We start from the raw sequence: 72089 nt of genomic DNA, 5'->3' as shown, positions 1-72089 counted from the left end.
GGTAACCTCCCGGGGCTCCAAACTTCTCCGGAACCTTTCCGGTGTCCAAATATATCCGTCCAATATATCAATCTTTATGTCTCGACCATTTCGAGACTCCTCATCATGTCCGTAATCATATCCGGGACTCCGAACAACCTTCGGTACATCAAAATACATAAACTCATAATATAACTGTCATCGAAACCTTAAGCGTGCGGACCCTACGGTTCGAGAACGATGTAGACATGACTGAGACACATCTCTGGTCAATAACCAATAGCGGGACCTGGATGCCCATATTGGTTCCCACATATTCTACGAAGATCTTTATCGGTCAAACCGCATAACAACATACGTTGTTCCCTTTGTCATCGGTATGTTACTTGTCCAAGATTCGATCGTCGGTATCCAATACCTAGTTCAATCTCGTTATCGACAAGTCTCTTTACTCGTTCTGTAATACTTCATCTTATAACTAACTCATTAGTTACATGCTTGCAAGGCTTAGGTGATGAGTATTGCCGAGAGGGCCCAGAGATACCTCTCCGACAATCGGAGTGACAAAACCTAATCTCGAATTATGATAACTCAACATGTACCTTCGGAGACACCTGTAGTACTCCTTTATAATCACCCAGTTACGTTGTGACGTTTGGTAGTACCCAAAGTGTTCCTCCGGTAAACGGGAGTTACACAATTCTCATAGTTACAGGAACATGTATAAGTCATGAAGGAAGCAATAGCAGAATACTAAACGATCAAGTGCTAAGCTAACGGGATGGGTCATGTCAATCACCTCATTCTCCTAATGATGTGATCCCATTAATCAAATGACAACACATGTCAATGGTTAGGAAACATAACCATCTTTGATTAATGAGCTAGTCAAGTAGAGGCATACTAGTGACTATATGTTTGTCTATGTATTCACACATGTATCATGTTTCCGGTTAATACAATTCTAGCATGAATAATAAACATTTATCATGATATGAGGAAATACATAATAACTTTATTATTGCCTCTAGGGCATATTTCCTTCACAAGGTCCATGAGGGAGAACTTTATAAGAAAAGCACAACCGAAGTCCTTCAAAGGTGTATCTCCGAAGAGGAGGGGCGAAATCTCCTGGCTGAAATTCATGCCGGACTCGGCGGGCTCCATGCCGCAGCCCGGGCCCTTGTAGGCAAGGCCTTCCGTACAGGATTTTATTGGCCAACAGCCCGGGCAGATGCTCAGGACTTAGTCCAACGATGCGTCGGTTGCCAGCTCTTTGCTAATTAGAGCCACATGCCACCCACCGCCCTCAAAACTATACCCATCACCTGGCCATTCGCGGTCTGGGGGCTTGACATGGTTGGACCCCTTAAAGGGGGAACCCACAAGCACAAATACTTATTGGTCATGGTGGACAAATTCACCAAATGGATTGAAGCCAAGCCGGTTAAAACGGCAGAATCCGGACCTATGATAGACTTCATATCCGGGGTAGTACACCGCTTTGGCGTCCCCCACAGCATCATCACCGATAACGGCACGAATTTCACGGCTGACGAGGTTAAACTCTGGTGCAAAAACATGGGCATCAAGCTCGACTACGCTTCAATCTATCACCCTCAAACTAACGGTCAAGTCGAGCGAGCAAATGGTCTAATCATGAGCGGCATCAAACCCAAACTAGTGCGGTCCCTCAAGGAATCTAACACGCACTGGGTAGAGGAGCTCGACTCTGTACTCTGGGGGCTGCGGACCACGCCAAACCGAACTACCGGATTCACACCATTTTTTATGGTGTACGGCGCAGAGGCAGTTCTGCCCTGCGATATAATTCATGACTCACCTCGCGTGCGCATGTACGAAGAAAGAGAAGCCGAGCTGGATCGGCAGGACAGTTTGGACGCCTTAGAGGAGGAGCGGGACGTGGCAAAAGCTCGTTCCGCATTTTATCAACAGCAGGCTCGAAGATATCAAAGCAGAGAAGTACGGGCCAAAACTTACAATGTTGGCGAACTTGTTCTACGCCTGCCGGACAAGAAAAAGGACAAACTTAAGCCCAAGTGGGAAGGTCCCTTCATCATCGACCAAGTCCTGACCGGCGGAGCATACTGTCTACGCAACGCATCTGACAACCGACTCGAGCCGAACCCATGGAACGCAGCCCGTCTCCGAAGGTTCTACGCCTAACGCCGGACTCAGAGTTCGTCTCACTCCTTCGTCCATCTTTTTACATTTTCACTATCTCTTGTCCCCCTCCTTCTTCCCACTTTTTTTCCAATACCTTTGATAGGCTGATTTGTCCATTGTTCACACACACTCGATGTGCTCCTAGCACTCGTTATACCTGGGGGCTTCTTCAATAGAAGCTTATTTATACGGGCTTCATGCCCAACACATGTGTCATACTTCCGCATGTACCTTTTATTCACCATTATATGCATTGATATGACTTAAGTTTTGGCCAAGCTGGGTTGCCTGGCTCCTGTGCTTACCCCTGCGTTCCTGATTGTTCGGCTAGGAGGTAAAGGGAGCACCTCTGCGATTGTTACTGCCGGGTCAGCTGGATGTGTACCTCAAACTGGGTGAAGCCGAAAGCTAGCGTTCTTAAGAGAATTTTCGGTCGGTGACTTGAAAGATGATTTATTACTTACTTATTTATCTGCCCCCAGATGCTTTTTCTGCTATTTTCGCAGTCCGGACATGCACTTTAGGGCATGCCTCCCAGGGAAAGGAACCCTTAACGGAACTATTCTCCCTGGAAGATGTTTCTTACTAACCATGTAATATAACATAGCTAGTTGGGCACTTGTCTGATAAAGCAATTATGACCCCGACGCCTTGTCTCCACGCATGCTCCAGTTCTTCTATAACCGTAAGGATATTCGGACACACTCCGGACTGTTGGGTCCGGAGGTTGAAGCGAAAAGGTCTGCAAAGACAAACGATCTACAATCCGGCTAGAAGGCATTTTACATGTAATTTCAAATTACATCGTCAAACTGACTGATTGTACTCCTCTTCAATCCCATCTAACAGGCTGTCTAATTTACAGTCCTGTTGGGAATATTTCGCGGCCAGTTCTACTTGGTCGTACATCAAGCTCACAGGGATCTCCTTCCCATCAGGCCCCGCAGGTCCGACCTCGGCCATGTGGTTTGGGTCAGCCTTCGGGTACCGCATCTTCACCATGGCCCAGGCCTCCCTGGCGCCCTGACGGCAGGTCGATATTTTCCACAGACGGAGGCATCGTTGTGCTCCCTGAAGCTTCTCAGCAAGCTCTCCAAGGCCCTCAGGTAGGGAGACGGAAGGCCATAAAGCCTGAATAACGCCACTCATCGCCTGTCGGACACGTTCGAGCAGTTGAACCAGCTCGGGAAATTGGTCACCCGTTGAACCAAGCATTTCCTCCGCAGGGCGACCTGTGAGCACACCTAAAGACACATTTCTGTCAATCAACTTCCTCACCGAATTCTTCTTTTCAAAGAATTTGCTCAAGCACTTACTATAAATGCCGCGACGAAGCCGTTGATTCTCCTTCACGGGGCCAGACAGCTGGGCCCGAACACCTTTCAGCTCTTCTCCTAGCTGGGTGTGGGCATCTTGGAGCTTGTTTCTCTCCTGCTGCACCTTCATAAGCACCCTCTCGCCAGCCTTTAGCTGACGCAGTAGTTGTTGCTTGTCCGGATCTAGTCCGGCGCCCTCTGCAATATTATTGTCAGATTTATGCACACGCCGCACTTTGTTAACTACTTATCTTTTCGAAGAACGTATTACCAGCGGGCGTCTCTGTGGCTCCCCCTGAGGTGGCTAGTGCGGCCTCAAGTTGGGCCTTGCACTCTTGGAGCTCCTGGGACAGGTGGGTATTCTTCTCCATAAGATCCTGCATAATAAATGATCCTTAAATCAGTTGTTTTAACTATTTTAAGTCTCGGGGGCTACTAGCATATATAACTATTAAAATTACTTACCCGTATGTCCTTCACATACTGCTCCGTGGCTCTGGTTAAACCATCTTGAGCAGCATGGAGGTGCGTGTTTCCCGCATCAAAGGCATTCAACGCCTCCAGGGAGAAACACGCGTCACGAAGAACTGTCCGGCGACGCCTGTGATTCATGGCGCTCTCCACCTCAGACTGGGTGGCGGACAGCCTATCGGCATCCTCTGTCGGAGGAGCATCCGGCTCTTGCCTTGTGTTCGCCTCCACTTCCGGACCACGCGATGGAGCATGGCTAGCGGAGGCTTGATTGGCAACCTCTCCGGACACTGTTCGGCGAGCGCTCTTCCTCCTGGAAAGAGTTATGAGCGTTAATATACCTCATAGGGATCCTTCCCTTAAAAACAATGGTGTGCCGTACCGTTGCGGCGACGTTTTGATTTGCGTCGCACTCCTCTTCCGCCTGCTGGGCCGAACTGACCCTTGCTGGTCAGCCACCGCAGGTTCGGCTTCCCGCCTTAAAGGCACCTCCTGCGATGCACCATCAGTATAGGATGGTCAGAATTGAGCACGGATCAAATGATGGTGTCAAGACCTCGGTCGTAGTCACCTGGGAAGCCAGAATCAAGCCGGGGTAGTCAGCTGTAATGGCGACTAGTGCATTGTCCATGCTAAGTTGGTGGAACACCCCGTCAATCAGCTCCACCTTTATGTCCGGATCCTCTTCGGAGGTCAGATCAAGGGATCGTTCCAGATCCTCGGGCTGTGGAGTTAGGCTTCGTATGCCCTCCACATCCCGGCGCAGCTCCTGCGTCGAAATCACAAAGTAAAATACTTGACTTTGGAAGTATGAATCGGGTAGATAAAACGTCCGCTTACCTAGCTCCGAGGGTTATTCATGGAGAATCCGTTCAATGGATTCGTGCGGAGAAAGTCCTCCTCCTCCCCCTTGTACAAGCCGGACAAGATCTTTGCCAGATCGGCTGCCGAGCTCGGCCCTCTGTGGCCGTGACGAGTGGCGTCGTCTTCCCCGTTGAAATCCCACATAGGATGGCCCCTATATTGGAGTGGCTGCACCCCTCGCATAATGCACGTGGCCATGATTCCAATCATGGTCAATCCGGAGTGGGCCAGTAACCTAATCCGGCCCATCAGATAATGGATGCTCCCATCCTCCTCCCGTTGAGGGCTCCGCGGACGCCAACTCAGGCATTTCTTCAAGGGAGCATTGCTGAACTCCGGGAGGCCGATCCGAACTAGATCCGGCAGAGGATCGTCCTCCATGTAGAACCATTCCGAAGGCCAGTCTTCGGACGCCTTCTTCGGGGTGCCGGATAGATATCCGGTCCCGGCGATGCGCCATATTTCGGCTCCGCCCACTTGATATATCGACCCCTCATAAGAACGGGGTACAAGGCAAAACAATCTCTTCCACAGCGTGAAATGGGGCTCGATGCCCAGGAACAGCTCACAAAGAGCTACAAAACCCGCGATGTGCAAAATGGAGGCAGGTGTGAGGTGGTGAAGCTGGAGTCCGTAGAACTCCAGGAGCCCCCAGAGAAACGGATGTATGGGGAATCCGAGCCCCCTTATTAGATAAGGGATGAAGCATACCCGCTCTCCTTGTGAAGGGTTGGGGACGCTCTCCGCCTTCTTGCCACCCTTGAAGGTGGCTAGTCCGGCTCGAACCGGAACCATGAAAGCTGGGGAAAGATATCCCTCGGTTTGGAGCGCCACTAGCTCGCTATGTGGAACTGAGCATCTCACCCAATCTCCTGGCTAGGCTGGGAGCGCGAGAGGAGGAGCCGCGTCGACTATCCATGATGGAATGGATTTTTGTCAGAAGCGCTTCGATGAGAACTTGCGAATGAAGGATGGTGTGAGCTGGATCTAGATCCTCGCCTCTCTTATAGGCGACTCATTTGCGTGGCTAGGGGGTAAAATGTAAAAATGCCCTAGCTTTTCGCATTCATACGACATGTGGAAGAAGGCCATTATTGGGCGTAGAAGCCAAGGAGCGCAACATTTATAAGGAAGCCGGACACTATTCGACAGGAACATGAAGTTTGAAGGAGAACCCGCCTTGCAACACCGAAGACAATATACGCGCCGGACTCGTCGTCGCTGAAGCCCGGTTCGGGGGCTACTAAGGGAGTCCCGGACTAGGGGGTGTCCGGATAGCCGAACTATCATCATTAGCTGGACTCCAAGACTATGAAGATACAAGATTGAAGACTTCGTCCCGTGTCCGGATGGGACTTTCCTTGGCGTGGAAGGCAAGCTTGGCGATACGGATATGTAGATCTCCTACCATTGTAACCGACTTTGTGTAACCCTAGCCCTCTCCGGTGTCTATATAAACCGGATGGCTTTAGTCCATAGGACAAACAACAATCATACCATAGGCTAGCTTCTAGGGTTTAGCCTCCTTGATCTCGTGGTAGATCCACTCTTGTAACACACATCATCAATATTAATCAAGCAGGACGTAGGGTTTTACCTCCATCAAGAGGGCCCGAACCTGGGTAAAACATCGTGTCCCCTGTCTCCTGTTACCATCCGCCTAGACGCACAGTTCGGGACCCCCTACCCGAGATCCGCCGGTTTTGACACCGACAAAGATCATATTCAGTTTCATCAAGATTCATATTGCAAAACAAAGATTTAATGGGGGACACATCAATCACTTTTAGATCTTCATCTTGATTTTCATAGGAATTGGAAGAACACGCTTTAATAAAGGCATCTTTGGAAGCACGCATCCTAGCGGTTCTTTCTTTGCACTCATCAATGGAAATTCTCATGGCTTTGAGAGACTCATTGATATCATGCTTAGGAGGAATATATCTAAGCTTTAAAGAATCAATTTCAAGAGAAATTCTATCAAGTTTCCTAGCCAAATCATCAACTTTAAGCAATTTCTCTTCAAGCAAAACATTAAAATTCTTTTGTGAATTCATAAACTCTTTAACACTACTCTCAAATTTAGAGGGAATCTTATTAAAATTTCCATAAGAGTTGTTGTAGGAATTTCCATAATTATTAGAAGGATTACTAGGATAAGGCCTAGGGTTAAAATTCCCTCTATACGCGTTGTTTCCAAAACTATTCCTACCAACAAAATTCACATCCATAGATTCATTATTATTCTCAATCAAAGTAGACAAAGGCATATCATTGGGATCAAGAGGAGTATTTTTAGTAGCAAACATCTTCATAAGTTCATCCATCTTTTCGCTCAAAACATTGATTTCTTCTATAGCATGCACTTTTTTACTAGAAGATCTTTCGGTGTGCCATTGAGAATAATTAGCCATAATATTATCAAGCAATTTTGTAGCATCTCCTAACGTAATTTCCATAAACGTGCCTCCCGCGGCCGAATCTAAAAGATTTCTAGAAGCAAAATTCAACCCGGCATAAAAAATTTGTATGATCATCCATAAATTCAAACCATGAGTAGGGCAATTGCGAAGCATCAATTTCATTCTTTCCCAAGATTGGGCAACATGCTCATGATCAAGTTGTTTAAAATTCATAATATCGTTCCTAAGAGTGATGATCTTAGCGGGAGGAAAATACTTAGAGATAAAAGCATCTTTGCACTTGTTCCAAGAATCAATACTATTTTTAGGCAAAGACGAAAACCAAACTTTAGCACAGTCTCTAAGTGAAAACGGAAATAACTTCAATTTGACAATATTGTTATCCGTATCTTTCTTCTTTTGCATATCACACAAATCAACAAAATTGTTTAGATGAGTAGCGACATCTTCACTAGGAAGGCCGGCGAATTGATCTTTCATAACAAGATTCAGCAAAGCGGTATTGATTTCACAAGACTCATCATTATTAAGAGGAGCAATCGGAGTACTAAGGAAATCATTATTATTGGTATTCGAGAAGTCACACAATTTGGTATTATCTTGCGCCATGGCAACAAGTAATCCAACACACAAGCAAACAGAAAGGCAATGGGAAAAAGAAAACGGGAAAAAGAGGAGGAGATTGGGAAAGAGAGGGCGAATAAAACTGCAAGGGTGAAGTGGGGGAGAGGAAAACGAGAGGCAAATGGCAAATAATGTAATGCGAGAGATGGGGATTGTGATGGGTACTTGGTATGGTCGACTTGCTCTTGCGTGAGCCTCCCTGACAACGGCACCAAAAAATCTTCTTGCTACCTCTTGAGCACTGCGTTGGATTTCCCCGAAGAGGAGAGGATGATGCAGCAAAGTAGCGTAAGTATTTCCCTCAGTTTTTGAGAACCAAGGTATCAATCCAGTACGAGACCACGCACAAGTCCCTCGTACCTACACAAAATGATAGCTCCTCGCAACCAACGCGATTAGGGGTTGTCAATCCCTTCACGGTCACTTACGAGAGTGAGATCTAATAGAGATGATAAATAATATTTTTGGTATTTTTGGTATATAGATGCAAAGTGAAAAGTAAAAGGCAAAGTAAAAACAAAGCAAGTAATAAAGTAATGGAGATTGATATGATGAGAATAGACCCGGGGGCCATAGGTTTCACTAGTGGCTTCTCTCAAGAGCATAGATATTCTATGGTGGGTGAACAAATTACTGTTGAGCAATTGACAGAATTGAGCATAGTTATGAGTATATCTAGGTAATGATCATGTATATCGGCATCACGTCCAAGACAAGTAGATTGAAATGATTCTGCATCTACTACTATTACTCCACTCATCGACCGCTATCCAGCATGCATCTAGAGTATTAAGTTAAAAACAGAGTAACACCTTAAGCAAGATGACATGATGTAGAGGGATAAATTCATGCAATATGATAAAAAAACATCTTGTTATCCTCGATGGCAACAATACAATACGTGCCTTGCTGCCCCTTCTGTCACTGGGAAAGGACACCGCAAGATTGAACCCAAAGCTAAGCACTTCTCCCATTGCAAGAACTACCAATGTAGTTGGCCAAACCAAACGGATAATTCGAAGAGACTTGCAAAGATAACTCAATCATACATAAAAGAATTCAGAGAAGATTCAAATATTATTCATAGATAAGCTGGATCATAAACCCACAATTCATCGGTCTCAACAAACACACCGCAAAAATAATATTACTTTGAATAGATCTCCACGAGAGAGGGGGAGAACATTGTATTGAGATCCAAAAGAGAGAAGAAGCCATCTAGCTACTAGCTATGGACCCGAAGGTCTGAAGTAAACTACTCACACTTCATCGGAGGGGCTATGGTGTTGATGTAGAAGCCCTCTGTGGTGGATGCCCCCTCCGATGGAGCTCCGGAACAGGCCCCAAGATGGGATCTCGTGGATACAGAAGGTTGCGGCGGTGGAATTAGGTTTTTGGCTCTCCCTACGATCGTTTGGGAATACGTAGGTATATATAGGAGGAAGGAGTACGTCGGTGGAGCAACAGGGGGGCCATGAGGCAGGGGGGCGCGCCCTAGGGGGGCACCCCCACCCTCGTGACCGCCTCTTTTGTTCCTTGGAGCAGGGTCCAAGTCTCCTGGATCACGTTCGGTGAGAAAATCACGTTCCCGAAGGTTTCATTCTGTTTGGACTCCGTTTGATATTCCGTTTCTTCAAAACACTAAAATAGGCAAAAAAACAGCAATTCTGGGCTAGGCCTCCGGTTAATAGGTTAGTCCCAAAAATAATATAGAAGTGGAAAATAAAGCCCTATATAGTCCAAAACAGTAGATAAAGTAGCATGGAGCAATCAAAAATTATAGATATGTTGGAGACGTATCAAGGATACCATGCTGGAGATAGAACTTCACACAAGGTATTACAATCTGGTTTTTATTGGCCTACTCTCTTCAAAGATGCTCGTAAATTTGTCTTGTCTTGTGATGAATGCCAGAGAATTGGCAATAAGACGTCAGGAAATGCCTATGAATTACTCACTTGTTATTGAACCATTTGATGTTTGGGGCTTTGATTATATGGGACCTTTTCCTTCCTCTAATGGATATACACATATTTTAGTTGTTGTTGATTACATTACTAAGCGGGTAGAAGCTATTCCAACTAGTAGTGTTGATCATAACACTTATATTAAGATGCTTAAAGAAATTATTTTTCCAAGGTTTAGAGTCCCTAGATATTTAATGAATTATGGTGGTTCACATTTTATTCGTGGTGCTTTCCGTAAAATGCTTTATAATTATGATGTCAATCATAAAATTGCATCTCCATATCATCCTCAGTCTAGTGGTCAAGTAGAATTGAGAAATAGAGAGATTAAACTGATTTTTCAAAAGAATGTTAATAGATCTAGAAAGAATTGGTCTAAGAAACTTGATGATGCATTGTGAGCTTATAGAACTTCTTATAAAAACCCTATGGGTATGTCTCCATATAAAATGGTTTATGGAAAAGCATGTCACTTACCTCTAGAACTATAACATAAAGCTTATTGGGCAATCAAAGAGCTCAATTATGATTTCAAACTTGCCGGTGAGAAGAGGTTATTTGACATTAGCTCACTTGATGAATGGAGAACCCAAGCCTATGAGAATGCCAAGTTGTTTAAATAAAAAGGTTAAAGATGGCATGACAAAAGGATACAAAAGCATGAGTTTAACGTACGTGATCATGTTTTGCTATACAACTCTCATTTACATTTTTTGAAGGAAAGCTTCTCGCTAAATGGGAAGGTCCTTACATTATTGAGGAGGTTTATCGTTCCGATGCCATCAAGATCAACAACGCCGAGCGCACTAACCCGAAGGTGGTAAACGGTCAAGGAATCAAACATTATATTTCAGGTACTCCCATAAATGTTGAGACAAATGTTATTAATACCATAACACTGGCGGAGTACATAAGGGATACTTTCTAGAATGTTTCAGACTCTGAAAAGGTATAGGTATGTGGTACGGTAAGTAAACCAACTCCAAAATTGTTCTAATGGCATTTTTTCTCCGTTTTGGAATATTTAAAAAATTAGGAAAATTAAAAGCAGTCCGAAGAGTGCACGAGGAAGCGACAAGACAGGGGGGCGCCCTACCCCCTGGGTGCGCCCATGTACCTTGCCGCCACCTCGTGTGCCCTCCGGACTTTGTTTTTTTTTTGCACAATACTTCTTTTGGTCGGTAAAAATTCATTATATAATCTCCTGAATGTTTTGACCACCGTGCCATGACAAAATCCTCTCTTCTTGTTTTGAGTTGTTTTTCTGACAGATCTAGATCGCCATGACGTCTCCAAGCACCCCCAAGGACAAGTTTTTTGAGAAGGTCATCAACCCTTACCTCGCGGAGGTGCTGCAACACCCTCAAACCATTGAGATGCATGAGGGGGTGCTGCACATCCGCGATGTTGAAGGGCCGAAGAAGACTGAAAGCATGGAGACAAGGCCCGAAGCAATGGAGCAACAAGTCTTCAAGTGCCAAGGGATGGTGGAACATGGACTCAACGCCAATCACATGATGATCACTGAATTTACCAATGGTCACAAGCTGGATGCCAAGAACATTGGGAAGGTCATCGTCAAGCTTCATGAGAAAATCGAGCATCTTCAAGCCCAAATCTATGACCTGCAAAACCAAAATTGTGAGTATGAATACAGATTTAAGAGGATGAGTTTGGCTACAGATTTGAGGAGCCCGGAGACTCATCCATATTTTTACGATGGTGAACCTATGCCTTGGAAGACGGAGGATAAGATTCTTTCATCATCAACAACTCCATCATCACCACATTCGAAGAAAGAGATCTAAATACATGGGTATGGACACTCCCCTTGGCAACTGCCAAGCTTGGGGGAGATGCCCTGGTATCATATCACCATCACACCTTTACCTTTATCGTTATTCTTAGTTCGACCCTTTTGGTCATATCTTGATCTAGTAGAATAAAATTTTAGTATGATCTAGCTTTGAGTTTTGTTTTAATATCTATCTATGTAATTGAGTCCGCGAGTTATATATAATAAAGAGTAGTTTTGAGTTGAGGGCTTTGCTTTCTTGCTATGATCTTGAGAGAATAAAATAAGAAAGAATAAAAAGAAATAAAAAGATTAGATAATGATCTTATGGAGAGTGACGACTTCACATATAAAGAGTGTGATTAATGAAATTTGTTGAGAGTTGACAAACATAGTTTTGGTCATTGTTGCAATTAATAGGAAGTAATAAAGAAAGAGAGATTCCACATATAAATATACTATCTTGGACACTTTTGTAATTGTGAGCACTCATTAAAATATGACATGCCAAAAAGTTGATGTTGGACAAGGAAGACAACATAATGGGTTATATTTTCTCATATCCAAATAGAAGTTATATTGTCATGGATCCTCCAACATGATGAGCTTGCTTTCCCCTCTTATGCTAGTGAAAGTGCGTTATATCGACTAGAGGGGGGTGAATAGGCAATTTTCATAAATTCTTCACTGATGAATTTGCCGGTGAGGAAATTCCTAAATGAAGAACTACTAGCAGCGGAATAAGTAGTCAGAAGTAAACATAACAGAACACAAACATAGTCATCATGGCGAGATGAAGACAAACACAGAGTACAGAAAGCGTAAACACAGGATAACACAAGAAAGAAGACAGACAGACTGAAGAAATTGATCTGAGGAAATTGAGAAAGTCTTCAGTCAAAGTCTTCAAACAGATATGAACAGGCACACAACATCAGACATGGGGAAATGAAAGAGTTGAGGAAATAGAACCAGGAGGCTTGGTGAAGACAATGATTTGGTAGACCAGTTCCAACTGCTGTCTCAGTTGTACATCTGGTTGGAGCGGCTGAGTATTTAAACTCGAGGACACCCGGTCCCGGATACATAGTCCTCACCGTATTCTCCTTGAGCTAAGGTCACACAGACCTCGCCCAATCACTCGTGGTAAGTCTTCAGGTGACTTCTGAACCTTCACAAACTCGGTCACTCGGCGATCCACAATTCCTCTTGGATGCTCTAGACCTTGACGCCTAACCGTCAGGAAGAAGCACAATCTTCAAAGGTAACAAGCATCGGATCCACGCAGGATCAATCTCTTCAGTGATGCTCAATCACTTTGGGTTTGTAGGTGTTGGGTTTTGGGTTTTCTCACTTGATGATTTTCGCTCAAAGTCCTCGGAGGATGGGATGCTCACAATTGACAAGTGTCAGTTTCTCTCGGAGCAGACAACTAGCTAGTGGTTGAAGGGGGTGGCTATTTATAGCCTAGGGAGCAGCCCGACATGATAAGACATAAATGCCCTTGTCTGATATGATCGTTAGGTGGATAGATATTTTGGAACCGCTGGCGCATAGCACAGCAACGGTCGAAATTTTGACTATCAAAATCCTTAGGGCTATCATGTTCCTCACTGTGTAGGTAATTCACACTGGTGAATTCCTAACTCCTCAGTCGGAACAAATTCCTTAGAGACCAGAAGAACTTCGTCTTTGTCACTGAAGAATATGACTGAACTGTATGAGATTTCCAATGGCTTCACTCGAAGGGATTGGTAGGTGTAGGATTTTGAGTTGAGCATCACATGGAAAATTTTCCTTAGAATTTCCTCGACCCCCGTTAACAGTACGGTGTTTCCTATGACTCAAGAAAGAGAAAATGAAACTACGAAAACAGTAGTCTTCACGCTTCATGTTCCTCGAATGAATACCAAGTCTTCAAGGTCACACCAATTTCTTCACTTTCAAAGTCTTCAAAAAGTCTTCAGATATACAAAGTCTTCAGACGAAGAACTTCATTTTTAGGGGTCGACTTTCTCTGTAAATATCAAACTCCTCATAGACTTATATACATGTGTACACTCACAAACGCATCACTCCCTTAACCTATAAGTCCTCAATACACCAAAATCACTAAGGGCACTAGATGCACTTACAATCTCCCCCTTTTTGGTGATTGATGACAATATAGGTTAAGTTTTCAACGGGGATAAATATATGAATTGTAAATACTGATGTTGAGGAATTTTATTGCAAGATATAGAAGAACTCCCCCTGAAGATGTGCATAGTGAGGAATTTGCTTTTGAAGCAATGCACACTTGAAGAGTATAATCATGGAGATCTCCCCCTATATCTTGTAATTCATACACGCATTTGATATATAATATGAAGAATTTGAAATGCATGATGAAATATGGTGACTGATGTAATTCAGCATGCGTGCATTAACATTAATGAGGAATAAGCATGCAGAAGAACACGGCAAAAGTATCAGGTCACCATAGAGTTTAAGATTACAACTCGATCCAACAAAGTCATCAGAAGAATGAGAGTTGTAACTTAGCAAAAAAACACCCATATAGGATAGACCCGCTTGAAGACTAACTCAAATTTCTCCCCCTTTGTCATCGAATGACCAAAAGGGTTGAAACTAAGGACTAACGCCCCTGAAGAATATCATGAAGACGGAGGAGCGCCATCGTTGTCAGGGTCTTGAGTCGATGTAGGGCCTGCTGCAGTGTCGACCAAGTCTTCATGCTCGTCCGTGGCGCGTGATGAAGAATATGAGCTGGCCACCACGAAGGGAACCTTGACCCTCTTGAATTTCTTCGGTGGAGGTGCAGACTAGTCAAAGTCTTCCTTGAAGCCCATTTGCTTCAGATCTTCTTCACCATATAGATGAGACAGAATGGCCCAAGTGCGATCAAACACTTCATGGAGGTAGTAGTGGTTTTTCTTCACTGCATTATGTGTGGAAGTCATGTTGTGAAGAATAGAACCAAACTGACGCTTAACCCACTTGTGGTTGCGATCCACCTTCTGGTGAAGTCTTATCAGCAATTCGCGATCAGTCAGCACGCGAGGAGCGGTAGCTTGAGGGCTTGTCTTGGTAGCATTGGCAGCAGTATCATGAGTGGCAGAGTCATCATTGGTGGAGTAAGATGCAGCTTTGCGGAACTGACCATCCAATGGACGAATGCCTTCATCGATCACGACTGGTGACTTGCCCTTCTCATCAGATGAGGAAATTGTCTGCTTGAGGACTTCGATAGGAGGCAAGTAGCTGAGTTGATTCTGAAAATCAGCCTTGTAGTTGAGTGAAGACCTTGTTCTGAGGAATCTCATGATCCACGGCGCATAAGGCTTCAGCTCAAATGGAGAAAGTGCAACATTCGCCAGAGTCCTCATGAAGAAATCATGATAATTGATGGGGATGCCATGCATGATGTTGAAAAGCATATTCTTCATCATTCTGATAATTTCTTCATCAGATGAGTCATGGCCTTTGATGGGACTCATGGTCTTCGTCAGAATGCGGTAGATTGTCCTTGGCACATAGAGCAATTCCTTCACGAGGAATTTGGTCCTTGGAGCTTGTCCTGGCTTCAGCGGCTTCATGAGCACTTGCATATAATGATCGGTGAGTTCAGGCTCATCATATAGACAACGAGCACCGTCAAGTGGAGGACTGATTGGTAGGGCACGAAGCAATTCAGTGGCTGGTGCCTTGTAATGAGTGTTTTCCGTCATCCAGTCCAACACCCATGAGTTGACATCAGCAGCATCGTCTGTGATATGCAAAGTTGCGTAGAACTGAAGAATGAGTTCTTCATTCCAATCAACAATGTCAGAGCAGAAATTTAGCAAGCCAGCGTCATGAATCATGCTGAGGACTTGAGAGAAGCACGGCATGGATTCCATGTCTACATGAGGAATATGCTCATGATCGAAGACTTTATCCTTGTTGTAAGGCACTGAGGAATAGAAGTTTGCCTGGCTGGCAGTCCAGAAATGCTTCCTTCTAAGACGAGCATTGTCATAGGGGTTGAAGTCAGTGAAGAACATGTGCTCGCTGAAGAAATCATCAGCCTTGAGTTTTTGCTTCTTAGAGAAAGGATCCTTTGGCTTGGGTTGAGGAGTGTCAGTCAGTTTCAGCACCACTTCAGGAATCGCAATCTCAGGTTCCTCGGGCTGAGGAATTTCAGGCTCCTCTTCAGCTCCAGCCTGGGTCGTCAATTCTTCATTGACAATTTCTTCAGCACTAGTGGCTGGAATTTCTTCATGAACACTTGGGGTTGCATGAGGTTCTTCAGATCCCATTTGCACTTCAGTGGTGGCAGGGGACTGAGGAATAGCTTGAAGGGGAGTGAACATTGGAGAGTTGGGATGTTGACTGTCCCAAAATTCATCATTGAGCACAGGAGTGGTACAGCCAATGTCCACATCCTCCTCTTCAATTTCTTCAACACTTGTCTCTTCAGCAGTAAACTGAGGCAAAGGTGAGGAAATGATTGGGGTTGAAGGGATCTCATCCACTTCAATTTCTTTGTCCAACTGCTCTGAAGAAGCAGCAGAAGGAGTTTCTTCATCAGATTCATCAGGAATCACATAGTCTTCACCAAAAGGAATAAGGTCCTTTGATGGCATTGATGAAACTGGAACGGCATCAATTGGATTGTCAATTGAACTGATCAGAGTCTTCATCTTCTTCGGAGCTGAAGAATCTGATGAAGCTGATGCCTTCCTTTTCTTCACAGCTGCCTGTGCTGCAGCCTTGGTCTTCTTCGCATCTGATGCAGATGGAAGAATTGGAGTTGGTGTGGGCACATGAGGTGCAGAGGACATTGGTTCATTTTCCTCAGGCGCAACTGATGCAGTTGCCCTGATTTGTTCACTTTCTTCAGGCGCACCACTAGTGGATGCCCTGGCAATTTCTTCAGCGAGTGGAATGGAGTCATCAGCCCTGGCACTCTCATTTTCTTCAGCAGCCTGATTGTCATCAGTGGTGCTGGCACTTTCTTCAATAGGCTGAGCAGATGCCTCAGCCTGAGTAACTTTAACGTGCACAGGTGGAGCAGCACTTGAAGTGAATTTCTTCGTCAGATTGACGAAACACACCTTGGCGCCCTTCCAGTCAGCATAATAGTGATCAAATTCATCATTCAATTGCTTGATTTCAGCTTGCAGAGCAATGAGATGATCAGGAGTGAGAGTGAGGACATTGTCCTTGAGGTAGCGCTATTTCTTGTACCGCGCTTTCTTCAGACTTCTGCCTTGTTTAAATTTCCATTTCTCTTCTTCAATGAAGGCAGTGAGGACATGGCTTTGACCAGGAGTGAGGTTCAACTCCGGCAAAGGCGTGTTGGGGTCCTTGTGCCATAATTCAATGAAATCAAGGATCAGCTTGGGATCCAACATCAGTGGCACATTGCTGCCTTTGGCTCTAGTGGCCCTGGCCTGCCTGTTTCTGATGATTTCGGCAAGTTCTTCATCATCAGCCTCATCATCATCAGAAGGTACATGAAGGGCGACCTGCTTCTTGTGAGGACTTGGGCGAGTGCCTCGTCCAGCAGTGGCCTTTTTCTTCAGCGGAGAGGGACCAGCTGAGGAATTTCGAGCAGCAGAGGAGCTTGCAGATGCTCCTGAGGCAATAGAGAAGTCTTTAGTCCTTTGGCACGTGGCGAGATGCACAGGTGCCGAGAATTTGGTCGGAGCAGCTGAAGACTTTAACAGAGGAGCTGAGGACTTTGACGGAGCAGTCTGAGGAATTTGCCGTGAGGGCCTTGAAGAATCTGGCCTTGATGGCACAGCAGAGGAGCTTGGCCGTGAGGGCATTGAATGTGAAGCACTGGACTTGTGTGCAGGCTTCTTGGGCATAGCCTTCTTGGGCTGTCTGGCAGAGGCCTCAGCTGAGGCAGCAGCAGCAGCAGCAGAGTCAGCGTTGAATTTCCTCACTGCTTCCTTTGCTTACTTAGCCAGTTTGGCTTGGCGCTTTGCCCATTCATCAGGATAATCCTGATCGCGCTTGAGGCTAGTGGGATCCGCCAACTGGCCTGGTGCCAATGGAGGTCTTGGGCATGGAGGGTTGAGTGCGAATTTCTTCATGTACTTGGGAGTTACATACCTGTACTCCCTCCATTCCCGTGCCCATCTCCTTTCAATCCTCTGTATGCGCACCTTGCGCTGATTTTTGTTCTCCTTACCAAACTTGGCCTCATCAGGTGTGCAATAGCCTGCATAAATGTCCTCAAGGATCTCAAAAGGAGTCATGACCTCAGGCTTCTTTCCTCCCTTCTGTGGCTTCTTTCCATCTGCCATTTTCTTTAGTTGAGGAATTTGAACAATCGAATTCTCTGAAGAAGTATGCAACTTTTCTTCGAGGAACGCTGCAAATGTTAAGTTGATGAGAACCTAGTGATTCAGTAGCGGACATTTGTACCTATGAACAGAGTGTAGTTGCGAGGAATTTGGAGAGGTCATATGCGTTCTCAGAGGGTTTTTCAAAAGGAACAGGTTTCAGGAATTTGACCAGATGAGTCTTGAGGAATTTCACTAAGCGTTCTTTGTCTTAGGTTCCATAGTTGTATAGATTGAAAATCCACACAATTGAGGAATCTTGAAGAACAATAGCTTAGAGAAACGAATCAAGAACAGATGACATGTGAGGTGTTTGTGTGTGTGAAGAATTGAAGAATAAACACCTTTGAAGATTTTCAGAAAAACTTGAGAATCAAAGCGAGCAGTTAAAAGTAACTTTTAATTACCCGAAGTGAAGAACATGACAAACTGGGAAGAACAGATGTGAAGTTCGTCAGTTCAGATCTTCCACGCCCTAACTTGGCGGAGGAAGACGGCTACAGCGGCGGCAGAGTGAAGATTTCCGCGGCCGGTGCGAGTACGACGGCGACGAGGTCGAGGCAGTGAAGCTCTTCCTCACTGGCGATGATGGAGTAGCGGCGGCGCTAGGGTTTGAGAAGCTCGAGCGGGAGAGAGAGGTCGAGCGGAGTAAAGGAAGTGAGGAAGGGGTGAGGGGGTATTTATAGTCATAGTGAAAACTGTTCCCCCGAAGATTTAGGACGAACGTGCCCCTGATCATTCTCATTTGCATGACATGTGTCACCCATGTACTGTGAGGTGGCGATCGTGTAGGATCGTGGGTGAATAGATAAGTATATCGTGGGATGCAGAACGGTTTGAGGGGCAAAGCCGAAAATTCAGATAAGATAAGTTTTAAAGTTCCGTTCGCAATTTCTTCAGCTGTCAAGGACACATTGAAGAATTTGAACGAGTTTCAAGTAGAACGCATATGAGGAATTTGTGAATAGACTGGGTTGAGTTTAGCATAGAGGGGGAAGGGTCCGATCACATTCACTTAGCAAAAGAAATCAACTTGAAGAAATAACAATAAGTGAATGTTGTAGAGGACTTAAAACTCATATATATACATATATATACATATATATATACGTGAATGAAGAACAACACCGGAAAGATTGAAGACAATGCAAAGTTAAAGAATTTGAAAAACTAAGGAATTTCAAAAGCGAAGAAAAACTCAAATTGAAGATTTTCAACTTTTGGTTGGTGGCGTAACCCACCGTATAAGAAAGCTGATTTCAGACACCGCGTACAATTGTCGTAGGGCTTTGAGAATCAATTTATTCACACTTAGAGGGTTAGTCTTCATTGATTGAAGAAAAACGTTACTTCGTGTGTTGCGCATCTAAGTCATCAAGTTAGCATAAGTGTTAGGATGTGTGTCCATTTCAGAGAACATTTGAAGATTCTAGGATATTTAGCTCACACCGCAACTTGCTAAATCTTTTCTCATCCAAGGGCTTTGTGAAGATATCGGCCAATTGATCTTCAGTGATGATGTGGTCGATGGAGTTGTCGCCCTTCAACACATGATCACGAAGAAAATGATGACGAATTTCAATGTGCTTGGTCTTCGAGTGTTGAATTGGGTTATGAGCAATCTTGATGTCACTCTCATTGTCACAGTAGAGAGGCACATTCTTCACGTTGACGCCATAGTCCTTGAGTGTTTGCTTCATCCATAGTAGTTGAGCACAACACGATCCAGTAGCAATGTACTCAGCTTCTGCAGTGGAGAGAGATACGCAGTTCTGTTTCTTCAAGGACCAACAGACCAAAGATCGTCCGAGGAAATGACATGTACCAGATGTTGACTTGCGGTCCACGCGATCGCCAACATAGTCAGAGTCTGAATATCCAATGAGATCAAAAGTGGAGCCCTTGGGATACCATAATCCAAGTGTTGGTGTGTGAGCTAAGTATCGAAGAATATGCTTCACAGCCTTATGGTATGATTCCTTCGGTGTAGCTTGAAATCGGGCACACATGCAAACACTAAGCATAATATCCGGCCTAGATGCACATAGGTACAATAAAGAGCCAATCATGGAGCGGTATACCTTTTGATCAAAGTCTTTACCATTTTCATCAGTGCATAGATGGCCATTTGTGGGCATTGGAATTTTGACCCTTCTGCAATCTTGCATGCCGAATTTCCTCAATACGTCCTTGAGGTATTTCTCCTGAGATATGAATATTCCATTGCACTGTTGACGAATTTGAAGACCTAAGAAGAATTTCAACTCTCCCATCATAGACATTTGATATTCTTCACTCATCACATAGGCAAATTCATCACTATATCGTTGGTCAGTACAGGCGAAAATGATATCATCAACATATATTTGGCACACAAACAATTCACCATCATAAGACTTAGTAAAAAGAGTTGGATCAAGTGAACCGGGTTTGAAGCCATTCTTCATGAAGAATTCCTTCAAAGTATCATACCACGCCCGAGGGGCTTGCTTGAGGCCATACAGGGCCTTGTTGAGCTTGAAGACTTTATCAGGATTCTTTGGATCTTCAAAACCTGGGGGTTGAGCAACATATACTTCTTCCTCAATCTTACCATTGAGGAATGCACTTTTCACATCCATTTGTTGTAAGATAATATCATGATGGTTAGCATAAGCAAGTAATATGCGAATAGCCTCAAGTCTAGCAACAGGTGCAAAAGTTTCATCGAAGTCAATTCCTTCAACCTGTGTGTAGCCTTGAGCTACAAGCCGTGCCTTATTCCTCACCACAAGGCTATTTTCATCTTGCTTGTTGCGGTAGATCCACTTTGTGCCAATAATGTTGTGCTTGCGAGGATCTGGACGTTTGACCAGTTCCCAGACGTTGTTGAGCTCGAACTGGTGTAATTCTTCTTGCATAGCTTGAATCCACTCAGGCTCCAGAAATGCTTCATCTACCTTAGTGGGCTCTGTGATAGAGACAAACACAAAGTGCCCACAAAAGTTAGATAAATGTGAAGCTTTTGAGCGTGTGAGAGGACCTGGTGCTTCAATGTCATCGATGATCTTCTCGGTTTGCACTTCATTTGCAATACGAGGATGAGCGGGTTGTCTTCGAGGAATTTGATTCGCATTTTCTTTAGGAGCATTTTCCTCAGCACCATTTTCTTCAGGTGCGCCAGCTCGACGTTCATCATGTACGGGAATGAATTCTTCAGCAGATTCTTCAGTAGGAATGACATCCTCAGTGGCTTTGAACTTGATAGAAACCTCAGGTGTTGGTTCATCTATCACAGAAGGTAGGTGCTCTCTTTGCAAGCCATTGGTTTCATCGAACCGCACATCTATAGTTTCAACAACCTTGTGAAGAGCGATGTTGAAGACTCTGTAGGTGTGTGAGTCCTTTCCGTAACCAAGCATGAAACCCTCATGTGCTTTCGGTGCAAACTTAGAATTGTGATGAGGATCTCTAATCCAACATTTAGCACCGAAGACTTTGAAGTAACTTACATTGGGTTTCTTATCAGTGAGGAGTTCATAGGTAGTCTTCTTGAAGAATTTGTGAAGATATACTCTGTTGATGATGTGGCAAGCGGTATCAATTGCATCAATCCAGAACCGACGAGGTGTCTTGTATTCATCAAGCATAGTGCGAGCCATTTCAGTGAGGGCTCTGTTCTTGTGCTCCACGACGCCATTCTGTTGAGGAGTATAAGGAGCAGATAACTCATGAGTAATACCAAGTTCATCAAGATAGTCATCAAGACCGGAATTCTTGAACTCAGTTCCATTGTCACTCCTGATGTGCTTGATCTTCACACCAAAGTTGGTTGAAGCCCTCGAGGAAAATCATTTGAAGACTTCCTGCACTTCATGTTTGTAAGTAACAATGTGTACCCATGTGTAACGAGAATAATCATCAACAATAACAAAACCATATAGAGATGCATCATTTGTCACAGCAGAATAATGATTAGGACCGAAAAGATCCATATGAAGCAATTCAAATGGTCGAGTGGTAGTCATGATAGTCTTCGTTGGATGCTTGGCCTTTGTCATCTTCCCAGCTTCACAGGCTCCGCATAAATGATCCTTGAGGAATTTGACATTTTCAACGCCAATAACATGCTTCTTCTTCGCGAGCGTGTGCAGATTCCTCATGCCAGCATGACCAAGCCGTCGATGCCATAGCCAGCCTTCTGAAGCTTTTGCAAGTAAGCACATGGCAGGTTGTGGTCCTGTAGAGAAATCAACAATGTACAAGTCTCCTCTCCTAAAGCCTTCGAAGACTTTGGAATTGTCAGCTTCCATGATCACAACACAACGATACTTGCCAAAGACAACAACCATATCAAGATCATAAAGCATTGAGACAGACATGAGGTTGTATCCTAAGGACTCAACAAGCATGACTTTGTCCATGTGTATGTCCTTAGAGATCGCAACCTTACCTAGACCCAATACCTGACTTTTGCCTTTGTCAGCGAAGATGATATGCTTCAGATGTGATGGCGATAAGGGAGCATCCATCAAGAGATTCTTGTCACCAGTCATGTGATTTGTACATCCACTATCGAGGACCCACTCATTGGCTTTGGGTTGATCATCATGCAGATGAATTAGTGCAGCTTACAAACCCATATACTTCATCAGTGAATAATATGACATCAGTATCATCAGGTCAATTTCATCAACCAATTAGAACAGACAATTAGTATGAGGACATGAGAAATGAAGATTCATTTCATCATGATTAGCATGCGTCCTATCAGGCACTGTTCAGGTCTCCAGCAAATTCTTCAGTCGTTTTGAGCACGACTGGAGACCTGACCCTGCATAAGAGATTAGTTCTTTTTCTTCACCACCCACATCTGGAGGGGTGGCAAAGAATTCATCACTCTGCGAGCACCATATGAGAAAGGTGGCATGGACACCAGTCCACTTTGTTTCACATAAGAGGTGTTAGGATAAGCATATGAATAAGCAGAGAAATTCTTCGAGGACTTATGAACATAATGATTTGAAGAATAATGCACATATTCATATCCCTTAGCTCTACCCTGCGAAACAGAAGGGTTAGCACGATGATGATCATATGACTTTGATCCTTTTGAGGAATTTGATCCATGTGAGGAATTTGGTCCACCTGAGCACTTGGATCTATATGAAGAATTTGGTTCATATGAAGAATTTGATCTGGAGTTCCTTTTCTTCACAGGTGGTGTCATGAGGACATTCACCTGAAGACTTTCAAGGCAACTTTTGGGAACCCAGATTTTCTTCATAGGGGAACCGTTCATGCAGTTAGTCCCAACATATCTAGCAAATACTTCTCCATTCTGATTTTTGAACAGTTTATAGTTAGAGTCAAATGACTCATCAGAAGAATGAGGAGATTCACATGTAAAGCCAGATAGGTTGGATGGATCAACTGGAGGTCCCTTTGCAGCAACCCATGAGGTTTTGGGGTACTGCTCAGGCTTCCAATATGTTCCATCAGCATTGAGTTTCCTCTCAAAGGCAATACCCTCTTTCCTAGGGTTTCTGTTAAGGATTTGCTTTTTGAGCACATCACAAAGAGTCTGATGCCCTTTGAGGCTTTTGTACATGCCTGTCATGTACAATTCCTTCAACCTTGCATCATCAGTGATACTTGCATTTTCCTCAGATGAGGAATTAGTGACAGTAGAGACATATGAAGAATTTGTAGCATTAGAAGCATTTGAACATTCAGGTGAGGAAATAGTAGTTTCACGTTCAATGCACTTCAGACATGGAGGAACAAATTCTTCCTGGGTAGCGCTGATTTGTTGAGCAAGTAATGAATCGCGCTCCTTCTCAAGATCTTCATAATCCACTCTTAGCTTCCCAAGATCTTGCTTTCTTTAAAGAAATTCATAGAAAAGCTTCTCGTGATCAGATAAGAGAGTATTATGATGACCTTGAATATTGTCAAACCTGGACTGAAGTCTCTGAAGATTTTCAGTCAAGGTTTTAGTGCGATCCATTTCTTCACCCAACATATCATCACTTTTGTCTAGCATGTTTTGAACCTTTTCAAAAGCCTTTTGTTGTTTCACAGCAATTTTAGCAAGTTTAGAGTAGCTGGGTTTGAGATTTTCATCAGATTCATCCTCACTTGAGTCAGAGGAGGCATATTTAGTTACCTTGGCACCCTTTGCCATGAAGCAATAGGTGGGAGCGTAGTCATCATTGCCTTCATCAGCCTTGTTGGTGGAGTCGTTTTCTTCAAAGTTGAAGATAGACTTGCTGACGAATGCAGTAGCAAGAGCTAGGCTCGCCACACCAGACTCTGACTCCTCAGATGCCTCCTCGTCCTAATGTTCCTCAGATTCAGCCTCAGAGTCCATTTCCTTGCCAATGAATGCCCGAGCCTTCTTGGAGCTACTCTTCTTGTGAGATGAAGACCTCGAGGATTTTGATGATGAAGACTTTGAAGATTTCTTCTTCTTCTTTGCGTCATCAGAACTATAATCCTTGTATTTCTTCTTCTTTGATTCCTTATCCCACTGAGGACAATCTTGGATGTAGTGACCAGGTTTCTTGCATTTGTGGCATAGCCTCTTCTTGTAGTCACTAGATGAGGAATCATTGCTCCTTGAGGGTTTTCCAAAGCGACCACGTCTTGAGAACTTCTGAAATTTCTTCACGAGCAGTGCAAGTTCCTGGCTCAGTTCTTCAGGGTCACCAAGGCTACTGGCAGAGTCTTCATCTTCAGACTCAGAGACTACCTTGGCCTTCAAAGCACGTGATCTGCCATAGCTCGAACCGTAGAGATCTCTCTTCTCAGCAAGCTGGAACTCATGAGTGTTCAGCCTCTCAAGGATATCAGCGGGATCAAGTGACTTGTAGTCAGCACGCTCTTGAATCATTAGTGCCAGAGTGTCAAATGAGGAATCTAGTGATCTCAGCAATTTCTTCACCACCTCATGGTCGGTGATGTCAGTGGCGCCAAGCGCTTGAAGCTCATTTGAGATGTCAGTGAGGTGATCGGAGGTTTGCTGAACATTTTCATTGTTGAGTCTTTTGAAGCGGTTGAAGAGATTGCGAAGAACGTCAACACGAGAGTCACGTTGAGTTGAGACTCCTTCATTTATTTTGGACAGCCTATCCCAGATAAGCTTAGCAATTTCCAAAGCACTCACTCTTCCATATTGTGTGCTCAGATGACCACATATGATATTCTTCGCTTGAGAATCGAGTTGCTTGAATCTCTTCACATCAGTAGCGTTCAGAGAGGGTGAGACTGTGGGAACACCATTTTCCACCACATACCAGAGATCGTTGTCAATTGCCTCTGCATCCGCATCTTGTTCTTCCAGTAGGGGTAGTCTGTTCCATCAAAGGTAGGACACCTAGCAGAGACCTTGATCATACCTGCGGTTGACATAACTAAAACTCCAGGCGGTTAAACCAAAATCACACAGAACAAGGGAGTACCTCGCTCTGATACCAATTGAAAGTGCGTTATATCGACTAGAGGGGGGGTGAATAGGCGATTTTTATAAATTATTCACTGAGGAATTTGCCGGTGAGGAAATTCCTAAATGAAGAACTACTAGCAGCGGAATAAGTACTCAGAAGTAAACATAACAGAACACAAGCATAGTCATCATGGCGAGATGAAGACAAACACAGAGTACATAAAGCGTAAACACAGGATAACACAAGAAAGAAGACGGACAAACTCAAGAAATTGATCTGAGGAAATTGAGAAAGTCTTCAGTCAAAGTCTTCAAATAGATATGAACAGGCACACAACATCAGACATGAGGAAATGAAAGAGTTGAGGAAATAGAACCAGGAGGCTTGGTGAAGACAATGATTTGGTAGACCAGTTCCAACTGTTGTCTCAGTTGTACATCTGGTTGGAGCGGCTGAGTATTTAAACTCGAGGACACCCACTCCCGGACACACAGTCCTCACCGTATTCTCCTTGAGCTAAGGTCACACAAATCTCGCCCAATCACTCGTGGTAAGTCTTCATGTGACTTTCGAACCTTCACAAACTCGGTCACTCGGCGATCCACAATTCCTCTTGGATGCTCTAGACCTTGACGCCTAACCGTCTGGAAGAACCACAGTCTTCAAAGGTAACAAGCGTCGGATCCACGCGGGATCAATCTCTTCAGTGATGCTCAATCACTTTGGGTTTGTAGGTGTTGGGTTTTGGGTTTTCCTCACTTGATGATTTTCGCTCAAAGTCCTTGGAGGATGGGATGCTCACAATTGACAAGTGTCAATTTCTCTCGGAGCAGCCAACCAGCTAGTGGTTGAAGGGGGCGGCTATTTATAGCCTAGGGAGCAGCCCGACATGATAAGACATAAATGCCCTTGTCTGATATGACCGTTAGGTGGATAGATATTTTGGAACCGCTGGCGCATAGCACAGCAATGGTCGGAATTTTGACTATCAAAATCCTCATGCCTATCATGTTCCTCACTGTGTAGGTAATTCACACTGGTGAATTCCTAACTCCTCAGTCAGAACAAATTCCTCAGAGACTAGAAGAACTTCATCTCTGTCACTGAAGAATATGAGTGAACTGTATGAGATTTCCAATGGCTTCACTCGAAGGGATTGGTAGGTGTAGGATTTTGAGTTGAGCATCACATGGAAAATTTTCCTTAGAATTTCCTCGACCCCCTTTAACAGTACGGCGTTTCCTATGACTCAAGAAAGAGAAAATGAAACTACGAAAATAGTAGTCTTCACGCTTCATGTTCCTCGAATGAATACTAAGTCTTCCAGGTCACACCAATTTCTTCACTTTTAAAGTCTTCAGAAAGTCTTCAGATATACAAAGTCTTCAGACGAAGAACTTCATTTTTAGGGGTCGACTTTCTCTGTAAATATCAAACTCCTCATAGACTTATAGACATGTGTACACTCACAAACGCATCAGTCCCTTAACCTATAAGTCTTCAATACACCAAAATCACTAACGGGCACTAGATGCACTTACAGCTAGCCAAATCCTTTGCATCCTTAATGCACCGCTCAGTGTGCTGAACCCCAAACGTCGTTTGTGGATGTTACGAACATCGGACATACACGTTTTGATAACTACGTGATAGTTCAGTTAAATGGTTTAGAGTTGAGGCACTAAAGACGTTTTCGAAACATCGCGGAACATATGAGATGTTTCAAGGGCTGAAATTGGGATTTCAGGCTCGTGCCCATGTCAAGAGGTATAAGACCTCCGACGATTTTCTTAGCCTGCAAACTAAGGGAGAAAAGCTCAATCGTTGAGCTTGTGCTCAGATTGTCTGAGTACAACAATCACTTGAATCAAGTGGGAGTTGATCTTCCAGATGAAATAGTGATAGTTTCTCCGAAGTCATTACCACCAAGCTGCTAGAGCTTCGTGATGAACTATAATATATCAGGGATATATATGATGATCCTTGAGATATTCGCAATGTTTGACACCACGAAAGTAGAAATCAAGAAGGAGCATCAATCGTTGATGGTCAGTGAGACCACTAGTTTCAAGAAGGGCAAGGGCAAGAAGGGATACTTCATGAAACGGCAAATCGGCTGCTGCACTAGTGAAGAAACCCAAGGTTGAACCCAAACCCGAGACTAAGTGCTTCTGTAATAAGGGGAACAGCTACTGGAGCAGCATTACCCTAGATACTTGGTAGATGAGAAGGCTGGCAAGGTCGATAGAAGTATATTGGATATACATTATGTTAATGTGTACTTTACTAGTACTCCTAGTAGCACCAGGGTATTAGATACCGGTTCGGTTGCTAAGTGTTAGTAACTCGAAATAAAAAGCTACGGCATAAACGGAGACTAGCTAAAGGTGAGCTGACGATATGTGTTGGAAGTGTTTCCAATGTTGATATGATCAAGCATCGCACGCTCCCTCTACCATCGAGATTTGGTGTTTGCGTTGAGCATAGACATGATTGGATTATGTCTATCGCAATACGGTTATTCATTTAAAGAGAATAATGGTTACTCTATTTATTTGAATAATACCTTCAATGGTCTTGCACCTAAAATGAATGGTTCATTGAAATCTCGATCGTAGTGATACACATGTTCATGCCAAAAGATAGTAATGATAGTACAACTTACTTGTGGCACTGCCATATAAGTCATAATGGTATAAAACGCATGAAGAAGCTCCATGTTGATGGATCTTTGGACTCACTCGTTTTTGAAAAGTTTGAGACATGCGAACCATGTCTATTGGTGTATACGCATGAAGAAACTCCATGCAGATGGATCGTTTGAACTCACTTGATTTTGAATCACTTGAGATATGCAAATCATACCACATGGGCAAGATGAGTGAAAAGCCTCGGTTTCAGTAAGATGGAACAAGATAGCAACTTGTTGGAAGTAACACATTTTGATGTGTGCAGTCCAATGAGTGCTGAGGCATGCAGTGAATATCGTTATGTTCTTACTTCACAGATGATTCGAGTAGATGTTGAGAATATTTACTTGATGAAACACAAGTCTGAATTATTGAATGGTTCAAGTAATTTCAGAGTGAAGTAGAAGATCATTGTGACAAGAGGATAGAATGTCTATGATATGATCATAGAGATGAATATCTGAGTTACGAGTTTTGGCACACAATTAAGACATTGTGGAAATTGTTTTACAATTAATACCGCCTGGAACACCATAGAGTGATGGTGTGTCCGAACATCATAGTTGCACCCTATTGGATATGGTGCGTACCATGATGTCTCTTATCGAATTACCACTATCGTTCATGGGTTAGGCATTAGAGACAACCACATTCACTTTAAATAGGGCACCACGTAAATCCATTGAGATGACACCGTATGAATTATGGTTTAGAGAAACCTAAGTTGTCATTTCTTAAAGGTTTGGGGCTGCGACGCTTATGTGAAAAAGTTTCAGGATTAAGCTCGAACCCAAAGCGGATAAAATGCATCTTCATAGGACACCCAAAACAGTTGGGTATACCTCCTAATTCAGATCCGAAAGCAATATGGATTGTTTCTTGAATCGGGTCCTTTCTCGAGGAAAGGTTTCTCTCGAAAGAGTTGAGTGGGAGGATGGTGGAGACTTGATGAGGTTATTGAACCATCTCTTCAACTAGTGTGTGGCAGGGCACAGGAAGTTGTTCCTGTGGCACCTACACCAATTGAAGTGGAAGCTTATGATATTGATCATGAAACTTCGGATCAAGTCACTACCGAACCTCGTAGGAGGACAAGGACACGTACTACTTCGGAGTGGTAAGGTGATCCTGTCTTGAAGGTCATGTTGCTAGACAACAATGAACCTACGAGCTATGGAGAAGCGATGGTGGGCCCGAATTCCGACAAATGGTTAGAAGCCATGAAATCCGAGATAGTATCCATATATCAGAACAAAGCATGGACTTTGATGGACTTGCCCGATGATCGGCAATCCATTGAGATAAATGGATCTTTTAAGAAGAAGACGGACGTGGATGGTAATGTCACCATCTATGAAGCTCGACTTGTGGCGAAGTGTTTTCCGACAAGTTCAAGGAGTTGACTATGATGAGATTTTCTCACTCGTAGCGATGCTAAGAGTCTGTTGGAATTATATTAGCGTTTACTGCATTATTTATGAAATCTTGCAGATAGGATGTCAAAACATTGTTTCCTTACCAATTTTCGTGAGGAAAGGTTGTATGTAATACAATCAGAAAGTTTTTGTCGATCCTAAGGATGCTAAAAGGTATGCTAGCTCCAGCGATCCTTCTAAGGACTGGAGTGAGCATCTCGGAGTTGGAATGTATGCTTTGATGATGATCAAAGATTTTGGGTTTGTACAAAGTTTATGAGAAACTTGTATTTCCAAAGAAGTGAGTGGGAGCACTATAGAATTTCTGATGAGTATATGTTGTTGACATATTGATGATCAGAAATGACGTAGAATTTCTGGAAAGCATATAGGGTTATTTTGAAAGTGTTTTTCAATGGAAAGCCTGGATTAAGCTACTTGAACATTGAGCATCAAGATCTATAAGGATAGATCAAAATGCTTAATGATACTTTCAAATGAGCACATACCTTGACATGATCTTGAAGGTGTTCAAGATGGACCAGTCAAAGAAGGAGTTCTTGCCTGAGTTGTAAGGTACGAAGTTAAGACTTAAAGCTCGACCACGGCAGAATGGAGAGAAAGGACGAAGGTCGTCCCCTATGCTTAAGACGTAGGCTCTTCAGTATGCTATGTTGTGTACCGCACCTGAAGTGTGCCTTGCCATGAGTCAGTCAAGGGGTACAAGAGTGATCCAAGAATGGCTCACAGGACAGCGGTCAAAGTTATCCTTAGTAACTAGTGGACTAAGGAATTTTCTCGATTATGGAGGTGGTAAAAGAGTTCGTCGTAAAGGTTACGACGATGCAAGCTTGACACCTATCCGGATAGCTCTGAGTAGAGAGACCGGATACATATAATGGAGCAATAATTTAGAATATCTCCAAGTAGAACAGTTGTTTGGAATAGCTCCAAATAGAGCGTGGTAGCTGCATCTAGGAGATGACATAGAGATTTGTAAAGCACACACGGATCTGAAAGGTTCAGACCCGTTGACTAAAACCTCTCTCACAAGCAACATGATCAAACATAAAACTCATTGAGTGTTAATCACATAGTGATGTGAACTAGACTACTGACTCTAGTAAACTCTTGGGTATTAGTCACATGGCGATGTGACCTGTGAGTGTTAATCACATGGCGATGTGAACTAGATTATTGACTCTAGTGCAAGTGGGAGACTGTTGGAAATATGCCCTAGAGACAATAATAAAAGTATTATTATTATATTTCCTTGTTCATGATAATTGTCTTTTATTCATGCTATAACTGTATTATCCGGAAATCGTAATACACGTGTGAATACATAGACCACAATATGTCCCTAGTGAGCCTCTAGTTGACTAGCTCGTTGTGATCAACAGATAGTCATGGTTTCCTGGCTATGGACATTGGATGTCGTTGATAACGGGATCACATCATTAGGAGAATGATGTGATGGACAAGACCCAATCCTAAGACTAGCACAAAAGATCGTGTAGTTCATTTGCTAGAGCTTTGCCAATGTCAAGTATCTCTTCCTTTGACCATGAGATCGTGTAACTCCTGGATACCGTAGGAGTGCTTTGGGTGTATCAAACGTCACAACGTAACTGGGTGACTATAAAGGTGCACTACAGGTATCTCCGAAAGTATCTATTGTTTTATGCGGACCGAGACTGGGATTTGTCACTCCGTGTAAACGGAGAGGTATCTCTGGGCCCACTCGGTAGGACATCATCATATGCGCAATGTGACCAAGGATTTGATCACGGGATGATGTGTTACGGAACGAGTAAAGTGACTTGCCGATAACGAGATTGAACAAGGTATTGGATACCAACGATCGAATCTCGGGCAAGTAAAATACCGCTAGACAAAGGGAATTGAATACGGGATTGATTAAGTCCTTGACATCGTGTTTCATCCGATGAGATCATCGTGGAACATGTGGGAGCCATCATGGGTATCCAGATCCCGCTGTTGGTTATTGACCGGAGAGTCATCTCGGTCATGTCTGCATGTCTCCCGAACCCGTAGGGTCTACACACTTAAGGTTCGATGACGCTAGGGTTATAAAGGAAGCTTGTATGTGGTTACCGAATGTTGTTCGGAGTCCCGGATGAGATCCCGGACGTCACGAGGAGTTCCGGAATGGTCCGGAGGTAAAGATTTATATATAGGAAGTCCTGTTTCGGCCATCGGGACAAGTTTCGGGGTCATCGGTATTGTACCGGGACCACCGGAAGGGTCCCGGGGGCCCACCGGGTGGGGCCACCTGCCCCGGGGGGCCACATGGGCTGTAGGGGGTGCGCCTTGGCCTACATGGGCCAAGGGCACCAGCCCCAAGAGGCCCATGCGCAAGGAAACTTGGAGAGGGAAGAGTCCTAAAGGGGGAAGGCACCTCCGAGGTGCCTTGGGGAGGATGGACTCCTCCCCATCCTTAGCCGCACCCCTTCCTTGGAGGAGGGGGCAAGGCTGCGTCCTCCCCCTCTCCCTTGGCCCTATATATAGTGGGGAAAAGGAGGAGCAATCAGACCTAAGGCCTTTGGTTGCCTCCCTCTCCCTCCCGTGACACATCTCCTCTCCCGTAGGTGCTCGGCGAAGCCCTGCGGGATTGCCACGCTCCTCCACCACCACCACGCCGTTGTGCTTCTGTTGGATGGAGTCTTCCTCAACCTCTCCCTCTCTCCTTGCTGGATCAAGGCGTAGGAGACGTCACCGGGCTGTACGTGTGTTGAACGCGGAGGTGCCGTCCGTTCGGCACTAGGATCATCGGTGATCTGAATCACGACGAGTACGACTCCATCAACCCCGTTCACTTGAACGCTTCCGCTTAGCGATCTACAAGGGTATGTAGATGCAAACTCTCCTCTCCTTTCTACTCGTTGCTGGTCTCTCCATAGATAGATCTTGGTGTTACGTAGGAAATTTTTTGAATTTCTGCTACGTTCCCCAACAGTGGCATCATGAGCTAGGTCTATTGCGTAGATTCTTTGCACGAGTAGAACACAAAGTAGTTGTGGGCGTTGATGTTGTTCAATATGCTTACCGTTACTAGTCCAATCTTGTTTCGACGGTATTGTGGGATGAAGCGGCCCGGACCGACCTTACACGTACTCTTACGTGAGACAGGTTCCACCGATTGACATGCACTTGGTGCATAAGGTGGCTAGCGGGTGACAGTCTCTCCCACTTTAGTCGGAACGGATTCGATGAAAAGGGTCCTTATGAAGGGTAAATAGCAATTGGCATATCACGTTGTGGTCTTGCGTAGGTAAGAAACGTTCTTGCTAGAAACCCATAGCAGCCACGTAAAACATGCAACAACAATTAGAGGACGTCTAACTTGTTTTTGCAGGGTATGCTATGTGATGTGATATGGCCAAGAAGAATGTGATGAATGATATATGTGATGTATGAGATTGATCATGTTCTTGTAATAGGATTCACGACTTGCATGTCGATGAGTATGACAACCGGCAGGAGCCATAGGAGTTGTCTTTATTTTTTGTATGACCTGCGTGTCATTGAAGAACGCCATGTAAACTACTTTACTTTATTGCTAAACGCGTTAGTCATAGAAGTAGAAGTAGTCGTTGGCGTGACAACTTCATGAAGACACGATGATGGAGATCATGATGATGGAGATCATGGTGTCATGCCGGTGACAAGATGATCATGGAGCCCCGAAGATGAAGATCAAAGGAGCTATATGATATTGGCCATATCATGTCACTACTCTATTTGATTGCATGTGATGTTTATCATGTTTATGCATCTTGTTTACTTAGGACGACGGTAGTAAATAAGATGATCCCTTACAAATTTCAAGAAGTGTTCTCCCCTAACTGTGCACCGTTGCTACAGTTCGTCGCTTCTAAGCACCACGTGATGATCGGGTGTGATGGATTCTTACGTTCACATACAACGGGTGTAAGACAGTTTTACACAGCGAAAACACTTAGGGTTAACTTGACGAGCCTAGCATGTGCAGACATGGCCTCGGAACACGGAGACCGAAAGGTCGAGCATGAGTCGTATAGTAGATACGATCAACATGAAGATGTTCACCGACGTTAACTAGTCTGTCTCACGTGATGATCGGACACGGGCTAGTTGACTCGGATCATGTAATCACTTAGATGACCAGAGGGATGTCTATCTGAGTGGGAGTTCATAAGATGAACTTAATTATCCTGAACATAGTCAAAAGACCTTTTGCAAATTATGTCGTAGCTCGCGCTTTAGTTCTACTGTTTAGATATGTTCCTAGAGAAATTATAGTTGAAAGTTGATAGTAGCAATTATGCGATCAGTAGAAAGCTTATGTCCTTAATGCACCGCTCAGTGTGCTGAACCCCAAACGTCGTTTGTGGATGTTACGAACATCGGACATACACGTTTTGATAACTACGTGATAGTTCAGTTAAATGGTTTAGAGTTGAGGCACTAAAGACGTTTTCGAAACATCGCGGAACATATGAGATGTTTCAAGGGCTGAAATTGGGATTTCAGGCTCGTGCCCATGTCAAGAGGTATAAGACCTCCGACGATTTTCTTAGCCTGCAAACTAAGGGAGAAAAGCTCAATCGTTGAGCTTGTGCTCAGATTGTCTGAGTACAACAATCACTTGAATCAAGTGGGAGTTGATCTTCCAGATGAAATAGTGATAGTTTCTCCGAAGTCATTACCACCAAGCTGCTAGAGCTTCGTGATGAACTATAATATATCAGGGACATATATGATGATCCTTGAGATATTCGCAATGTTTGACACCGCGAAAGTAGAAATCAAGAAGGAGCATCAATCGTTGATGGTCAGTGAGACCACTAGTTTCAAGAAGGGCAAGGGCAAGAAGGGATACTTCATGAAACGGCAAATCGGCTGCTGCACTAGTGAAGAAACCCAAGGTTGAACCCAAACCCGAGACTAAGTGCTTCTGTAATAAGGGGAACAGCTACTGGAGCAGCATTACCCTAGATACTTGGTAGATGAGAAGGCTGGCAAGGTCGATAGAAGTATATTGGATATACATTATGTTAATGTGTACTTTACTAGTACTCCTAGTAGCACCAGGGTATTAGATACCGGTTCGGTTGCTAAGTGTTAGTAACTCGAAATAAAAAGCTACGGCATAAACGGAGACTAGCTAAAGGTGAGCTGACGATATGTGTTGGAAGTGTTTCCAATGTTGATATGATCAAGCATCGCACGCTCCCTCTACCATCGAGATTTGGTGTTTGCGTTGAGCATAGACATGATTGGATTATGTCTATCGCAATACGGTTATTCATTTAAAGAGAATAATGGTTACTCTATTTATTTGAATAATACCTTCAATGGTCTTGCACCTAAAATGAATGGTTCATTGAAATCTCGATCGTAGTGATACACATGTTCATGCCAAAAGATAGTAATGATAGTACAACTTACTTGTGGCACTGCCATATAAGTCATAATGGTATAAAACGCATGAAGAAGCTCCATGTTGATGGATCTTTGGACTCACTCGTTTTTGAAAAGTTTGAGACATGCGAACCATGTCTATTGGTGTATACGCATGAAGAAACTCCATGCAGATGGATCGTTTGAACTCACTTGATTTTGAATCACTTGAGATATGCAAATCATACCACATGGGCAAGATGAGTGAAAAGCCTCGGTTTCAGTAAGATGGAACAAGATAGCAACTTGTTGGAAGTAACACATTTTGATGTGTGCAGTCCAATGAGTGCTGAGGCATGCAGTGAATATCGTTATGTTCTTACTTCACAGATGATTCGAGTAGATGTTGAGAATATTTACTTGATGAAACACAAGTCTGAATTATTGAATGGTTCAAGTAATTTCAGAGTGAAGTAGAAGATCATTGTGACAAGAGGATAGAATGTCTATGATATGATCATAGAGATGAATATCTGAGTTACGAGTTTTGGCACACAATTAAGACATTGTGGAAATTGTTTTACAATTAATACCGCCTGGAACACCATAGAGTGATGGTGTGTCCGAACATCATAGTTGCACCCTATTGGATATGGTGCGTACCATGATGTCTCTTATCGAATTACCACTATCGTTCATGGGTTAGGCATTAGAGACAACCACATTCACTTTAAATAGGGCACCACGTAAATCCATTGAGATGACACCGTATGAATTATGGTTTAGAGAAACCTAAGTTGTCATTTCTTAAAGGTTTGGGGCTGCGACGCTTATGTGAAAAAGTTTCAGGATTAAGCTCGAACCCAAAGCGGATAAAATGCATCTTCATAGGACACCCAAAACAGTTGGGTATACCTCCTAATTCAGATCCGAAAGCAATATGGATTGTTTCTTGAATCGGGTCCTTTCTCGAGGAAAGGTTTCTCTCGAAAGAGTTGAGTGGGAGGATGGTGGAGACTTGATGAGGTTATTGAACCATCTCTTCAACTAGTGTGTGGCAGGGCACAGGAAGTTGTTCCTGTGGCACCTACACCAATTGAAGTGGAAGCTTATGATATTGATCATGAAACTTCGGATCAAGTCACTACCGAACCTCGTAGGAGGACAAGGACACGTACTACTTCGGAGTGGTAAGGTGATCCTGTCTTGAAGGTCATGTTGCTAGACAACAATGAACCTACGAGCTATGGAGAAGCGATGGTGGGCCCGAATTCCGACAAATGGTTAGAAGCCATGAAATCCGAGATAGTATCCATATATCAGAACAAAGTATGGACTTTGATGGACTTGCCCGATGATCGGCAATCCATTGAGATAAATGGATCTTTTAAGAAGAAGACGGACGTGGATGGTAATGTCACCATCTATGAAGCTCGACTTGTGGCGAAGTGTTTTCCGACAAGTTCAAGGAGTTGACTATGATGAGATTTTCTCACTCGTAGCGATGCTAAGAGTCTGTTGGAATTATATTAGCGATTACTGCATTATTTATGAAATCTTGCAGATAGGATGTCAAAACATTGTTTCCTTACCAATTTTCGTGAGGAAAGGTTGTATGTAATACAATCAGAAAGTTTTTGTCGATCCTAAGGATGCTAAAAGGTATGCTAGCTCCAGCGATCCTTCTAAGGACTGGAGTGAGCATCTCGGAGTTGGAATGTATGCTTTGATGATGATCAAAGATTTTGGGTTTGTACAAAGTTTATGAGAAACTTGTATTTCCAAAGAAGTGAGTGGGAGCACTATAGAATTTCTGATGAGTATATGTTGTTGACATATTGATGATCAGAAATGACGTAGAATTTCTGGAAAGCATATAGGGTTATTTTGAAAGTGTTTTTCAATGGAAAGCCTGGATTAAGCTACTTGAACATTGAGCATCAAGATCTATAAGGATAGATCAAAATGCTTAATGATACTTTCAAATGAGCACATACCTTGACATGATCTTGAAGGTGTTCAAGATGGACCAGTCAAAGAAGGAGTTCTTGCCTGAGTTGTAAGGTACGAAGTTAAGACTTAAAGCTCGACCACGGCAGAATGGAGAGAAAGGACGAAGGTCGTCCCCTATGCTTAAGACGTAGGCTCTTCAGTATGCTATGTTGTGTACCGCACCTGAAGTGTGCCTTGCCATGAGTCAGTCAAGGGGTACAAGAGTGATCCAAGAATGGCTCACAGGACAGCGGTCAAAGTTATCCTTAGTAACTAGTGGACTAAGGAATTTTCTCGATTATGGAGGTGGTAAAAGAGTTCGTCGTAAAGGTTACGACGATGCAAGCTTGACACCTATCCGGATAGCTCTGAGTAGAGAGACCGGATACATATAATGGAGCAATAATTTAGAATATCTCCAAGTAGAACAGTTGTTTGGAATAGCTCCAAATAGAGCGTGGTAGCTGCATCTAGGAGATGACATAGAGATTTGTAAAGCACACACGGATCTGAAAGGTTCAGACCCGTTGACTAAAACCTCTCTCACAAGCAACATGATCAAACATAAAACTCATTGAGTGTTAATCACATAGTGATGTGAACTAGACTACTGACTCTAGTAAACTCTTGGGTATTAGTCACATGGCGATGTGACCTGTGAGTGTTAATCACATGGCGATGTGAACTAGATTATTGACTCTAGTGCAAGTGGGAGACTGTTGGAAATATGCCCTAGAGACAATAATAAAAGTATTATTATTATATTTCCTTGTTCATGATAATTGTCTTTTATTCATGCTATAACTGTATTATCCGGAAATCGTAATACACGTGTGAATACATAGACCACAATATGTCCCTAGTGAGCCTCTAGTTGACTAGCTCGTTGTGATCAACAGATAGTCATGGTTTCCTGGCTATGGACATTGGATGTCGTTGATAACGGGATCACATCATTAGGAGAATGATGTGATGGACAAGACCCAATCCTAAGACTAGCACAAAAGATCGTGTAGTTCATTTGCTAGAGCTTTGCCAATGTCAAGTATCTCTTCCTTTGACCATGAGATCGTGTAACTCCTGGATACCGTAGGAGTGCTTTGGGTGTATCAAACGTCACAACGTAACTGGGTGACTATAAAGGTGCACTACAGGTATCTCCGAAAGTATCTATTGTTTTATGCGGACCGAGACTGGGATTTGTCACTCCGTGTAAACGGAGAGGTATCTCTGGGCCCACTCGGTAGGACATCATCATATGCGCAATGTGACCAAGGATTTGATCACGGGATGATGTGTTACGGAACGAGTAAAGTGACTTGCCGATAACGAGATTGAACAAGGTATTGGATACCAACGATCGAATCTCGGGCAAGTAAAATACCGCTAGACAAAGGGAATTGAATACGGGATTGATTAAGTCCTTGACATCGTGTTTCATCCGATGAGATCATCGTGGAACATGTGGGAGCCATCATGGGTATCCAGATCCCGCTGTTGGTTATTGACCGGAGAGTCATCTCGGTCATGTCTGCATGTCTCCCGAACCCGTAGGGTCTACACACTTAAGGTTCGATGACGCTAGGGTTATAAAGGAAGCTTGTATGTGGTTACCGAATGTTGTTCGGAGTCCCGGATGAGATCCCGGACGTCACGAGGAGTTCCGGAATGGTCCGGAGGTAAAGATTTATATATAGGAAGTCCTGTTTCGGCCATCGGGACAAGTTTCGGGGTCATCGGTATTGTACCGGGACCACCGGAAGGGTCCCGGGGGCCCACCGGGTGGGGCCACCTGCCCCGGGGGGCCACATGGGCTGTAGGGGGTGCGCCTTGGCCTACATGGGCCAAGGGCACCAGCCCCAAGAGGCCCATGCGCAAGGAAACTTGGAGAGGGAAGAGTCCTAAAGGGGGAAGGCACCTCCGAGGTGCCTTGGGGAGGATGGACTCCTCCCCATCCTTAGCCGCACCCCTTCCTTGGAGGAGGGGGCAAGGCTGCGTCCTCCCCCTCTCCCTTGGCCCTATATATAGTGGGGAAAAGGAGGAGCAATCAGACCTAAGGCCTTTGGTTGCCTCCCTCTCCCTCCCGTGACACATCTCCTCTCCCGTAGGTGCTCGGCGAAGCCCTGCGGGATTGCCACGCTCCTCCACCACCACCACGCCGTTGTGCTGCTGCTGGATGGAGTCTTCCTCAACCTCTCCCTCTCTCCTTGCTGGATCAAGGCGTAGGAGACGTCACCGGGCTGTACGTGTGTTGAACGCGGAGGTGCCGTCCGTTCGGCACTAGGATCATCGGTGATCTGAATCACGACGAGTACGACTCCATCAACCCCGTTCACTTGAACGCTTCCGCTTAGCGATCTACAAGGGTATGTAGATGCAAACTCTCCTCTCCTTTCTACTCGTTGCTGGTCTCTCCATAGATAGATCTTGGTGTTACGTAGGAAATTTTTTGAATTTCTGCTACGTTCCCCAACACCTACCCCCCTGGGCGTGCCCCCTTGCCTTGTGGGCCCCTGGCAGGCCTCTGATGACTATCTTCTGCTATATGATGTGTTTTGACCTTGAAAAAATCAGTACGAAGCTTTCGGGATGAAGCGACGTTGTCTCGAGGCGGAACTTGGGCAGAACCAATCTAGGGCTCCGGCGGAGTTGTTCTGCAGGGGAAACTTCCCTCCTGGAGAGGGAAATCAAAGCCATCGTCATCACCAATGATCCTCTCATCGAGAGGGGGTCAATCTCCATCAACATCTTCACCAGCACCATCTCCTCTCAAACCCTAGTTCATCTCTTTTATCCGATCTTTGTCTCAAAACCTCATATTGGTACATGTGGGTTGCTAGTAGTGTTGATTACTCCTTGTAGTTGATGCTAGTTGGTTTATTCGGTGGAAGATCATATGTTCAGATCCTTAATGATAATTAATACGCCTCTGATTATGATCATGAATATGCTTTTGTGAGTATTTACGTTTGTTCCTAAGGACATGGGAGAAGTCTTGTTATAAGTTATCATGTGAATTTGATATTCGTTCGATATTTTGATGAGATGTATGTTGTCTCTCCTCTAGTGGTGTTATGTGAACGTCGACTACATGACACTTCACCATAATTTGGGCCTAGGGGAAGGCATTGGGAAGTAATAAGTAGATGATGGGTTGCTGGAGTGATAGAAGCTTAAACCCTAGTTTATGCGTTGCTTCGTAAGGGGCTGATTTGGATCCATATGTTTCATGTTATGGTTAGATTTATCTTAATTCTTCTTTCGTAGTTGTGGATGCTTGCAAGAGGGGTTAATCATAAGTGGGAGGCTTGTCCAAGTAAGGACAACACCCAAGCACCGGTCCACCCACATATCAAATTATCGAAGTAACGGACGCGAATCATATGAGCATGATGAAAACTAGCTTGACAGTAATTCCCATGTGTCCTCGGGAGCGCTTTGCATTATATAAGAGTTCATGCAGGTTTTTCCTTTGCTAGAAAAAGGATTGTGCCACCTTGCTGCACCTTAGTTACTTTTGTTACTTGTTACCCATTACGAATTATCTTATCACAAAACTATCTGTTACTGATAATTTCAATGCTTGCAGAGAATACCTTGCTGAATCGCTTGTCATTTCCTTCTGCTCCTCGTTGGGTTCGACACTCTTACTTATCAAAAGAACTATGATAGATCCCCTATACTTATGGGTCATCACTCCCTCATGCATCTTCTGGTCTCTCCTCGAAGTTTCCAGGGTCTCTCCAGGTCTAGAAAAAATCATTGTAAAGTTTCATCATGTTTGGACTTTGTTTGGTATGGTTTTTCTGCGAACAAAGAAATAGGAAAAAAAACATGAACTGACACTGGGCAATAAGTTAATAGGTTAGTCCACAAAAAATATAATGGCATATAAAGCATACAAGATTGATAATATAATAGCATGAAACAATAAAAAATTATAGATATATTGACGACGTATCACAAGGTGGATGAAGATTGCCTATCCAATGGTTTTCCCCTCCGGCAGAGTACCAGAAAAGGCCTCCAGATGGGATCACAGAAGAACAGAGGCTCGCAGCAGTGCTAAAATCATTCGGGTCTCGCTTTGGGGGGTTTTGGAATATATGGGAATTTATAGGCTAGAGATTAGGCCAGGGAGGTGCTCAGGGGGGCCACGAGTGTTGTTGGCGCCCCCCTGGGGTGCGCCCCTTGAGATTGTGGTGCCCTCTTGTATCTTTTGGTCTCTCCTTGAAGCTTCTAGGTTCTCTTCTGGTCCAGAAAAAATCACCGTAAAGTTTCATCGTGTTTGCACTTCGTTTGGTATGTTTTTTCTATGAAACAAAGAAACATGCAGAAAAACAGGAACTGGCATGGGCACTAAGTTAATATGCTAGTCCACAAAAATAACATAAATTTACATATAAAGCATATAAGAATGATAATATAATAACATGAAACAATAAAAAAATCATAGATACATTGTAGATGTATCAGTGAAGCCCACACAGTCTAGGGGCGCGCCGTACCCCGAAGGCGTGCGGGGTGGCCGTGTGGATCCCTATAGGTCCTCTAGACCTCTCCCAAAGTTTCCAGGGTTTCTTGTTGCTCAAAAAATTGCATTGAATCGACAAGTGGTTTTGATCTCCGTAAATATTGATTTATCGGAAAACCAAAAACAAAGAGAATGGACACTAAATTAATAGGTTAGTCCAGAAAAATAATACAAATCACTACAAAAAGTATATAAAAGTGGTAATATAATAGCATTAAACAATAGAAAATTATAGATACGTTTGAGACATATCAGTACCCTAGCCTACATATGCAAGGGATACATACAAGGTGAAAGTCAAGACATGTCTTGATTGGTTATATGAAGTGGAGACTTTCTTTGAGGTCATCGTGGTTCCGGAAGATTGTAGTTTCCTTTGGTTACATACAAGCTGAAAGGAGGAGCTAGTGCATGGTGGCATCGTTTTCAAGAAGAAGGCGGGGTGAGACTTGAGAGGAGGTCCCCATGTGAGGACTTGGCGGCGAATGAAAAGTCTGTTGAAAGGGTGATTTTTCCCACTGATTATGATCAGATCCTATTTATCCAATTTCAAAATTGTGCTCAAGGAAATATTACTGTCTCAGATTACATTAAGGAGTTTCTAAGGCTACAAGTGAGGTGCAACCCTGCTGAAACTGAAGGTTGATGAGTTATATTTTTGCGCCCATCACACCGTTCTTTGAACTTGATAATCCCGATATTTATGAGAAAATCACTTTGATATTGCCACTAATGACTAATGAATGCGAGAGATCGTGAAATCCTTTGTTTAATGTGTTTTCCCAGGGGAATGGCCTAAACATGAAAAGGAATCATAGTGTATGTAGAAACGAAAAGTGTGATGGAGGACAAGAAGGAACTAGAGGCTCACAAGATAAAACCAGAGCGTAAGACGATGTTTGGTACGAGCCCGATTGCTCGTACCTGCTGCCATTGGCGCCAGGAGGTCCACCTGATCACAAGTCATAAAAAGGGCAAATGCCAAAATCCCAACATAGTGAGCACCATTCACGAAACAGATTACCACAACCATCTTCCAACCCTAGCCATTGTCATTTCCCATCTCATCTCCACAGCTGCCGCCACCATCATCACCGCAACATACTATGTCCAAGCTAGTCATACTTGTAATCGTGTATCGCATCCGACAACTATTGTAAGACATATTATAAATCAATCATTCATTTGCAAGTCTTCTTCAACGAGTTCATCTTGTGATCCGATCGCCATATGCGATTAATTCTATAAGGCAATGGGTTGAGGCAAGGCCTTACAACCCGATGTATTTTGTGGAAGGGATTATTAGAATGACTTTGAATGTTTAACGTGTCCGATTGCAACAAGGTTGTCTCTTGTCTTCTTCTCAATCTAAGTCACTTCAGGTACCAAAGACCCCGTAAGTCGATCCAGGGGGAGGTAAGGATCAAGAAGTACACGAAACGCTATCCCGAACAGTAGTGGGAGAAGGGGTTAGTACGGTAGCGGAAAGCAATTCTTGCGGATGAATGAGGTGTGGTCGTTAAATGCCCAATATTTTTGTCCAAATATTTATCCTTAATAATCGAGGTAACCCTGTGAGGTGGTAAGGGTCTGCGATTGGACAATTGACTCCTGATGCAGGTCGCGCAACAGTCAAGATGTACTTCACACACATCCCACACATTCTCGTGTCGCAAGCACATCATAGTTGTTGTCTTCCAGAGCATAAATTAATATGATTAAGATCCTCAACACAAATATAAGTTTGTCAGAGTAAGATCTCATACTCATGCATGTTTTTAATACCAGTGTTTACACCCCTAAGGTTATTAAATATTCGGTTGAAAAATATGAATTTAATTCGTCAACAAAGATTTGTCAGAGACTTTGTCGTAGTGCACATCCTCGCGTGAGTTAGATAACTTAGGGTCACTCCTTGAGGAAGGCAGGGAACCTTCATTATCCAAATCAGATCTCAAAGGGCATCATGTTCGTATCTAGTTGCTTATGTTTCTCATTGACATAAAAGGTGGATGCCTTGATCTCTAGAGCAATGAATAAGAAAATGCTATCATCTATTTGTTCGTGGACACAATTCAGGTAGTAATCTGCTCCTTAATCCATGAGAAATATCTTTTTAATTCACGAGAAAACATCCACTTGGATGTCTTCATTTTTTAAGAAAAACTTTACAGACATATGTTTCATCTTTCTGGTTCATGTACGGTTCGAGCACACCTTATCTAAGGTATTGTGGCCGTGTCGGCACCACCGAGCCAACCGACAGTGCGACAAACATAGGGCAGGATGAGCACTCTAGTGCCGACGATGGACACGCCGATGTTCCCTAGTGTCTACGCACGCATCGCTCCCTTGTAATTTCTCCCCTCTGACAGTGGCACCTTCACTTTCGACACCATTAATTGTTGGATGATGATCCTAGGGATTGATAAACTAACCGGTCTCTGAACATCAGTTTAAGAGATAAATCAAAGTGCTTAGCAACAAAAGATATTCCCCTCCAGCGAACATCACATGCATGTAGTAGCATAGTGAACGACGGGTTACTCAAATGGATTCACCCTTAGATGTCGCTCATCCTCCTGCGTTGGCGCGGTTCAATGATAGGTGTGTCACGCGATGGCCGACCTCAACATCTTGGGATTGACCATGTTTCGATGCGTTGTGATCAGGTGAACATACGACCCGTCGATGACCGTAGAGACAACGATAAGCGACAACATGACTGTAGGCTTATTAGGTTAAGACATGTGATCATCTTGTTCTCTCGGTACAACACACGACATATATGCTAGCCTTTTTTAAAACAAGTATCATGACTCTATTATTCAGTAAGCATGGAAGAGTCCATGCGTACAATGGTATGCTTGGTTTTTTAAAGAAAAAATAGGTATGTTTGTGAGTAAGCATGATGAGTTCGAGCGTATGATGGTATGTTTGGTTTGCTTGGTGCTTTTACAACAAAAACCCTTTTCTTTAACACGTTTTTACATGAAAATCTTAGTTTACAATTTTTTTAGGGTAAACTAGGGGCTTTATTCATGGTTCAGAAGATGAGGGATACAAGCAATGTCGGGCAGGGCCCCTAGCCACACATGGCGACCCACCGCAAGAGACGCAGCTCCTTTAGCTAGCGAGTGGGCCTCAAAATTATTCTCCCTAAATTCGAAATTGAAAGAAACAGAGTGAAAAAGGTTTCTACTAAACTGAATTTCCTTAAGGACAGGTGCGTAGACCGGTGCACCTCCATTCCTGATATACGAAATTACCTCCTGGCAATCTGAGGCTACCTCCAAGTTCTGCAGATTTAAGTCTCGAGCAAGGGCTAGGCTCTCGCTGCAAGCTAGTGCCTCCAGGCTTGCTGGGTCGATCAAGCCCTCATACACAACTGCTGAAGCTCCAAGATAGACTCCGGCCTTGTCCCTACATACCACTGCAGCAGCTCCTCTATCTCCTAAAGTGGAAAGAGCTCCGTCGCAATTTAGTTTTGCCGCCTCCCCCGTAGGTGGTAGCCACACTCGTGCCCGAGGCTGACCAGCCCGTCCTACTGGTTGTTTTGAATTCTTGGCAGCAACAATCTCAAGATCATCCAAAAATCTCTTGATGAAGCACATCGTTGATAACGGGCTCTGAAACTCATGGTCATGAATCGCCTTCCTCCGAGCCCACCAAATCGCCCACATGGTTACTAGAACACGAGCAAGGTCCTGTTGATTTGTGGTCTCGAAAAGCCATAAGAGCCATAGTCTAGCATCCTCATTTTGGTTCGATATCACATGCTCGAGTAGCTCGTCATCACCAAGCGCCCACACACATCTGGACATGGTACACCTTAATAGTGAATGCCTCCATGAATCCTCTGCGGCATTGCATATGGAGCATACCGGACTATCTGCCATCTTCCTCTGGTGCCGGACCAGGCCCGTGGGTAGCAAAGTGTGGGCAAGTCGCCACACGAAAACACGGACTTTGGATGGTACTTGCGCTTGCCATAACTGTGTCCATGAGCTTTTATCTGTTGCAGCATCTGAGTGTCCCGGTCGGTGCTCAATCCAATCTTCCCTTTGAGCTTTGATAGCCGTGATCATTCGGTATGCAGAACGAACTGAAAAGACACCACGCCGATCGTAATGCCAGGCCCAGAAATCATCTTGTACTCGATTGCTGATGGGTATGTTAATGATCATGTCAATGTTCGGTGCTATAAAGTGATCCAATAGTGTTTGCCTGTCCCAAGACCGAGTCACTGGATTGATCAGCTCGGCCACCAAAGATGGTGGGTTTGCTGTTTTTGCACAGATCGGGCGGAGTTTATAGTCTCTCGGAATCCAGTTGTCTGACCAAATCCGGGTGGAAGAACCATCACCAACTCTCTTGATCAGCCCTAGAGACAACACATCCCTCCCCTCCAAGATTGACCACCAAACCTGAGATGGGGCCGAACCCAGGTTAGCATCAAGGATATTTGAATTAGGGTAGTAACGGGCGCACAGAATTCTTGCACTCAACGTCTCCGGCTCTTGTAGCAGTCTCCAGGCCTGTCGTGCAAGCAAAGCCAGATTGAACAACTCAATGTCTCGAAACCCCAAGCCGCCCATGAACTTCGGTTTTGTCATTGTATTCCAGGAAACCCATGCTGTTTTCCTTTCTCCATTCTTACTTCCCCACCAAAACTTCCGAATTAGGCCATTGATGTGTTCACAAAGGCCCCTTGGCAGCTTGAAGCATGCCATCGAATATGTCGGAATGGACTGGGCCACAGATTTTATGAGCACTTCCTTGCCGCCCGCTGATAAGCACTTCTCCATCCACCCTTGAACTCGCTTCTAAATTCTGTCCTTTAGATATCTGAAGGACCCTTCCTTTGCTCTACCCACATCCGAGGGTAAGCCTAGGTACTTCTCTAACAAGGACTCAGTATGAACATTCAGGGTTTGCTTTATCACTTCTTTTGTCATAGCAGCCACACCTTTACTAAAGAAGATAGAAGACTTATCCTGATTTATCCTCTGGCCCGAGGCATTGCAATATTTGGTTAGTAGTTCCCTAACTCTCGTAGCACTTTCCTCAGAGGCCTCAAAAAATAGCAAACTGTCATCAGCAAAAAGTAAATGATTAACTGGAGGTGCTTGAGGAGCAACTTCAATCCCTCGGACTGCCCCTTGCGCCTTCAGTAAGCATGATAAACCCTCAGCCGCGAGCAAAAATAAGTAGGGCGATATAGGGTCCCCTTGCCGCAGGCCACGTGAAGGCCGGAAAGCATCCAAGCTCCCTCCATTGAAGAGAACTGAAAAAGAGACCGAGGACACGCACCGCATCACCGTGGCAATGAACCTCGGGCTGAACCCCATCTTGGTCATCACTGCTTCTAGGTAAGACCATTCCAAACGATCGTATGCTTTCATCATATCCAATTTTAGGGCACAATATCTGTTTCCTTTGACCCTCCTGGTTTTCATGTAATGCAAGCACTCATAGGCTGTGATGAAGTTATCCATTATGAGGCGTCCAGGAACGAAAGCCGACTGCTCTTCTGAGATGATTTCGGGGAGAATGGATTTCAACCGATTTGCTAAGACCTTTGAGGCAATCTTGTAGATCACATTACAAAGGCTTATTGGCCGAAACTGTCCTAAAATTTTTGGACTCGCTATCTTGGGAATCAAAACAATGAACGTGTTGTTAATCTCCTCCGGTGAATCTACTCCATCGAGCACTCGAATGATCATACTTGTAACCTCATCCCCGCAAAGCTCCCAATGCTTTTGAAAGAAGTGGGCGGGAAAACCGTCCGGGCCCGGTGCCTTGGTCGGAAACATTTGAAAGAGGGCTTCCTTTACCTCCTCTTTGTTGTACACTTCATTCAACTTTGAGTTCATACTGCCATCCACCCGCACCGGGATATGTGATAACACCTCTTCAATGCCTATAGTGCCCTCCGATTTGTATAAATTCTCATAAAACTCCGTGGCCATGTTGGCCAGCTCGTCCTTGTCCGTGCATACAGAGCCATCCGCTCGGTTCAACTGTGATATTCTGTTTTTTGACCTTCTCGCGCTCGCCTTCCTTTGGAAAAATTCCGTGTTCCGATCGCCTTCAGAAAGCCAGGTGATACGGGAACGCTGCCTCGCCATTATCTCCTCCTGATAGGCTAGTTCTACCATGCGGTCTTCAATGGCCTTCTCCTCTTGGCCGGGTCCCATACGTGTCGGTTCCCCTCGCAGCAAGGCCAGTTGGCGACGATGGAGGGACCGTATTTCCATACGAACAGACCCAAAAGTTTGTCGCCCCCATCGCGCCATGGCCGAAGAAACAGACTGAAGTTTGTTAGCCAGCTCAGTGATTGACCCCGCAGGACCATCTTCGTTCCAGGCGGCTTCCACAATTCCTTCAAATCGGGTGTCCGTCTCCCACGCGCATTCGTAGCGAAACGGTCTCTTCGAGTTCATCCTCTGGTTCCCAGCCTCCAAGTCAGTCATCAGTAAGATTGGGCTATGATCGCTCTTCGCCGCTGTCAGGTGCTCCACGCTAGCAAAAGGAAACAGGCTCGACCAGCTAGAAGTAGCCAAAACTCTGTCCAATCTTACCCGACAGTACTGTCCACCCGTCACCCGTGTCTCGAAAGTCCAGTCCAAGCCCTTGTATCCCAAATCTGACAGGCCACAAACATCAACAGCCTCCCGAAACCCAGCGATTTGTGAGCTATCTCGAGTATTCGGCCCCATTTGCTCTTCCTGGCGTAAAATCTCATTGAAATCATCGATGCAAACCCAAGGCAGGGTACTCTCGCCCCGCAGTCTCCTCATTGTGTCCCAAGTTTTATACCTCAGGCTTCTAGTGGCCTCTCCATAGAAACATGTCAATCGCCATTGCACGACACCTGGTTCAGAGACCCAAGAGTCAATGTGATATTGAGAAAAGTTTTTTATTGAAAGCTCAATAGTTGATTTCCAAAAGATACATAATCCTCCGCTCCTGCCCCTACTCGCTACTGCAAAACTACTATCAAAACCTAAAGAAGCCGCCAACCCCTCCACTCGGTTCTTTGCTATCTGCGTCTCCACTATACAAAGCACCGACGGCGCACTAGCCTCCACAAGATCGCGGAGCTCTCGTACTGTCGAAGGGTCGCCAATCCCGCGACAGTTCCAGCATAGAGTCCTCATCTTTGCTGGCGGCTCTCCTCATGGGAGGCCGCCTCCATATCTGACTCAGAACATTCTCCTTCATCTTGGCGTCGCTTCTTAATGAAGCGATTTTTCTCCGGTGTAGTGACTACACCTGATGGGCTAGCTGAAAGCGAGTTGCCTTCAATCATCATCACCGTACCCGCAACCCTGCCGGGTAAGTTTTGCAGCTGATGCCCTCCTCCATTGAGAGATCCATCCGCCGCCACCAGCCTCTTCCGCACCCCTTTTTCACCCGCCTCTCCACTAGGGCGCCCCGGTCCTCCACCTCCATCTGATGCGGGCCGTGAGAAGCGTCTTCTCGCTCCTCAGTCCTTCCTGTACCATCCATCGGACCTCTACCCCCCCAAGTTCCTCTATCAGCACCTCCTGCCATTCTTCCTCGACCCCTCCCTCTGCCTTCTCCTCTGCCTCTCCCCCCAAAGGGCTGAGTAGCTGGCATCTCTGGCTCCCATAGCAGCCAGTCGCCCACCCAAAGGTGCTTGGGTCATGAACTCCATCCCCGCATTCATCAGCCAGATGTCCCATTAGTCCACATGCATAGCAAAAATTAGGGAGCTTCTCATAATACACACTGTACTTTTTCCTTTCCTTCAATGTGATATGGACAAAATGAACCAGGGGGGTGTGGACATCCACATAAACCCTAGCCCTCAAAGTACTCGCCGGGTTGATCCTACCCTTATTCATGATCACATTGAACGGAGGGTCCCCAACTTTCGCAGCAACCTTCTCTGCCAGCTCTCTCTTCCTGGTGAGGCCATCTAGCAGGCCCTTCACCCTAGCCCACACCAGAATCTTGTCAAGTTTGTATTCCTTCACATCCGAGAAACCATCATACTCTTGGATCACCACTGGGGCCCTTCTGAACAGCCAAGGCCCTCCCTCCATGATCTTCCTCCAATCCCCCAAGCAATGGCATTGGACCAGGAAAAGATTTGGCCCCTTGATGTTGAAAGTTACCCCCTGCGCCGCCGACCATGCATTGTGCATCTGCTGAAGTAAAGCCGCGTGACTGAACGGTTTCGTCGTGTGTACACGGAACAACGCCAACCATCGGACATCCTTGATCAGTTCTTCCACCTCAGCCGAGAAATCTAGGCCTTCTTCTTCCTTCCCATGTAGCTTCATCCCTGCCAATTGATCCTCCAGTCCTAAGTCAGCATCATGGAGATTTCCATCTGAATCTTCGATCTCATCCTCATGCTCCCTCCTCTCCTCTGCGTCCCGTCTCCCTCGCCCGTTCTACTGAGTCCCTCCACTTCCAGCTCTTCCTCACCCCCCAGCATCCTTTCCGATCCGACATGCCCTACCGTCGCCGCCCCCGATGCTAAAGCCGTCGACCCGCCTTCCTCCTTCCCCCCTAACTTCTGCTGCGATGGTTCCGCCATGCAAACGGATCTGCGTGGCGGAGATAGGTTGATCTCACCGGCGGCCGAGAGAGAATCAGCCCCCAGCAAGATTTCACGTGGACTCCAGCTTTTCGCCAGAGGAGAGGTGGAACCCTAAACCTAGGGGTGGGTGGGTGGGTTAGTTTTACAATTTTGTTTGAGCAAAAGCCTAGTTTTACAGGACGCCGAACCCTAACTTGCACGAGCCCAGTCCAGCCCACGGTGCACCCAGAATCCCCCAAACCCACCTAGAGCTCTCCTTCCTTTGCGTTCTTCTATCGCTTTCCCTCGAATGGAAGCTGCGCCACGCCCGCGGCAGCACCAACAGCACCACCGGCGGGGCCGGCATCCCTAAATGCGCCGTCCTCTCGCCGCCGCCGCCGCCCTCCGCCTCCGCCTCCTCTCATCATCGTCCCGCCCCCTCGTCCCCTCGCCCTTTCCACTCCACCACCTCCTCCGCCGCGACGACGACCGCGAGGATCGACATCCAACGCCCCCGCCTCCGCCATTCTCGCCCCGCCCGATCTTCGGCTCCGCCTCCGGTGCCCCCGGCCTCCTCGGCCTCCGCGGGTGGCGGACGTTACCCCCGGCAGCGTCACCGCCCCGAGGCACCGTCGCGGACGCGCCCCCTGTCCTGCTCACCATCTCCCGCAGTAAGACCAGTGCCCCTTCGTTTTTCCTGTCCGTGTCCTCGTTCTGGGGTTCGTCAGGCATCTTACGTTTGGTATTGTTGCTGTTCCTGTTGGGCCGCAGGTTATTCTTTGCGTGTCGCCAAGACCAAGAAGCAGACACACTTCGACGATGAGCACAGGTAATTCGGACGATCCTTTTTGTTCTAAAAACTGCGTAGTTGGCACACTGCTATTAATCAATTGATGGATTTGCGTGTTTCGGCCATGCTTTTCTTAAGGAATCATTTTAATTGCTCTTGTAATATACTTATGTGCTATGATGGGGCAGAAATGCTATTGCCTCTATATTGTGACTGGACGGAAATGTTATTCCATTTACAATGATGGAAGAGTAATGATTGTGATGGGAGTGATGATGCTATCTATGCTTGAGAGGAAAATATTGTAGAGTATGTATCTTTTCCATTTTAGAGGACAGATGGAAGCTATTTCTCCATCCAAACCGAGGAAGAAGATCCACTCTGAATAGTTTTTTTTCATTTATGATGAAGTATGAATTATGGTGGTCTTTCTCTATGAAACACTCATTGCACTGTCATTAAGGGTATTCAGTTTTGTGTATTATCATATGAGTTATTTAATATTTGCGTTAGCAATTATTTGCAAAATAGTGACCATTAATTTATTATTGCATGCTTGAATTATTTCTCAAGGTTCTTTATTGATATACACTTCATTTCATGCAACTCCTGTTGGTTTGATCTCAGCCATCGAGCGGTTAACACGGCACTTTGGTGTAATTTCCTTGTCTTCACGCTGAAGTTTGGTGTGTGGTTTTCAACATCTAGTCATGTTATGCTAGCTGAGCTAGTACATTCGGTGGCAGACTTTGCTAACCAGGTAACTTTACCTTTGCAACTTAAGTTCGTGTTTCTTTTTTTCCTGTCTATTTCTTGACCTGGAGTGAAGTAGCATACCCAGAGACTAACTGCCTATCAAAATTCAGGCTCTTCTTGCATATGGTCTGAGAAGTTCAAGACGTGCTCCAGATGCTCTACACCCGTATGTATAACTCTTTGATTTTAATGCATGCTTTGCCAACAAAGATCTCCCGTTTTTACTGGACTATTAGTGATAAGGAAGAACCCTGGTATTAATCACTGTATAATAAATAATATTCTCTAGAGAACCAGTGATAACTGATAAGACTGTCTATATATGACATAAATTGATGTGGTGCCCTGTGTCTTGACTTAATGATTGCTTACCCTAGCTTAATCTCTTTTGCAGCTATGGTTATTCAAAAGAAAGATTTGTATGGTCTTTGATATCCGCGGTTGGAATATTTTGCTTGGGTTCAGGTGCTACTATTGTGAATGGAGTTCAGAACTTGTGGAGTTCTCAAGTATGATGCCAGTGTATCATTTGATTCAGTAGAGAATTTTGCATGTACATTCCATTTTATCATCAAATCTTATCCCAAGTACAGTTTTCATATCTTATACTTATATTACACAGCCTCCCGAGAACATTCACTATGCTGCATTAGTGATCGGTGGGTCGATCCTAATTGAAGGTGTTATTCATGAAAACCTGTTGTCTTTATTTGTTTTAGTTATTTAGTATGGTTTTAGTTGACAGATGCTGTTGTCTCTCTAGGTGCTTCACTTCTTGTTGCTATAAAGGCTGTTAAGAAAGGTGCAGCAGCAGAAGGAATGAGTATCAGAGACTACATCTGGCGTGGTCATGATCCAACTTCAGTTGCTGTTATGACTGAAGTGAGTAATGTGTTCTAAACTACCTTAGTACCTCTCTCTTGTAGTCCAATCACTTCCTGCAACTGAAATCCTGAACTTGCATCTGTGCCCTTTTTTATGATTAATTTAGTTGCCCGCATTTGCCATCTTAATCATATTTCTTGTTTACTTACCAGTTACCATTTATTCATTACTTCTTAACTTCCTTGATTCCTTCTCATATCCCAATAATTGTCCGACAGGATGGTGCTGCTGTTACAGGTCTTGCTATCGCAGCAGCATCTTTGGTGGCTGTTCAAATGACAGGAAACCCCATCTATGATCCAATTGGTTCTATCATTGTTGGTAACTTACTTGGAATGGTATGCTAATTTTTCCGTTTCATGTTTTTTTGTTTTGCTTCTGTCAGCTTATATTTGCTCTGTTTGTACAAACGAAGAGTCAATACAAATGTATTTTTGTACTCTTTTGTGCTCTGTACTTGAATTATGCTGCCCTACTGACAATTTTGCCATATTTTCTGTACACATTTTCATGAGAATCTGAAACAAATTGAAATGAATATCGTCATGTTTTCGCATTGAGCAAAGCCACACATTCCGCCATTTGAACTCTCTACCCGATTATATTTTCTTATTGAAATTATCTTTGTTTGAACCATGAGTTGGTTGCGAGATCTTATTGGTTTCAGCTCTACCCTACCCCAACTTGTTTGGGACTAAAGGCTTTGTTCTGTTGAAGTGGCACACTGCATAGACTGCATTTGTTTGATTTGTGAAGCTCTAAGGCCAAAAGTTTCATAACTGCCACCGCTAGTCTGCTATAGTGGCGTTATGTTTCTTGATGTATATTTTTTTGTCAATTGCGTTAAGTCTGAAGTATGTTCTATTAAACTTTTATTTTGTAAGAGGTGCATACTTTTATTTGATTGCTAGTTTATTCCTTTTTTTTTGTATCACTTGCCTCACACATCCTGCATTTGGTTTCATAGTGAAGCTGTGTATGCTATCCATGCTCTAGTGTTAGGTAAACTGAGAATTGATACTGTGAGGCAACACTTCCTATTTATTACTCCCTCTGTTCACTATTATAACATCTTTTGAATATTTCAATATGGACTACATACGGAATGAAATGAGTGAACAAACACACTAAAATGCGTCTATATACATCTGATTCAGAAAAAAGTTAGAACATCGTGAACAGAGGGAGTACCTGTGAAAAACCCGTGAGAAAGTCATGCCAGAGCAACATGTTTGTTAGCCTAACGTTATAAAACCTAGTTTGGTTAGTATGGGATAAAACTAGTATAACTACAACCAGTTTCACTTGAAAATTAACTTATAAGCTTTAAAAACCACAATTTCCTGTTTTTTTTTATGCAGAACTATAATAGACTATTACAATGACTGTCGACCAGCTTCAACCAATTAATGTTTTCACTAAATGCTATTGGAACTGAATAAGGGCTTCAAGTATACCCATAATTTTCACACAAATGGTTTCTGCAAAATCCATTGGCCATACTTAAAATGACCACTATATGTTTTCATCTGGGTTATCTTTGCTCTGATGGTTTGTTCAGGATTTGCATCTGTTTGTTCATTCCTGCTCATGTCTTGTTTCAAAGCAAGATTCAACAATTGTGCTATCTCTGTAGGTTGCGATTTTTCTCATCCAGAGGAACAGGCATGCTTTAATTGGTAGGGCCATTGATGATCATGATATGCAGCGAGTTCTTGAATTTCTGAAATCTGATCCGGTAACTTCCGGATGACTTTATTTCATAGTACAATGCTCAGAAGCTTTGTTATGAAGCTGATGTTATTACATCTTGCAGGTTGTAGATTCTCTTTATGATTGCAAAAGTGAGGTGATTGGGCCAGGGTTCTTTAGATTCAAAGCAGAAATTGGTATGACTCTTATCATGTGCCATATTCCAGCTTACAATTATTCTAATTTATTGACACTTTTAGTTCATAGTTTTTAGTCTAGCATGTCTCTTTTTTGAATTAATAACTATGGAGCAGTTCTTTTTTGTTAACCTTGTTGTTTCTATTTGTTGAATTGGCACATCATTCCTTAGTATATGATGTTTCTTTCTGGAAGTTAATAGTTACAGAGCACTCTTTTTAGTTAGCCTTGGTTGTTTCTATTTGATGAATTGAATTTGCTGTAAATGACCGAGTTGATATTATTTATCTGCAATGGATGGCCCTATCATCTATTAACTTATTAATCTTGAACCTATCGCTTTACAAGCATCTTTCTGTATGGCTATTGTATGACCATTAAGAAGGAATACACTTTAGTGAGCTAACTTCATGAATTTGCAGTTGGCACTAACTCATAATTTACTGTTATGTTACCTGAGGGAATTAATGTCCGACATCCCCACGGGACGATGACTTGCCTGCAAAGGATTTTCCCCTCGGGGTTCATATGACTTTGCAGTTGGCACTAACTCGTAACTGTTATGTTACCTGAGGGAATTAATGTCTGAAATCCCCACGAGACGATGACTTGCCTGCAAAAGATTTTCCCTTGGGGTTCGTATGGGAGGAAGAGTGTTGTATAGAGTTATGGGTGCGGGGAGAGGCAGTGGGTGGAGTGCCAGTGAATACTAAGAGGGTACCAAACTACTGCATGTGTATTCATCTGTTATCACGAAACAAAAAACAAGCATTATGGTATGCAAAACATGTATGTATACGAAGGATATTTCAAGGGGTAGCCCTTACAATTTGCTAATTTGTTGACTCTTCCCATCCATATTTGCTAACATGTTGAGCTCATCTATACTCGCTTGCTGAAATTCCTCTTACATTTCTGATCTTGTCTTAACAATTTATTGACGTAATCATCTCACAGATTTCAATGGAGTAGTCTTGGTGCAAAATTATCTTGAAAGGACTGGACGTGGAGTATGGGCTAAACAGGTGTCTTTTCTACTTTAAAGCAACGTAGTTATTTTGCTCTTTTTAATGAGTATATTGGTATTGCTCTGTTGCCAGGTTAGTGAATAATTGCTAATTTATGTGCCTATTATCTTAAACTGATGCAATCACTCAATTTCTTTGTCGAAATTCTAGGTAGTCTTTGTATTGCTCTTCTCGCTAGTATAGTCAAGCTTTGGCTAGAGTGTCAGCAGTCAGTCAGTGATTGATGTTTAGTGGATTCTTCAAGACACCGACTTTAACTTAACATCTACCTTTACTGAGAGTTGTGTAATTAATATTTCACTCATGCTAACTAGGCGTGATAAAAATTTGAATTAACTGCATGTCCTTGTTGTAAGCTGCGGAAATATCAATTGGAAGCCCTCAATTCAATGTCAATTTTGTGCACTTTGCATAATAGGTCTCAATAATCCTCCCAAAAATACAGGGTGTAGATGAAAAAAGGATTTATAATTTTATACTGAAAAGTTTCATCCAAATTGCTTGGTATCGCAGCATGAGCTGCATCTTTGCACTGCCCATCTTTATATCTCTGATTCACACATTTAGACGAGAGGAGGGGTTGCACTCGATGCATTCCTTTCTGAGATGATTGTATTCGAGCAGTTCAAAAAACATGTCCATGTTGTAAGATGGGAAAATTTCAAGTGCAAACTCCCGTTTGATGTATAATTGTACTCTCAGCATGTAAGCATCTCAATAATCCTCCATAAAAAGTAAGGTAGGGTATAGATGAAAGGAGGATTTATAGCTAAAGTTTCATCCAAGTAAGTTGGTTTGAAGTACGAGTTGCATCTTTGCACTGTGATGGCTAATATTGGCTATTCCTTTTTCAAACATCCTCTCTTGGTCACCAATCTCAATAGATCATCGATATCATTTCTCTATAACCTTTTATCGATTCGTTTTGACAGTTCCGGGAGGCCTCGTTGAGTAAGGATGATGCGGAGCTACGAAGGGTTATGGCTGAGTATGGTATGCAGTATGTTGCTCTAGTCGCAATTTGTATGCTTGTTATCATGTTCTGACAAGGCACGCGTTACTGCTGCCTGTACAGGTGAGGGTGTGGTGGATGCTCTGGGATATGAAGTGGATCGGCTGGAGTCAGAGATACAGAAGATTGTGCCTGGAATCAGACATGTCGACATCGAGGCGCACAACCCAGACGGGCTTTCAGTTTAGAGCAGCAATTTCTGTACATTTTTATTGATATATTCGGTTGATTGATCACACTTGCTGATCAACGCCAATCTGATTTGTTCTATGACCTCTGCATACTTTTTACCCCTCAGTAATTCAGGCCATTGTCTCCCATGTAAGAACGAGATGCTTACAGTAATGCCCTACAGAAAGTCAGTGGGCACATAATCTTGGTGCTCACGTGTTGGATATGTTCTGTGGCACGGCAAAGATAGTGTGCTGTCAAGATTTATTGCAAAATCAAAGCGTCTCCATCAACCTCCAACCCAACTGCTGATAGGGTGGCAATTAAACATGTTGGTTCCCCGCCGCGTTTCAGATGAGCTTGAGTAGCAACTCAAAACAACGAATGCTATTGAACCATCTATGCTATATAAGCTGCTCGGAATTTACTGGTCATATGGGTGCATTGTATTTCTGTCTGGAATTAGAGTAACACTTTGGTCATACATGGGATTTGGAGGTACTGGGAGAGGACTTTTTTTTCAGATGAGCTGGAGTAGCAACTCAAAAAAGAGGATTTTTTTTCTTTAGATGAGCTTGAGTAGCAACTAAAAAAAAAACGGGAGCACGGGTTTTTTCCTTCCGCAAGAGTCATGGTTTTGCTCCCGCGAGAGGCCACAACTGTGCCTCTCGCGGGAGCAAACTGTGACTCTCGCGGAAGGGAAAAAAAGAAGAGAAAACGCGTTCTTTTCCCGTTTCCGATGAGGCATGGCTGTGACTTTCGCGAAAGCACAACCGTGCCTCTTGCGGAAGCAAAACCGTGACTCGTGCAAGGGAGGAAAAAAAAGAAAACGCGTTCTTTTGCGCAATTTTTTTTGGAGATTTTTTGATCAAAAAGCTAAGGAAGACCGGTGGAAAACCAAAACGTTGAAAAAAACCGAGGAAAAAACCGTTAAAAAAGCTGAAAACGCATGCAAAAAAACAAAAAAAAAATAGAGGGAGCGCCCAGAGCGCGACACGTGGCAAATGGCTGAGAGCGTGCCAAGTGGCGCTGATCGTTGCGAGGCTCTCGAAGGAGCGCTCGTTAATTAGTTGCTCTCTGTTTCCTGGGCACATCAAGCCCAGCCAAAAGTGGAGAGCTCTCTTCCTCCCAAAAGATCAGCCTGAAGGGAGGATGGATACTCTCCCTTATAAAGGGGGTCTAGCCTAGGAAGCGCCTATTCTTGTAAAATTAAAAATAATACTCCCTCCATTTACTTATACAAGGTCACCATGAAATATAAATTTTGCATCTACATAAGGCCACTAACAGTAATCGAGGCAAAAATTAATGATGTTTTCTCGTACTAACAAATTGTTACTTGCATGCATGCAGTCATAATGACACTTAGGCTAGCCATAGTGGGGGTAACATAACTACTCCCTCCTTTCCGGTTTATAGGGTTTATCTCAAAATTTTAGTTTTTCCATTTTATAAGGCTCAATTTGGTTGTTTTCCATCACATGTTTAGATTCTAAGGTGCATTAAATCATTGCATGCAAGTATTAAGAGAAAATTGACTAATGCATGTAATTTATGCATGCATGCATTGCAATTAATGCATTGGTAAACATACTTTTTTGAGAAAAACAAGAGCATTAATTGGGTGCTTTTGCAAACTCCAAAAGGTATTCCACCACTCACCATCTACCTTGATTGATGAGATTTTTGAATTGAGTCTTATAAACCGGAAATGAGGGAGTAGTATCATGTACTTGGGAGTTGGGACTCGCAAACATGCTTATGTGGCAGGCAATTAAAGAAGAGAGAGAGGATCATAGTAACATAGGTAGATACCGTATCACAATAAATGTTATGCTACTATGTGTCATATATGATAATAAATGAGACCACCTATGATACTATGCACTATGGATGTAGTATCATACACTAGTATCATATGCATAATACTAGTGTACTATGTTACTCCCCACTAGGACCAGCCTTAGCTAATTCCTCCATTCAATTTTCTTACATGTATGCGGTGTATTAATGATCCCAGTAAACGAGAAAAAAATTTGGTTGCAAAACATATATTAAATTTTATCTTGGTATCTGTAATTTAAGTTTGTGGTCTTGTATATAAAAATGGAGGGAGTAGCAAAAAATTCAATTTTTTGTGATGCAAGATGCACAAAACTGTGATGTTCGTGCAAAATTTCAGCTTGTTTGGACATTTAAATAGCTCGTGGCAAAAAAGACAAATTTCAGGTGTCCGAGAAAACAACACTATTCACCCCAGATTTTGTCACGAGCTCCTCGAATATCCAAATAAGCTGAAATTTTGCACGAACATCATGCATTTGGTCATCTTGCAGCATATTCTTTTTAGAATTGTTTGAATTTTTCTGCTATTTCTTTATATTTTACTGTTCACTAGGTGTAAATGAGCCCGTGTACCAAATTGAATTTTTGGTCTAGCCTCGCCATGTTGTCAGGGTTTATAAAACCATGTCATCCGAACTAAAGAACGTAGGTTCCACCTATCAACGCGCCATGCAGCGGGCATTCCACACGTAGAAGAAAATAATATAGACGTATACATAGATGACTTGGTCGTGAAGGGGATCATGTTATCCCTGACCTCGTCCAAACCTTTGAGAACAGGCAAAAGTATTGAATCATGATTAACCCCATCAAGTGTGTCGTCGGTGTATACCTGGCCATGGGATACCCGACCCGGTCTTGCCCGCGGGCCGGGCCTGGGCCTAAGTTTTGAGTCTGAAGGACACGTCGGGCCGGGCCTGGGGCTAAGTTTTGAGCCCAGAGGACACACATGGCTGGGCCCGGGCCTAAGTGTTGAGCCTGAAGGACACACCGGGCCGAGCCTGGGCTTGCCATTCTTGCATCTTAGGGAAGAGGCTCGATCCAAGGCCCAATTGACCTTTTCACTGTCGAGCCGGGGTTTGGACCTTAAAATTAGGCCCTATGGCTGCCCTGGACCAGGCCCTAGCCTAGGTTTTCTGATTTGGGCTTTGTTAGGCCCGACCCATAGCCCAACCAGGCCCGGCAGATGGCCACGAATACTTCGATGTAGAAGCGAGTAAGATTCTCGGATAATCGAGGAATCGAGACTAACGAGAAGAATATAAAAAAATGTAGGGGACATGAACTCTCCCAGTCACGTGAATAAAGTACATAAGCTTACGGGTCTATGGTTTCACTATGACGCTTTAGATCGCAACTAGGAGATAAGGGCCTTGCCGAGAACACCAATAATGTTAAAGTTCTAAAGGTTATATCCTTTTGCCTCAAAATTTACGGGTAGCATTTAGATGTGACTAGCAACATATAAAAATGTTGTTTTGATTTTTTTTAACATTTCAAAAATTACTTTTGGGTCGGGAGCACATGCTCTCGGAAGCCAAATTGAATTTCCAACCTTATTATTTTGTTAATACTCGTGCAGCTTTAAGTTGGATTTTCTGACAGAAACGTGGCGAACTGGTACAGTATAATCAAATGGGAGACAAATGTGCTCTACGCCCTCAAAAGGGAAAAAAAAAGTGTGCTCTACGCTCGGACTTCCATCGTTCCAATTTCCCAACGGGGCACCGCAAGCCGTGAACGAAAAATAAAAATCCAAAGGGCAACGAAAGGGGGGAAAGTTTAGACAAGCGAGAGAGTAAGGAAACGAGGGGAAATCGCAGATCGCTATGGCTACCCGCGGGCCGCCTCCGTCGTCTTCGTCATCCGGATCCGTGACCGTGACGATCGACCCCTCCCCTTCCTCCTCCGCCCCCGCGGCCGCCCCGCCGCCGCCGGAGACGGTGGTCCTGCGGCTGAAGCGGCGGGCGAAGAAGAAGGTGTCCTGGAAGGAGGGGACCGTCGACAACGAGTCCCTCGGCCGCAAGAGCTCCAAAAAGTGCTGCATCTTCCACAAGGAGGTGCCCTTCGACGAGGACTGCAGCGACGACGAGGCGGACGGCGGCCGCCGGAATCCGCATGGGGACGCCGGCGAGGGGACCAGCGGCGGCAAGGGCGGCTGCTCTTCCTCCTCCCACGGCCATGAACACGGCCACAGACACCACCACTGAGCTCCGGTTCGATAAGGTATGATTTGGGGGTCGTTGATGCTTGTTGATCGATTTGTTGCGGTAGATTTTGAGATTAGATGTTTGGGAGTTTCCAATCTATCATCAGTCTCGGGAGAATTCTGTTGCAGGGTAGTATAATCAACAGGCGAATTGGAGGATCAGTTACGACATTCATTTATACGAAATAGAAATGCTAAGGCTCCTCTTTGTTTTGTGTCTAATCTCCAGAAGTATTTATTTGATCTGAGGTTTTGTATAGTTGTAAGAATCATTGTCCATAATAGAAAGCTAAATCACACTGCTCCGGTATGTACTGATATAGAGTATGCGTAGCTTCCATGATCATAAATTCATAATCTTGTAAACTGATTAGGTTCTGTCTGGTGTTATCCGCAGGCAACTTCTGATGGGCCTCCTTGTCTACGCTTGATGTCGTCAAGGAAACATTGCTTCTGTGTGCCAAAAACATTAGGTGAAAAGCTAGTTTTACCATATCCTCAAACTTGCAAGAGGATGCACCTTCTATATCAAACTGTACTGTTGCTTACATGCAATCCAATGTTATAAGATGTATAAATGCAACACCTGTTATCACTGTCGTGATTCGGTGAGTTTAAAAATTGTCAGGATGTTCTTGGATATTCTTTTTGGCACCTCATTATCCTTGTGGCCGGAAAAGCACCGTGTTGTCTGTTTATAAAGTGATGGTTGCTTGTCTTTGCAGATGCTTTATTTGCCTGTCTCAGTTGTAACATGCCCTGATAATCAGGATACATGTAACATTCGTGACCTTTCTGTTGAATGTTCCCGTCATCCAAAATCAATGTATGGGATTCAAGTAATGCTTTGAGTGTGAAGTTGCTTGTCAATTTTGTCATATAAATTTTGAAGTTGAATTTGAAGCGACTTGCTTACACAGAAACAGATGGTATTTGTGGTAAACACGGATTTATGTTGGGAGTTGGTTAAAAGGATGTGCCAGATTGTCGCTTGAGCTTTTCTTGTGCTCAGTCGTTGTGGAACTGCTCTGATTCATGGTTTTGCTCTTATCTGGTACTCCCCCGTCCCAAATTACTTGTCACACAAATGGATAGAAATTGATGTATCTAGAACTAAAAATACATGCAGATACATCCATTTCTGTGACAAGTAATTCGGGGCGGAGTGAGTATTAATTTGAAGGGACTGAATTGATCAGGTAAGATAATTGATAGGTATGCATGGTTGTGGCTTGTGGGACTGAAAACGCCAACCAAATTTTGTTTCCATCCATTCCCTCTTGCACAATTTGTTTTGTGTTTTATCAGGGGTGATGTGCCTACGTATCCCCAATCTTATTGAAGCTAGGTGGCAGAGAGCACTAAGAGATAAAATAGTTTGCACTTCAGCAAATGATGTGGGTTGTGTCACATAGGCTAGCTGGTTAACCTCTGTTCCGCTTTTGCTACAAGTCCGTCAAAGTTTGCTGTCTGGATTGATTTGCTTCTCATGCCCCATATTTATTGACCTAGTAAAATTTTACTCTCGCTTTGCTTCCTTTGAGGGCATTGTACTATTCACTTTCTGCTTTTCATCAGTGAAACTATCATGTAGCGTATGCTCTTGTTGCAAAGCGTAAACATCAGATTCAAGAAACATGAAAACGCTTGATAAAGTGTAGTACCAGCTTAAAGAAACAGGAAAACATTGGCTAAACTGCATCATTCTTTTGTGACATACCAGATGCTGGCTTAATCATGATTAGTTACACAACATTTCTTGCACAAGAACATCATTTTCCACAAGCTCCCTCCAGAATGGGCCTTTTTTGGGCATGGAAGCTGGCTTCTTGTGGCGCCTTGGACCGAGCAACGACAATGCCGTTTGTCTAGATTACTGGTTCTTTTCCAGACTGCTGGCATGGAACAAACTTAATTTACTAACTGTCTAATCCTTTAAGTTTGGCAAAGCAACTCTGCATGGATTCGATGATCTCCTGCGTCATACGGTCACCAGCAGCCAGCTTGTACTGCTCAAACTTCGCTTCTTCGCACTCCAGCGCGGCTTTCTTGCAGGCCCTGATACTTCCTGGATAGGAGTAGATTGATGGTCAGCTCTGAACTGCCACAATCGGCCTTGCAAAACATTCTTTCTGTTAGGCATGGCAGTAAAATAACTAGCACATCAAAGGATATGAGGATGAGCATCAAAACTATACATGGAGTAGCATCATCAGGCCAAAGTTTGCGCAGAGACAAAACACTCAGAACCTAAGTCTGGGCTCTATACATGGAAAAACATACATCATCAGGCCAAAGCTTGTGCAGGGAATACATCAAAACCAAGTCTCGGGGTCTCGGTGAGAGAATTAGTTTCAACAAACTCAAAAAACACATGCATGCACAAAAACTAGAAAGGAGGTCATGTGATTGCTAACTGAACTTTACCTTACACTCAGAAGTACTAAGAAGCAGATTGTTAAATAGACTCATGGTGCAACAAACCAATTGTTAAAAGGAAAAGAACAAAGACATCAATTATCCACTTACCACTCACATCCAAGAGGTTGAACGATACTGGGATCTTCCCAATGCTCTTCACCATTGTGATAGCAGCCCACACTTTCTGGTGATCTTCACGCGACACTCGGATTACGCAAAGCTTCGTCACAGGATTTACATACTTCACTGCAGAAGATGACCAGAGATCAGAAGTACTTCTACAAGTCTAAACAGAACCGGAAAACACACCCCAAACACTTATGATGCAACCTAGAGGAATTAAAGATGCTTTAGAAATTATTAGCACCTTGCAATGATCCAAGAGATGCAGCTAGGCCACATTCCCCAAAGTTGAGCTGGATGCTGTCTCTGATCACTTTGGTTATGTTGAACTGGGTGAGGATGACAGGATCAGCCTCTCCTCTGCTAGCGTCGATAAAGACCTCCATCACCATGTACCTGTTCTTGAAATGAACCATTGAGTAAAACCACTTGCGCCCCTGCTTATCGTGACCTGGATTGTCATGAAGATGAACGATGATCAAAATTCAAACAACGGCACCTCTTTAAGAGAAGCAATGCAGTAAGGATCCAGGCCAATAAAAGATATATCTTCGCCACTATACCGTCAAAAGTACACACAAGTACACACCGCTACAGTTTTCCGTTTGGGTATTGAAGTTTCAAAAAAATAATCAAAGAACCACCCTTGTTCTTCTGTTTTGAAAACCTATAATACATTAGGCAAGAGATATAGAAAAAACACCACCCACGATTTCATGTGTGCAATTTTTTTTCCATCTAATAGACTAGTAAACAAATGCAGTCAAGGCTAATGAATATTTACGATTCCAAATAAAAAAGCCATTTGATCTAATAGATAAGTCCACTCATTCCTCACTGCTAAGTGCTAACTTGCTGCTATGAATCAATGGGCTGTTATAATGGATCATGTTCCGTTCTCATAATCAGATTCTCAGACGGTGGAAACTCGACATAACAATAGCTAGCAGATTCATGGAGCCAGGATTCGAGAAAGTCCCAGGCCAAAAATCAAGCAGCTAGAAGTTAGAACTATCCTAAAAAGTACCCCACGGCAAGCATAAACAGATTAAAGGAATATGGCTCCATGGCACAAATTTGAACTTCAACACTTGATGATCCAACAAAGTAGATTAAACATGACCAAAACAACATATAATAGAGCAGGGATACAAAAGATACTACCAGATCAAATCATTGATTTCACTGTTTGATATGAGCTTTACATGACCTACAGAAAGAACCTACACCTTGAATAAACAGTATTTCTATAACATGAATTGATAAGAACATATATCAATGCAAGCCCTAAGAAAGAAAATTTGACAAATCAGGGAAATCACCTAGATAGACTAGACTAGTGCCGTGATAGTTAGAAGAAAAAACAACCAGGCTAGTGCTTGATGGGGATTGGGGTTGGGTCTTGGGGAAATCACCTGTTGATGGCAAGCTCGCAGAATCCCGGGTAGCGCAGCTGAGGGCCGGGGTCGAGAGGGGCCGGCGAGCGGCGGCGCAGCAGTCTAGCAGAGGTGGGGGAGCACGCGGAGGCAGCCAGGTCCCGGACCGCGCCCCCAGCCCGCAGGCCGCGCCTGTCTGCTCTGCTCTCTCTGGGCCGTCTATTGGCGGAGAGTCTGGGCTGAAAGTGCTTGAGGCCATGTATAGTGATGCTATCCTATGAGTGCCACGTAGGATAAACGATAAAGTAGAGAAAAAAAAACTCATAAAAAAGCCTTATTTCTCTTTATTTTAATATCATTAAGTTACATGTAAAACTTAAGATAAGACTATCTTATCAACCATTATAATAGGTAAAATAGGCTTCCTGACACCTTGGGGCCAATCTCTCTCTCCCTCTCTAAAACTTGTTGCTCCATTGATTTGAGTCTTGTCTCCACGCTTCCGGCCCTCCTCGGTCCCTCAACATCGCAGATGTGCAGCACTCCCTCACGCATCTCAATGGTTTGAGGGTGTTGCAGCACCTCCGCGAGGTAAGGGTTGATGACCTTCTCGAAAAACTTGTCCTTGGGACGCTGGAAGACGTCATGATGATCTAGATCTGTCAGACAAACAGCTCGAAACAAAAGCAGAAGATTTTGTCGTGGTACGATGGTCAAAATCTTCGAAAGATTATATAATGAATTTTTACCGACCAGAAGAAGTATCGTGCAAGAAAGCGGAGTCCAGAGGGCACACGAGGTGTCCATGAGGCAGGGGGGCGCGCCCAGAGGGGTAGGGCGCGCCCTCCACCCTTGTGGATGCCTCGTGTCTCCTTCGGACTACTTCTTATTTTCCTAATTTTTTTTAAATATTTCAATACGGAGAAAAATTGCTATTTGAGCAGTTTTGGAGTCGGTTTACTTACCGTACTACATACCTATTCCTTTTCGGAGTCTGAAACGTTCTGAAAAGTGTCCCTTATGTACTCCTCTGGGTTTACGGTGTCAATAGCATTAGTTTCAACATTTATGGGATTACCTAAAACATAATGTTTGATTCTTTGACCGTTCACCACCTTTGGGTTTGTGTCTTCGGCGTTGTTGATCTTTATGGCACCGAAACGATAGACCTCCTCGATAACGTAAGGACCTTCCCATTTAGAGAGAAGTTTTCCTGCAAAAAATCTTAAACGAGAGTTGTATAGCAAAACATAATCACCTACATTAAACTCACGCTTTTGTATCCTTTTGTCATGCCATCTTTTAACTTTTTCTTTAAACAATTTGGCATTCTCACAGGCCTGGGTTCTCCATTCATTAAGTGAGCTAATGTCAAATAGCCTCTTTTCGCCGGCAAGTTTGAAATCATAATTGAGTTCTTTAATGGTCCAATATGCCTTATGTTCTAATTCGAGAAGTGACATGCTTTTCCATAAACCATTTTATACGGAGACATACCCATAGGATTTTTATATGCATTTCTATAAGCCCATAATGCATCATCAAGTTTCTTGGACCAATTCTTTCTAGATCTATTAACAATCTTTTGCAAGATCAATTTAATCTCTCCGTTACTCAATTCTACTTGACCACTAAACTGAGGATGGTATGGAGATGCAATTCTATGATTAACATTATACTTAGCAAGCATTTTACGAAAAGCACCATGAATAAAATGTGAACCACCATCAGTCATTAAGTATCTAGGGACTCCAAACCTCGGAAAAATAACTTTTTTAAGCATCTTAATAGACATGTTATGATCAGCACTATTAGTTGGAATAGTTTCTACCCACTTAGTAACGTAATCAACAACAACTAAAATATGTGTATACCCATTAGAGGAAGGAAAATGTCCCATATAATCAAAGCCTCAAACATCAAATGGTTCAATAACAAGTGAATAGTTCATGGAAATTTCTTGACGTCTACTAATATTACCAACTCTTTGGCATTCATCACAAGACAAGACAAACTTACGGGCATCTTTGAAAAGAGTAGGCCAATAAAAACCGGATTGCAATATCTTATGTGCAGTTCTATCTCCAGCGTGGTGTCCTCCGTAAGCCTCGGAGTGACACTTGCATATGATCTGTTCCTGTTCATGCTCAGGTATACAACGTCTAATAAAACCATCTACTCCTTCTTTATAAAGGTGTGGGTCATCCCAAAAGTAATGTCTTAAATCATAGAAAAACTTTTTCTGTTGTTGGTATGTGAAACTAGGTGGTATAAATTTAGCAACAATGTAATTAGTATAATAAGCACACCATGGAGCAGTACGAGAAGCATTTATGACAGCTAATTGTTCATCAGGAAAGCTACCATCAATAGATAGTGGGTCATCAAGAACATTTTCTAACCTAGACAAGTTGTCTGCAACGGGGTTCTTAGCTCCCTTTCTATCAATAATATGCAAATCAAATTCTTGTAGCAAGAGAACCCATCTAATAAGTCTAGGTTTAGCATCTTTCTTTTCCATAAGATATTTAATAGCAGTATGATTAGTGTGAACAGTTACATTGGAATCAACAATATAAAGTCTAAACTTATCACAAGCGAACACAACTGCTAAAAATTCTTTTTCAGTAGTAGCATAACTTCTCTGGGCACTGTCTAGAGTCTTACTAGCATATTAGATAACATTCAATTTCTTATCAACTCTTTCCCCTAGAATATCACCTACAACATAATCACTAGCATCACACATAATTTTAAAGGGTAAATTCCAATCAGGTGGCTGAACAATAGGTGCAGAAATCAAGGCTTTCTTAAGTATTTCAAATGCTTCTACACAATCATCATCAAAGACAAAATGAATATCTTTTTGTAAGAGATTAGTCAGAGGCCTAGAAATTTTAGAGAAGTCTTTAATAAACCTCCTATAAAAACCGACATGATCAAGGAAACTTCTTATACCTTTGATGTCCTTAGGACACGACATATTTACAATAGCATCTACTTTAGCTTTATCAACTTCAATACCTCTTTCAGAAATTTTATGCCCCAAGACAATACCTTCATTAACCATAAAGTGGCACTTCTGCCAATTCAAGACAATGTTAGTTTCCTCACATCTCTGCAAAATTCGATCAAAGTTGCTTAAGCAATCATCAAAAGAAGTTCCATAAACGGAGAAATCATCCATGAAAACCTCAGCAATCTTTTCACAAAAGTCAGGGAATATAGCAGTCATACATCTTTGAAAGGTAGCAGGTGCATTACATAAACCAAAAGGCATACGTCTATAAGCAAAGGTACTGAAAGGGCAAGTAAAAGTGGTCTTATCCTGATCCTCTTTTGACACAGGTATTTGAGAGAAACCAGAATAACCATCTAGAAAGCAAAAATGTGTGTGTTTAGATAATCTTTCTAGCATTTGATCAATAAAAGGTAGAGGGTAATGATCTTTTCTAATAGCTTTATTTAATTTGCAGAAATCAATTACCATTCTATAACCTGTAACAATTATTTGTGGGATCAATTCATCTTTATCATTAGGAACAACAGTAATACCTCCCTTCTTAGGTACACAATGGACATGACTTACCCACTAACTATCAACAACAGGATAAATTATACCTGCTTCCAGAAGCTTTAGTATTTCATTTCTTACCACTTCTTTCATCTTAGGATTTAACTGTTGTTGATGATCAACAACTGGTTTAACATCTTTCTCCAATTTTATTTTATGCTGGCATAGAGTGGGACTAATGCCCTTAAGATCATCAAGAGTATATCCAATAGCAGCACAGTGCTTCTTCAGAGTTTTCAATAATTTTTCTTCTTCATGCTCTGAAAGTTTAGAACTAATAATAACAGGATATATCTTCTTTTCATCAAGATAAGCATATTTCAAAGTATCAGGTAATTATTTAAGCTCGAACACGGGATCACCCTTGGGTTGAGGAGGATACCCAAGGATTTCAACAGGCAAGTTGTGTTTCAAAATAGGTCCCTGTTTAAAGAATACTTCATCTATTTCCCTTGTTTCATTCATAAACATATCATTTTCATGGTCTATCAAATATTGTTCTAAAGGATCATTAGGAGGACCGGCAATAGAAGCAAGACCAATAATTTCATCTTTACTAGGTAATTCCTTATCGTGGGGTTGTCTACGGAATTTAGCAAAATTAAAATCATGAGACATATCCCCTAAACCAAAGTAACAATATCATTTTCGCAGTCTATCTTAGCATTAACAGTATTCAAGAAGGGTCTACCAAATATAATGGGACATAAGTCATCTTGTGGGGAACCAAGAACAAGAAAATCAGTAGGATATTTAATTTTCCCACACAAGACTTCAACATCTCTAACAATCCCAATTAGTGAAATAGTATCTCTATTGGCAAGCTTAATAGTAACATCAATATCTTCTATCTCAGCAGGTGCAATATCATGCATGATTTCTTTGTATAAGGAATGAGGTATTGCACTCGCACTAGCACCCACATCACATAAGCCATGATAACAATGATGTCCTATTTTAACAGAAACAACAGGCATGCCAACAACAGGTCTATGTTTATTTTTAATACCAGGTCTAGCAATTCTAGCAGCTTCATCACAGAAGTAAATAACATGCCCATCAATATTATCGACCAAGAGATCTTTAACCATAGCAATATTAAGTTCAACTTTAATCTGCTCAGGGGGTGTAGGTGTTCTAGCATTACTCTTACGAACCACAGTTGAAGCTTTAGCATGATCCTTTATTCTAACAGGGAAAGGTGGTTTCTCAATATAAGCAGTAGGAACAATAGGATCAACATTATAAGTAATAGTATTTTCTTCAACTTTAATAAGTTCTACTACTTTTACTTCAATGGGAGGATGATATTTAAACTACTTCTCCTTAGTGAGATCAACATGAGTAGCAAATGATTCACAGAAAGAAGCTACTATCTCAGAGTCAAATCCATATTTAGTGCTAAATTCACGAAAAGCATCAGTATCCATAAAAGATTTAACACAATTGAAAGATCGAGGATGTCGCCTAGAGGGGGGGGTGAATAGGTACTTTAAAATAATTACAGTTTAGGCTTGAACAAATGCGGAATAAACCTAGCGGTTAATTTGTCAAGCACAAAACCTAAAACAACTAGGCTCACCTATGTGCACCAACAACTTAGGCTAAGCAAGATAAGCAACTATGTGATAGCAAGATATATGACAAAGAACAATATGGCTATCACAAAGTAAAGTGCATAAGTAAAGGGCTCGGGTAAGAGATAACCGAGGCATGCGGAGACGACGATGTATCCCGAAGTTCACACCCTTGCGGATGCTAATCTTCGTTTGGAGCGGTGTGGAGGCACAATGCTCCCCAAGAAGCCACTAGGGCCACCGTAATCTCCTCACGCCCTCACACAATGCAAGATGTCGTGATTCCACTAAGGGACCCTTGAGGGCGGTCACCGAACCCGTACAAATGGCGACCCTTGGGGGCGGTCACCGAGCCCGTACACTTTGGCAACCCTTGGGGACAGTCACCGGTACCCGTCAAATTGCTCGAGGCGATCTCCACAACCTAATTGGAGACCCCGACACTTACCCGAAGCTTTACACCACAATGATTGAGCTCCAAACAACACCAACCGTCTAGGGCGCCAAGGCACCCAAGAGGAACAAGCTCTAGGGTGTCCAAGCACCCAAGAGTAACAAGCTCAAGGGTACCAATCACCCAAGAGTAATAAGCTTCTCAACTTGTAACTTCCACGTATCACGTGGAGAACTCAAACTGATGCGCCAAATGTAATGGCAAGGGCACACGGAGTGCCCAAATCCTTCTCCCTCAAATCCCACTGAAGCAACTAATTCTAGGGAGGAAGATGAGAGGAATAAAAAGGAGAACACCAAGAACTCCAAGATCTAGATCCAATGGGTTCCCCTCACATAGAGGAGAAAGTGATTGGTGGAAATGTGGATCTAGATCTCCTCTCTCTTTTCCCTCAAAAACTAGCAAGAATCCATTGAGGGATTGAGAGTTAGCAAGCTCGAAGAAGGTAAACAATGGGGAAGAACACGAGCTCAAAGGATAAGGTTGAATGGGGAAGAAGACCCCTTTTATAGGAGCTCCCGAATCCAACCGTTATGTGCCCAGTCCGCGCATGAGCGGTACTACTGCTCAAGGGAGCGGTACTACCACCCGGGCTGTAGAACACAGAGAGCGGAGCAAAACAGAGGGCGAGGCAGAGCCGTACGAGCGGCACTACCGCTGGAGCCAGTGGTACTACCGTTGGCCGCAGTGGTACTGCCGCTTGGCCTAGCGGTACTAGGGGCGGTGGTAGCCGCGGTACTACCGCACATGAGCGGTACTACCGCTCCTACTGCTGCTACTACTGCCGCTGAACCCAACACGAGAAAACCACGTCTCGAGTCAAGGCGGTACCAGCGCGGAACCGGAGCCGTACTACCGCTTATGGCCATGGGCGGTACTACCGCTATGGGACAACGGTACTACTGCTTGTGGTGATACGCGGTACTGCCGCCCCGGTCCAGCGGTACTACCGCTGGCGCCAACCTATGCCATTTCCACGAAAACAAGTACACTCCAAGGAAAACCAGAATTGCCATAACTTCTGCAAATGAGCTCCGATTTGAGCAAACTCAAGCTTGTTGGATACAAGACAACGAGTAGCATAGCATCAAAACAGGGGAGGTATGCCTAACAAAAAGAGGAGATAAACCTCCAACAGAGAAGAACCGACAGAATCTCCAACATCGAAAACATCATCGAAGAAGCATGTGAACTCCGTTTTCGATGAACTCGAGCTTGTCATCATGATGACCATAAGCTCCAAAACTCACAAAGAGAACCAAACAAAAACCAAGAAAGATGATGCAAGGATGCAATGGTTTGAGCTCTCTACGAATGATATGATCAAGTTACTCATCGAGAGCCCCCCTTGATAGTACGACAATCGATCCTAAAACCCGGTCTCCCAACTACCATAATGAGACCGGTAAAATAGAAAACCTATCAAGGGCAAACCTTTGCCTTGCACATGGTCCACTTGAGCTAGATGATGATGATCTTGACTCCCTCAAGTTGGACCACCTTTCTTGATTGTGTTGGCTCGATGAAGACTAGTTGATTGCTCCCCCATACTCCACTATGGGTGAGCCACTCTTCCGCACATCTTCACAAGTCCATTGTCACCACAATGGACGGCAAGCTTCAAGCATTTGATCTCTTCGTGATGCTTCACTTGAACTTGCACACCACAACCTAACCCCACAAAGAACTCTCACGAAGATCATGGGTTAGTACACAAAGCGTAATGAAAATGCTTACCATACCATGTGATCGCTTGATCCCTCTCGGTACATCTTCTACGCTTTGTGTGTTGATAAACTTGATTCACTCTTTAACTTAGTCTTGATCAACCTCTCACATGACCAATCTTTAGGTAATTCCTTGAATGGCACCTTGGTCATCACAAACTCTCCTTGAAACCAACAAATGGACTCCAAGAAAAGCCTATGGACAAATCCTTCAAATCTAACTCAAGGCAACCATTAGTCCATAGAGATTGTCATCAATTACC

At 43.6% G+C, this 72089-nt stretch overlaps 3 protein-coding genes across 7 annotated transcripts; 2 read left to right on the top strand and 1 right to left on the bottom strand.

Moving 5' to 3' along the window:
• Nucleotides 1–50213: 50213 nt before the first annotated feature.
• Nucleotides 50214–56746, top strand: LOC123045192 (metal tolerance protein C4). The gene is made up of 13 exons (XM_044468149.1): nt 50214–50659; nt 50760–50817; nt 51406–51538; nt 51645–51700; nt 51929–52043; nt 52157–52214; nt 52298–52416; nt 52638–52757; nt 54056–54157; nt 54236–54308; nt 55267–55334; nt 56270–56330; nt 56413–56746. Exons 1-13 carry the CDS (start codon nt 50362–50364, stop codon nt 56535–56537), a joined length of 1386 nt encoding a protein of 461 aa, XP_044324084.1. The 5' UTR covers nt 50214–50361; the 3' UTR covers nt 56538–56746.
• Nucleotides 56747–60090: 3344 nt separating this feature from the next.
• LOC123041302 (protein phosphatase 1 regulatory subunit INH3) lies at nt 60091–61432 on the top strand. The gene is made up of 2 exons (XM_044463942.1): nt 60091–60591; nt 60972–61432. The coding sequence occupies exon 1, from the start codon at nt 60195–60197 to the stop codon at nt 60573–60575; it is 381 nt and encodes a 126-aa protein (XP_044319877.1). The 5' UTR covers nt 60091–60194; the 3' UTR covers nt 60576–60591; nt 60972–61432.
• Nucleotides 61433–62242: 810 nt separating this feature from the next.
• Nucleotides 62243–64753, bottom strand: LOC123045190 (probable ribonuclease P/MRP protein subunit POP5). Of its 5 annotated transcripts, none has more exons than XM_044468145.1 (4): nt 64534–64753; nt 63363–63569; nt 63104–63241; nt 62243–62689 (listed from the first exon to the last, which is right to left on the bottom strand). In XM_044468145.1, exons 1-4 carry the CDS (start codon nt 64751–64753, stop codon nt 62556–62558), a joined length of 699 nt encoding a protein of 232 aa, XP_044324080.1. In that variant the 3' UTR covers nt 62243–62555. The 5 variants fall into 5 exon arrangements, with proteins under 5 accessions (XP_044324080.1, XP_044324079.1, XP_044324081.1 ...); XM_044468144.1 differs by having other exon boundaries at nt 62243–62642; XM_044468146.1 differs by having other exon boundaries at nt 63111–63241.
• Nucleotides 64754–72089: the final 7336 nt, after the last annotated feature.

The sequence above is a fragment of the Triticum aestivum genome, chromosome 2B (assembly GCF_018294505.1).
Source record: "Triticum aestivum cultivar Chinese Spring chromosome 2B, IWGSC CS RefSeq v2.1, whole genome shotgun sequence".
NCBI lineage: Eukaryota > Viridiplantae > Streptophyta > Magnoliopsida > Poales > Poaceae > Triticum > Triticum aestivum.
This window is presented reverse-complemented; position numbering and strand designations above follow the sequence as displayed.

Excerpts from the sequence above, each read along its gene's own strand:
- LOC123045192 (XM_044468149.1), top strand. The coding sequence starts at position 50,362 with ATGCGCCGTCCTCTCGCCGCCGCCGCCGCCCTCCGCCTCCGCCTCCTC. Across the intron at positions 54,158-54,235 it reads AATTTCTGAAATCTGATCCG|GTTGTAGATTCTCTTTATGA; the intron begins GTAACTTCCGGA and ends TACATCTTGCAG. Across the intron at positions 54,309-55,266 it reads TAGATTCAAAGCAGAAATTG|ATTTCAATGGAGTAGTCTTG; the intron begins GTATGACTCTTA and ends ATCATCTCACAG.
- LOC123045190 (XM_044468144.1), bottom strand. The coding sequence starts at position 64,753 with ATGGCCTCAAGCACTTTCAGCCCAGACTCTCCGCCAATAGACGGCCCA. Across the intron at positions 63,242-63,362 it reads ATCTCTTGGATCATTGCAAG|TGAAGTATGTAAATCCTGTG; the intron begins GTGCTAATAATT and ends CATCTTCTGCAG. Across the intron at positions 62,643-63,103 it reads CAACCTCTTGGATGTGAGTG|GAAGTATCAGGGCCTGCAAG; the intron begins GTAAGTGGATAA and ends ACTCCTATCCAG.
- LOC123041302 (XM_044463942.1), top strand. The coding sequence starts at position 60,195 with ATGGCTACCCGCGGGCCGCCTCCGTCGTCTTCGTCATCCGGATCCGTG.